Source organism: Fundulus heteroclitus, unplaced genomic scaffold (genome assembly GCF_011125445.2).
Source record: "Fundulus heteroclitus isolate FHET01 unplaced genomic scaffold, MU-UCD_Fhet_4.1 scaffold_39, whole genome shotgun sequence".
In the NCBI taxonomy this organism is placed as follows: Eukaryota; Metazoa; Chordata; class Actinopteri; order Cyprinodontiformes; family Fundulidae; genus Fundulus; species Fundulus heteroclitus.
Genome location: NW_023396803.1, coordinates 1,986,753 through 2,058,510, shown reverse-complemented (window position 1 = coordinate 2,058,510; position 71,758 = coordinate 1,986,753). Strand labels below are relative to the sequence as shown.

At 43.5% G+C, this 71,758-nt stretch overlaps 2 protein-coding genes, 3 long non-coding RNA genes and 1 other non-coding gene across 7 annotated transcripts; 3 read left to right on the top strand and 3 right to left on the bottom strand.

Annotated features, from left to right (window-relative positions):
- Nucleotides 1-7,237: 7,237 nt before the first annotated feature.
- On the bottom strand, nt 7,238-9,896 carry LOC105923980 (relaxin-3 receptor 1). Its single transcript, XM_012859892.3, has one exon. The coding sequence runs from the start codon at nt 9,097-9,099 to the stop codon at nt 7,948-7,950; it is 1,152 nt and encodes a 383-aa protein (XP_012715346.1). The 5' UTR covers nt 9,100-9,896; the 3' UTR covers nt 7,238-7,947.
- Nucleotides 9,897-11,229: 1,333 nt separating this feature from the next.
- LOC105920969 lies at nt 11,230-13,178 on the top strand. Of its 2 annotated transcripts, none has more exons than XR_004929117.1 (3): nt 11,230-11,604; nt 12,329-12,635; nt 12,746-13,178. It is a non-coding gene; the product is annotated as a TSC22 domain-containing protein (transcript). The 2 variants fall into 2 exon arrangements; XR_004929116.1 differs by having other exon boundaries at nt 11,233-11,604; nt 12,329-12,655.
- A 106-nt stretch (nt 13,179-13,284) lies between these two features.
- Nucleotides 13,285-15,433, bottom strand: LOC118560142. The gene is made up of 2 exons (XR_004929118.1): nt 14,743-15,433; nt 13,285-14,015 (listed from the first exon to the last, which is right to left on the bottom strand). It is a non-coding gene; the product is annotated as an uncharacterized LOC118560142 (long non-coding RNA).
- An 8,772-nt stretch (nt 15,434-24,205) lies between these two features.
- On the bottom strand, nt 24,206-25,550 carry LOC118560122. Its single transcript, XR_004929093.1, has 3 exons — nt 25,389-25,550; nt 25,022-25,312; nt 24,206-24,951 (listed from the first exon to the last, which is right to left on the bottom strand). It is a non-coding gene; the product is annotated as an uncharacterized LOC118560122 (long non-coding RNA).
- Nucleotides 25,551-32,371: 6,821 nt separating this feature from the next.
- LOC118560120 lies at nt 32,372-33,312 on the top strand. Its single transcript, XM_036130855.1, has 3 exons — nt 32,372-32,787; nt 32,864-33,127; nt 33,203-33,312. The coding sequence occupies exons 1-3, from the start codon at nt 32,401-32,403 to the stop codon at nt 33,272-33,274; spliced, it is 723 nt and encodes a 240-aa protein (XP_035986748.1). The 5' UTR covers nt 32,372-32,400; the 3' UTR covers nt 33,275-33,312.
- Nucleotides 33,313-37,794: 4,482 nt separating this feature from the next.
- LOC118560123 lies at nt 37,795-49,950 on the top strand. Its single transcript, XR_004929094.1, has 3 exons — nt 37,795-37,840; nt 38,079-38,153; nt 49,212-49,950. It is a non-coding gene; the product is annotated as an uncharacterized LOC118560123 (long non-coding RNA).
- Nucleotides 49,951-71,758: the final 21,808 nt, after the last annotated feature.

Here is a 71,758-nt window from a genome sequence, read left to right as displayed (position 1 = left end):
ACGGAACCGAGTTCATCAATTTTGCTAAACTAAATATGCAATATGGCATTAGTAAAAATAAATATAAGCATATTAATGGTGGTTTACAAGTCCCAAATAATATAATAGAGTTCTTAGATCTAACCCCCCCCAAACTACTGTCTAAATCATACAGGACACTGACTAAAATAGATGATTCGATATCTCTTCCTATAATGAAGTGGGAAAAGGATTTATCAGGCACCTTTGAACAAAATTTCTGGGCTCAGACATGTCTAAGAACTTTCAAATTGACTAGAAACACCAACTTACAACTAATACAATACAAAATCCTTCACAGAGTACACTACACAGGACAAAGATTATTCAAGATGGGTCTGGCACAATCTAATATCTGCCCACACTGCATAGGCAATCATCCTGATAATTATTTTCATGCGTTATGGTTATGCACACCAGTCCAGAGGTTCTGGACACAGATATGTAAGGACTTATCAAAGTGCTTGAGCTGTAAAATTACACCTTCCCCATCAGTCTGCCTGCTCGGTAATTTTGAGGAAAGTCCTCTGAAAAAAGAAATAGTTTACATGGTTTTTACTGCTTTATGTATCGCAAAGAAAACTATCCTCATGAATTGGAAAAGTAAACAAAATCTCAGTATCAATCAGTATAGAGATCTTTTGTTGGATCATATTAATCTAGAGACAGCATCTGATTCCACATCTGATTGGTCTCTTTGGGCTCCTCTGATCAACACCATCACTTAGTGGAATAGGGGGCGGTGGGTTGCTTCCTGCAGGGCGCAGTGGCTGGATGGAGGGGTTCCTGGGGCCCTGGGGGCACTTGGAGTAGGGCGCCTAGTGGATCCGGCTCCGGGGTCTGTTGCCCCCATCTGGGAGGAGTTTGGGAGGCCTACGGGTGGCCTACAGCAGCCGCTTGCGGCGCTTTTTGAGAGCTGCGTGTTGACGGACGTGGGTTACTGACCTGGTAGCTGTGCTGCCGCTGGGTGGGGCCGGGGTGGGTCTGGGGTCCCTGGGGCGCGCCGCCCTCGGGCGCGGGCCCCGGCGGGGCCTCGGGGGTTCCGGTTCCGGGGGGTGTGCCGCTTTTGGTGTGGGCCGGCGCGCGCCCGGGTGTCCGCCCCTGCACGGGGCCTCTGGTGCGCTGGGGGGCCTCGGGGCCCGTTGAGCTGGTAGGGGGGCATGGTCATTAACATCTCTGGGCAGTTGCTCTTCTCCTTCATTGGATAGGCACTCTGCCAGTGGGGGGAGGGGGGAAGGAGGGGGAGTAGGGACCTACCCAGCCTGGATGTCTACTGTCGAATGTATGGTGAGTTGTTTGAACGTTAGTGTTGGGGAGGGATTAAATCCACGGGTAGGGGGGGGGGGGGGTTGGGGGGAGTTGACGTTCTGGTGGGCTTGTGTCCGGCCCCCTGTCCCGGTCCTGGTCCGTGTCGTCTTCCGGTGGGGGCTTCACCTGGGGGGTGGGGTTTGGGATGGCTCGTGCGGGCCGGCCGGCCAGGGTCCCCCCTCTTATTATTATTATTATTATTATTATTTATTTTATTTATTTATTTATTTAGTTTAAGTAGGCTTGGTGGGTGGGCTGGGGGGGGTTGAGGTGTTGGTCCTGGTGGGTGGTTGGCTGGCGGGCCCTGCGGCCTCTCCCTGGCCCCCGGGCTACGGTGGTGCCGCTGGCGAGGCCCCCTTCTCTGGGTGGGGCTTTCGGGGAGCGGGGGTGCCTATTGGAGTCAGTAGGGGAGCTGGCTCCCTGGGTTGGCTTCCCAGTCATTTGCTCCCCATCCCCGGACTCCTCCCTCTGCCTGCTCCATCACGCCGCCACACATGTAGGTCCTGAGGGAGGGGGCGTTTACTGGAGGTTGCCACTTTCTGGTGACGCCCCTCTCCCCAATTTTATCATGCATCTTAGACACTTTCACTTCAAACATTTTTCACATCGCACACTCATATAGGCCATGGTAGGGGGGGGGGTGGGGGGAAGACGTCTGGGGGGGGCTTATGTTGTGTGGGCCTCACCTCGGACGGCTCCCTTCACCTCCTCTCCCACTTAGACATTGAGGGTTCTGGGCAGTCGCCCGGAGGGGGTGCGCTGGCAACAGCTACCTTCCGGAAGGGGGGTGGGCTGTGCCGTGCATCCCCTTCGGCGCTCCCAGTTTTTAAACGCACTTGAGAACAACATGCAACAACACAACATTTGAGCAGGCGTAGGGAGGATCGGGGTCTTCTGCACACCCCCGTTCTCCGATGGCGGCAAAGAGTCTGGGGCCTGGAGGAGGTGCGGGCCACTGTGTCCGGGGTCTTGGCGGGGGGCTGCAGTGGGTAGTCAGCGGCTTGCCAGGTCTGGGGCTGATGCCTCCGCTCCCCCCAGGAGGGACGGGGGGCAGGGATGGCAAGGGTAAGGTGGGGGGAGGGAGGGGGTTTATTAGGTATTTAGGGGGAGGGGGGGGCTCTGGCCGGGTGGCTCGTGCGGGTCGTGTTGGCCCGCCCTCTTGGGGGGGCCCGGTCCGGGGGGCGTCGGGTCTGGGGCCGGGGCCGGGGGTCGGACACAAGCAGTCGTATAGTCGATTTGGGGTGACCCCCCCCCTTTGGTCAGTGTTGGATGTGAGTGTTATGTAAGAATGTGTGTACAGCGTCTTTTTTTTTTTTTCCTCTGTGTGTGGTGAGTGGGGTACAAGGGAGGGATGGGGTGAATGAGTTTTCCCTTTTTTTTTTTCCCAGGTATGGGTGTGGTCCGCTCCCTCTCCCAAGAACATCTCAACTCTCCGCTAGGTGCGGAGCCCATCCCCCCACGTCCTTCCCTCCTCCACTTCGTTGGCGGGCGCCTTGGCCCTCCGGCGCATTGGTTGGCCTCGGGTTTGGGGCGGGTTCCCGGGCGTGCGCCGGCCCACTCCCGGCGGCCTCTTCGCGGGGCCTGGCCCCCCGGGGGGCGGCCGGGGCCCCCGTCGCGGGGGCGGGGCGCCCCTGGGGCCTCTGGCCCTCAGGGCCCATGGCCGGGACCACTTCAGCGGGGCTAGCTGCCGGCGGAGCCCACGGGCTCGTCTCCGCGGCTCTTGAGGGCGTCGGCATTGCGGTGGCTGGGGGATTTCCTCGGGGTCGTCTCTGCTCCTTCCTTGGGGGGGGGGTTGCAGATATCCTGTGTCGGCCCCTCCTGGGCGACCTGCTTTAGGGGCCCCTTTGGGAGTCCGGGGTTACGGGTCCTCTTACGCCTGCCTCTGTGCTCGGGGAAGGTGGGTCTTCGGTTCTCCACAATCACTATCAAGCTATTTCTGGATAATGTTCACCTAAACTAGTGCACTTTCACATCTCCCACAGGTGCTGGGTCCCAGGTATTAAGTGTTCACTTATATACAGTAATCTTATAATTTATTTATTTATTTATTTATGTTCTTTCACTTTCTTTTTTCAAATATCACATTACACATGTCAGCTTACATAATAATATATATGATTTAGCAATGGTTTATTGGTGTTATTGGAGTGTATCTGTTGCTTTATGTATGTTGGTTGTGCTGTTCTTTTTGTGTCTCTTTCCAGGTGATGGAGCGGACAAAGAAGGTTTTATCAATCTCTCCCTTTTATCTCCTCTTTCTTTCACCTCTACTCTTTTTTTTCTTTTCTTTCACTTTTTGTTCTTCCTTTACTCTCCCATTGTCATGTCCATATATTTTGAAATTCTCCTTGCAGGAATCATAATAAAGCTATTTACAAGCATAAATCAAGTGGAGCACTATGGCGAAAGCCGTTTGCTCCACTTGTAAAAGCAAAATCTGTCGAGCTCTATCTGGCATTGAGACATCAATTCCTATTGCCATATTGCTAGACAGGACACTGGGGGGAAAAAAAAAAAAAAAAAAAAAAAAAAAAAAAGAGATGATTACTGAAGAAACTTCTGCATCGTCTTTGTTCATAGTGGCTCAACAACCACCCAGTTGGTGTACAGATTGATAACAGTAAGGACATGTTCCTCAGAGAGGTCTCTGGTAATGGCCCAATCGGGGCCAATCCAAGAATCTCCCAAGGTTCCTTGACCTGGCTGCAACACAATAAAATAACAAATAATATAAAAATATCATGGAAATATTTACTTATGGGCTATTTTGCTTATACAAACGGTGTTTGTGTTTCAGTCTATTAATTAAAAATAACATTGATTGAATGTAGAACTGGTGACACAGTTTTCATAGGATAATTAGGTTTGCAGCGGTGACAATGCTTGACTTGAAAGGAAAATTTGTTGTTTGGTAATGCAGGTTGATGAACAATGAAATCAGAAAAATTCAACATATGTGTCTATGAAATTCTTTATGGTAAAAGTCTTGAAAGTTAAACGTGATGGTTAAGGAAGCCTTGAGCCATAATTCATTTGTTTAACATTACCCAGTCATTAACATCCTTTGTGATGGTGAGACATTATTATTATTATTATTATTATTATTATTATTATTATTATTATTATTATTAATAATAATACTTCTACTACTACTTCTACTACTACTACTACTACTACTACTAATAATAATAATAATAATAATAATAATAATAATAATAATAATAATAATAACAGAAATGCATATTTTATTTTAACATTTTAAATAATTATTTTTACTTTGACTGTAAGGTACCTGCCAGAATAAAAAAAATGAATAAAATAACAACATAATCATCTTAAATGTGTAATATATTCTAGATTTGACTTGGAATTGAAAACACTGCTTTCCAAGTGACAAAAAAATCATATTATTCTTATTTAAATATTACATTGAAAAATTGTTAAACTTATAGACTAAATATATAACAAATACATTATTATATATTATAATAAATACAATATTAATTTACGTTATAATTTTTTTTACCTCTGAATAAAAAAGGTGGACACATCCTTTTTATTATTTTATTATTTTTTCTGGAATAAAAATCCACATCTTTGGTAAATATCCCCTTTTCAATGAAGAACTGCAGGTCCCGAAAGATTACAAACGAATCCATTGCGTGATCAAAACTGTGGGTGTGCACAGTTAAGTACAGGGAAAATCAAATATTTAAACAAATTTAGATGTCTACACTGTATGATGGCAACATGGCAGTAGGCCGTATTTCCGGGTTGTACAGACTGACCGAGCAGGCAGTGCCCCCTGCTGTCTGATCAAGGGTACTACCCACAAGTCACAGATAATTTTTACCGTTGGGGCGTTTGTGTCAACACTCAAAATGAAGGCGTAACTTGAAAAGTTGAATTTGTGACTCACAGCAGCAGATTCATGCAGTTGTACTCGTTGATTTGTATTTGTGTTAAGGAAAAAAAATATAAAAAATGTTTTTTTGAAGATTTTAATACACGTGTTTGAATTTGTTTTGCACCATTTGTTTTAGATCAACTGTAGCAGAACTGAATGACAGACATTTATGATGTGCCACTCACAGAACACAATTTGTGTACATGTACTCCAGAATTTGAAGAGGTGTAACTTTATTTTGTACTTGTGACAGATTAAAAAAAAAACTACAATTACAACACACCAAAGTTACAATGCACAAATAGTTTTGCAACAATAGTTCTGGACCATTTGGAGCAAAACTGAGAATGTAAGAGGCTTTTGATGTGCAACTCACAGAACACAATTTGTGTACATGTTCGTAAAATTTGAACAGGTGTAAAAAAAATTGTACTTGTAATTTTTTTTTTAATTCTACAAATACAAAATTTAGAATTTAACTCCCTCTACAACTTCAAATTCACACTTACAATGCACAAATCGTATTGGAACAAGAATACCTTCATACAGAACAGGCTTCACGATGGTCAGCCAAAGAGGTCTAGAGCATGTGGTCAGCATCATGTCCAGAGGTAGTCATTTTAAAATAGAGTTATGAGTCCTGCTAGAATTGCTGCAGTTGGAGGGGGTCTGCAAGGGCAAAAATTTCCCTTTTATTTTTGGGGGGACAATAGCGACTTCTCAAAATAAATTTTTGGGTGGTCATCACTTTTAGATATTGTAAAATGTGGAGATGACTTCTTTAAACACTATACTGAATAACTGATAAACTCATCAAAATTGCAGGAGAAAATGTAATTTAGTTCCAAGCTCCACTTACCTGGAACAAACTACCAGAAGACTACAAGTGCTGAAAGCCTGAGTTCTTTTAAATCAAGATTAAAAATCTCATTTGTTTAGGACTGCCTTAGACTATTCTAGTTAAACCGTTTTACTGAAACACAATTAGTTTATGTTTGTATGTCAACTGTTTTTAAAAATTATTATTTGCCTTTAGTTTCCATTTTCCTATGTTTTGTTTTGTTAAAATTTTCCTACATTTTTTTCCAACTGTTTTCTACTTGCTTTCAGTTTTTATTTTCCAATGTTTTAATCGTGTGAAGCACTTTGCATTGTCCTTGAATTGAAATGTGCTCTACAAATAAACTTGCCTTGCCTTATATGTGGTTAGCTTAATACACGCAGGTTTGTCTCCCCCCCCCCCCCAGTGGCACTGCGTGCCTCTATCTGTTGCCAGATCGTGTGAGAGACACAAGCGACCAGCTCTATCAAAAGAAGCCCAACACGCAACCCATCACACTGCAGTACAGCATCTGGTTCTACTCTGTATGTATTCATCCACCTTGAGTATACGTGTTCAGAAAACAAGAGGGAGGGGGGTTGTTTTTACCCGGCTCAAGCTGTAAGTAACACAGCGTCGTGCCGCAGGTCTCTTATTTTACTCTTACTGAGGCCAAAAAAACCTCAACCCACAGCTCATGAAACTAACTAGGAACTTTGTTGCCAAGTCCACTTAAAATAAGCAGATTTGGCAACACTGCTGTTTTCTTGCCATCTGTCCACCCTCTACAAGTCTATAAATCCCTGAATGGCGTGGCACCTAAGTACATCACAGACTTGTTATCAGGGCATTAACCCTCCAGACCACTAAGGTCTTCTGGCTCCAGCCTGCTCTGCTGAAACTGAACCAGACATGAAGAAGCAGCATTTGGTTCCTATGCTCCACCTATCTGGAACAAACTTCCAGAAAACTGTAAAAGTGCTGAAAGCCTGAGTTCCTTTAAATCAAGATTAAAAACACATTTGTTTAAAATTGCCTTTGACTGTTCTAGTTAAACTGTTCTACTGAAACATCATTAGTTCAACTTTGTAGTCCAACTGTTTTTAATATTTGCTTTTAATTTGTATTTTCACAGGGTTTATTTTGTTTCTACATTTTATTCCAACTGCTTTTATTCTGTTTTTTTCCCCTATATTTTAATCATGTAAAGCACTTTGCATTGTGTTTGTACTGAAAAGTGCTATACAAATGAATTTGCCTTTGCCTTTACAATGGACTGAACTATTATAAGAAAAATGGCAGGGGAGCAAAAAATGCATCGTTATTGTTTTCTAAGATGAATGGTGATTTATTTTAAAATAAAGCGGTCTGCATAGTTGGCTGTGAAGGAAGCCACTTCTCAGGATAATGCACAACTCACTTTTGTGGCATTACTAAACCTTTCACTATGCATTTGGATACTTTGTATATTACAGCCTTTACAAATGTCTTACATTCCTCAAAATGAATGTTACCAGCAGGTGCAACTGAATTAATGTTATTTGTGTGATACATGAGGTTTACACACAAAACTCTTTAATATCAGATTACAGTGCCAGAAGAAGCATAGTAAAACAGTTAAAGCAGTTCTATATAATTAATCCAGCAGTAGTAGGTAAGCATTGCGTATATCACTGAGTGCTTTACTTTTCCATTTGAAAGAGTCAGTGCAGAAGCTTTAAATAATGTGAATGAAAAAATGCACATATGCTGAGCCAGCAGAATTTACCAGTAAAATTCCCAAAATGATACTTGTTGGGGCATTTAGTGGTCACGCTGTTTCTGATCGACCAGACAACATAGCATCTTTATAGTATTCTGCGGATTACTGCTTTTCTGCTCCAGTTTGGTCCTGCTACGTCTGGAACAGGTCCGTCTCGCACTTGTCCGTTAAACACGTCTCTAGGTTGTTCAGAGGGATGCCGGTCTGTGTGTCGTCCGGCTCCTCTCTCCTGGTGAACGGTCGCAGATGGCAAGTGTTCCTCCCGGAGGGAGAAGAAATCCTCCAGAACAGATCCTTTATCTTCTTTCTGAATTCCCTGCGCATGAGACAGTACAGAACCGGGTTCAGGCAGCTGTTGGTGTGTGCCAAGCACACCGTGACAGGATGAAGGTACGTGTGCGCCGTGTAATAGGCTATATCCCAGTTGACCACATTCAGTTTTACCAGAACGCCCCAGAATGTAATTGCGTGGTTCGGCATCCAGCATATGAAGAAGGAAAGGACCACGATGGTGACCGATCGGGTCACCCTAGAGCTCCGTTTCACATGATTATTGTTCATGCTGCGCAAACGGAGGAAGCGCAGCAGCATCAGGTAGCACACCGTCACTATCAGCATGGGGAACACGAAACCGACCAAAACCTTCTGAAGGTGGTGAAACAAAAGCCAAGGCTTACCATCCGGGAAGCCCATAAGACAGAGTCTGTCCCCTGCAACCCTCCTGACCGTGGAAAACACTGCCGTTGGCAGAGAGGCCGTCACGGCGCAGAGCCACAGGGCAGTAATCACCCAGCGCACCGGCCACACTCTCTGTCGGGTGCTGTCCTTCAGAGCCGAAGCCACGGACCAGTACCGAGTTACGCTCATGGCTGTGAGGAAAAAAACACTGGCATACATGTTCATGACTGTCACTGTAAGGATAATTTTGCACATGGTGTTTCCGAACGGCCAACTGAAGTCCAAAGCCATGTCTACTGCCCAGAACGGCAAAGTGAGCACAAACTGGAAGTCCGTCACTGCCAGGTTGAGGATGAACAGGTTGATACTGGAGCACTCTCTCCTGCCCCGGTTGGCTTTCATCAGGAAGAACACCAGCAGGTTTCCCAGCAGCCCTGCAGCGCACACTGCCGAGTACACGGTGGAGATGAGGATGCGCAAAGTCGGAGATCCGTCTGATGGCACGTCGACGTTATTATGGCCGCGGAACCGGTTAAGGTCCACTGTTGACCGGTTCCACAAAGACGTAGTGTTGTGGCTTTCCAGGATTCCCGGCTTCCCTGCCATTCTGTCTGGTAACAGCTGTGAGCATCACCTTCTACGCTCCCACAGAACACATTACTCTTGCGTGAACAGGTGAGATGAGACCTCGATGCCCATCCTCCGCGGTGCGTGGGGGTTTTCACTTAGGAGGAGGTTCGCAGAGCAACTCTTTTTGCATCCAGTTTGTACCTGACCGATAAGTCTGGACGCACGCCTGGATTCAGGAGCTGCGCGTTCCCGAGGAGGCTGGTGCCCGATTTGGGACTGACGTGTCATTTGAGCTATACTCAGCAGCCAGGACCAAGCTTGCACTGCTCTGAGAAAATCTTTATGCGTACACTCTGTCTACTCTGTGTTGTGCTAGGCAGTGATAGATTAAATACATTAAAATTTACACCTTCCAGCATTTTACTGAAAGAAATCTACAGAATAATAAAAAAAAGGTGAACATTGCTATTTATACAAATATTAAAACTTCAGTGGCACATCTGGCAAGTTTATTAGACACTACGACACTATGAATCAGTTACATTTCCATAAACACATTTTATTGAAACATGGCTTTGACAGTTATAGTAAACTTTCCTAATGTCCTTTTACCTGAAAGACCTGCAGGTGTTTACCTTAAAGGTGCATAGCCACATTATTTTACTTTAAAAAAATACTTCAGTAGCTCAGTCTGGTTGCATACATAGTTTGTATGAAAGATTATCACAACCTGCTGGCGTATTAGTGGGTATTAGTGCAGTGCCGGCCCGAGCCTCTTAGGGGCCCTAAGCAGAATTTGATTTGGGGGCCCCCCTCCCACCCACTGAGCTATATTATACAGTGGAGTGCTAATAGCCCGCTGTTAGAACCATAGACATAATATAAGAGTAGACCCCGCATTGACTGTCGCGGCGCAGGAATTACGGCCGCCATATTGGGGCGGTCGACCTGCTACCCTAACCTGCTGATTCAAGCTGAACACACTAATGATACCTCAACACTGTGCGGCTTATTTTTGTTTAAATCGACGGACTATTGACGTCTGGGCTCGAGAGATAACTTTTCACAAGTAAGATTAAAAGACATTGTTTATATTATAATGTGATTTTTATAATATTAGGTAGAGAGATACAGGTCTACACGTCCAAGTTTTTGTGACTTAGTCTCTCCAAAATTGCATCTACTCCGTGAAGGCATCAGAGCTTTAGACATTGGTGAATTATATATATATATATATATATATATATATATATGATTCGCTAATGTCAACGTTCTGACGCCTTCACAGAGCAGCTACAATACAGATAGATAGATAGATAGATAGATAGATAGATAGATAGATAGATAGATAGATAGATAGATAGATAGATAGATAGATAGATAGATAGATAGATAGATAGATAGATAGATAGATAGATAGATAGATAGATAGATAGATAGATAGATAGATAGATAGATAGATAGATAGATAGATAGATAGAAGCCCCGCATGGGATAACTTAAAATGGGATTTATTTAACAAAAATCATAACTGGTTGGAGAGGAGAGGGAAAGAGAGAAATAGGTGGCAGAGAGAAAGAATGAGCTGAGCTGCTCCCACCTGGGTTTGATCATCTGGTGCTTGCGCTGTCAGGTGAAAAATAAATAAATAAATAAATAAAATAATATATATATATATATATATATATATATATATATATATATATATATATATATATATATAGTGAGCTCTCGCTATATCGCGGTTCACCTTTCACGGTCTCGCTGCTTCACAGACTTGCATTGATGAGCCGCTGCCGTTTGTACAGTTCTCAAAAATAATCGGTGTTGGCATGTCGGTTTATAAGAATCCTTTTGCCCAGAAGTAAGAAGAGCAACAACTACCGATAACTATGTTCTTCTGCCGAAAAAAACACACCTGTACGGAAGCGTATTGCTACGAAAGCGTATTGCTGCCACTGGAGAAAATATTTTTTTTGTTGCTTATCTTGTATAAACATGATAATTATCTTGTATAAACGTGATAATTATCTTGTATAAACATGATAATTATCTTGTATAAACGTGATAATTATCTTGTATAAACGTGGTAATTATCTTGTATAAACGTGATAATTATCTTGTATAAACATGATAATTATCTTGTATAAATGTGAAAATTATCTTGTAAAAACATGATAACTTATCCAGATGGTGGCGCTAGTATGCTTTTAGTCTGACTCATTTAAGACGAAGAAGAAGCATGTCCGTCATCTACTCGGGAACTAAAATGGCAAATTTATTGAAATGGATCAAGTTTTACTTTATGCTCGCTAGTATCACCTTATTTTCAACGGAAATACGGAGACAGTGAATGAGATATCCCTCCGCCTGTGGCTAAAAGTTGTAACTTTGAAGAAACCACCGAAACAATGCTATGTTTGTTCTTTTAATTTTGTGGACAAAAGGACCGATAGGAGACCACACGATGCCAGAAAACTGGTCTGGCTACGAAGTTCCATTAAAATCTCCGTGGAGACGTCAAGAGGACAGCAAACACAGGTGAGCTAAGAGATGTTTACAGTGTTTACGTTTGTGTCACTCTTTATAAAACATATGCTTTCACATTAAGACAGCCATCTTTTAGCTTTGTTCTGTCTGTTAATTATTATCTGAATATTTTTCATCTCTGCTGGTAGGTTTTTGGGGTTCCGTTTGTAAAGTTATACAATGAGAGATTTACAGCAAAATGTTTAGCCTGTCATATGACATGAAAGGCAGGTTTCATTATTCATATTTTTGTTATTCATAAATCTATAAATAAGTCACAGTTCCCAGTTTAATATTTAAATAAGCTTAATATTTAGCTCCAAAATAAACGTCTAGTTTGTAAGCTAAACATTTAATTTGGAGTTCAATATTTCATTTGAAAACTAAATGCTTGGTTTGCATCTTAATATATAGTTTACAATCTAAACATTTAGCTGTGTAATTAAATATTTAGTTTGGAACGGTGACATTTATAAAATGTATAAAACCCATTTTTTCCTCTTATAGAATCCAAACTATTGCTGTTATATCTTGACTGTGTAACCTTACCAATGGTATCCCAGGTACTAGCATAGGCTGTTTGTAAAAACTAGAAGGAATGTGTGAAATGAATATTTGAATGAGTATGAGTAATGATGCAGGTGTTGCTCTATTAGCTTGGTGTTAACATAGTTTTAAGTAGTCTTGATATGTTTTATGCTGTTTGCTAAACTGATTGTGGGCTTGTTTTTGACAGATGATTGCCGCTGTGATGCAGAGGCTGACTGGACCGCTCCGTAATCAGTCACCTATGCAGAAAGATGCTGATACTACAGGCACCGAAGGATCACACCTAGGAGAAGAGAAGAACAGTGCATGTGTACTCCTCTGGCATACCAGAGTGTCTCTGACACATGGAAGAACACATAATGTATTTGCCGGCCACTCATATTTCACATATATTACCTGTCCAGGTGTACCCTGCCTCTCGCCATTGAATGCTGGAGATAGGCACCAGCACCCCTCGCTATCCCAACAAGGATAAGGGTGTAGGAAAATGGATGGTAATAAATTAGTACAAAAAGTATGAATGATGTTTTTATTTTTCTAATCAACAGATTGTGCAGCTTTTTAAGATAAAAGTCTGATCTTTTGTTCATTGATGCTGTTTAAGGTCATTCAAGTTTGGGTAATGTTCTGTCAAAACACCACCTCTTCCTGTCTGTGGATGTGAGCACACCATTCTATAACAGTCTAATCTTGAATGGCAAGTTGGATAAGTACATCAGGAAGATAAGTAGAAAAATATGGACGGTTTATAGTTGTCACTACAAACTATCCATATTTTATATAAATATGATGACACCAAGTACTGTAATATAAATAAAAAATAACTGTTCCTTTAACTTTGTTAAAAGGTGCAGTTTGCCGTGGCCAAAGGTCTGACTGGATTGTCCTGAACAGATGAGCTGTGCCGTCCCCAAAAGGCTGAATGATGGATGTTTCCTGCACCACAAGAATTAAACGGCCTACAAATATGCCATAAGTGAAATGTACTACATTTAATGTAAACAAATTGCATTAATTCAATAAATGAAATACTCTTATCTTTTTGTTAGTTTATGTACATAAGATACACTTTAGTTCTTTACATATGCTTAGGACAACATCCACTTGATCTAAATATGAATGAATGCAAATTACATTAGCAAGTGAAATAGATTGGAAACTTTAATAATACACATTTAGTTGGACACAATTTATGTATATGTAAACATTTAAATGGTCTAAAACTAAGGATATACAATACTTGAAAAGTTTAAAAAAAATTAAAAGTAATTCCAAACGTAAAACCTCAAGGTGCTACACAAAGAAATATTTAAAAGCATAAATCCAAAACACATTCTAGTGTATTATAATTGCACTGATTTACAGTAGAATATAACTAATCAGGATCTTTTTGACATGTAAACTTCTCCGCTCAATCAGCATCCTCGTGGATGATCTCCTGCATGTTCTAAGGGGCTGCACGGACAAAAGATTTTGTCCATTTTATTTACCAAGTTGAGAGTTACAGTCTGGGGGATTATTGTCAAAACTCTGAGCCTCCTGATAACTCTTTCCACATGTATGTGGACATTTGCAATCTTCCTTGCTGCGGTTACATCCTCATCAGACAACTGCCCTCCTTTTATGGGTGAATGCTGGTAGAACAAGGTTAAATCTCCTCTCAAACAGCAGATCTCAGATGGTAAAGCCTCTGTCTGCCGTCACTTCATCCCCAGGACAAAGGCACTCGAGAAGTCAGTGTTTTCCCTGCCACATACACTGTTCTTCTCTTCTCCTAGGTGTGATCCTTCGGTGCCTGTAGTATCAGCATCTTTCTTCATAGGTGACTGATTACGGAGCGGTCCGGTCAGCCTCTGCATCACAGTGGCTGTCATCTGTCAAACACAAGACCACAATCAGTTTAGCAAACAGCATAAAACATATCAAGACTACTTAAAACTATGTTAACACCAAGCTAATAGAGCAACACCTGCATCATTACTCATACTCATTCAAATATTCATTTCACACATTCCTTCTAGTTTTTACAAACAGCCTATGCTAGTACCTGGGATACCATTGGTAAGGTTACACAGTCAAGATATAACAGCAATAGTTTGGATTCTATAAGAGGAAAAAATGGGTTTTATACATTTTATAAATGTCACCGTTCCAAACTAAATATTTAATTACACAGCTAAATGTTTAGATTGTAAACTATATATTAAGATGCAAACCAAGCATTTAGTTTTCAAATGAAATATTGAACTCCAAATTAAATGTTTAGCTTACAAACTAGACGTTTATTTTGGAGCTAAATATTAAGCTTGTTATTTAAATATTAAACTGGGAACTGTGACTTATTTATAGATTTATGAATAACAAAAATATGAATAATGAAACCTGCCTTTTATGTCATATGACAGGCTAAACATTTTGCTGTAAATCTCTCATTGTATAACTTTACAAACGGAACCCCAAAAACCTACCAGCAGAGATGAAAAATATTCAGATAATAATTAACAGACAGAACAAAGCTAAAAGATGGCTGTCTTAATGTGAAAGCATATGTTTTATCAAGAGTGACACAAACGTAAACACTGTAAACATCTCTTAGCTCACCTGTGTTTGCTGTCCTCTTGACGTCTCCACGGAGATTTTAATGGAACTTCGTAGCCCGACCAGTTTTCTGGCATCGTGTGGTCTCCTATCGGTCTTTTGTCCACAAAATTAAAAGAACAAACATAGCATTGTTTCGGTGGTTTCTTCAAAGTTACAACTTTTAGCCACAGGCGGAGGGATATCTCATTCTTCGGCTGGGGGTGAAGAAAGTAGGGCACCTGGTATCCACAGCGCTTGTACGCGGTCGATGATTAAAACACTCTTGCTCCACGTAAACCTTTCTTTTACACCCGTTATCATGACAGCCTCTAACCGGACAAACGATCCCGGCCTTCCATGAAATCATAACGAGTAATTTCGTAGTTGCACGAGTCGTTGTCCAGCTGACTCGCCAGTAACAGGAAGTGACGTATCGGACGTCTCGCGCGGAAAACCGCCACTCACTGTCTCCATATTTCCGTTGAAAATAAGGTGATACCAGCGAGCATAAAGTAAAACTGTATCCATTCCCGTAAATTTGCCATTTTAGTTCACGAGTAGATGACGGACATGCTTCTTCTTCGTCTTAAATGAGTCAGACTAAAAGCATACTAGCGCCACCATCTGGATAAGTTATCATGTTTTTACAAGATAATTTTCACGTTTATACAAGATAATTATCATGTTTATACAAGATAATTATCACGTTTATACAAGATAATTTTCACGTTTATACAAGATAATTATCACGTTTATACAAGATAATTATCATGTTTATACAAGATAATTATCACGTTTTTACAAGATAATTATCATGTTTATACAAGATAATTATCATGTTTTTACAAGATAATTATCATGTTTATACAAGATAAGCAACAAAAAAAATATTTTGTCCAGTGGCAGCAATACGCTTCCGTACACCTGCACCGCTGGCTTTAGAAAAAATAAACGCTACAGAGCGGAGTCAGGATGCAGTGGCTCAGTCAGAAGAGCAGTGAGTCACTATTTGTCCTACTGTACTTCGTATTTTTTTTTTCATAATCATTTCTCATTTTGTCCCGTTCTAATCCAATGACTTGGGTCGCGGTGGGGCGGTACTGATCTCCGCAATTGGAAGCCTTCAGTTCGTATTGATGATTAAAATTATTATTTTACAGCACAGTAGTTATTTGTCAATAATAATTAAAAAAGTTCATACAGTACTTTTATTTGTTAAACAAATGCTTGGGCCTGTAAAAAGATTTAGTTCTTTGGTTTCAATGTACTACATTTCATTGTATAATAATTGTAAAAAAAAAAGAAAAAAAAAAAAGGTTACTACGTCACGGATTTCGCCTATCACGGGTTTTTTTTTGGAACGTATATATATATATGTACATATATGTGTGTACATGTACAAATGTGTTTGTTTATATAGTAATAAAAAACTTATAAAAATGTGTGAGTGACTGTGTTTTGAAACATACATACATCATGTCAGAACAGGGCCGGTTCTAGCCCTTTGGTTGCCCTAGGCGAGATTGAGTTTTGCGCCCCCCCCCCCCCCCCCCTCACTTTTGCCGTGCGAAATACCAGTACTGTTTTCAGCATCTGTTTAGTGCTTCATTGAGTTGTGTTTACAGTTCCACAAAGAGTGCTGTGCGGTGAATTGTGCCTACAGTTGTGCAAAGTGTGTTACAAAATTGCAAATTGAGTGCAAAGCAGTGTTTGTTCTTTTAGTTTTGTGAACTCAGTGAGTGGATTTGCTATAAGTATTAATAGTTTTAGAAATTGTGCTATAAGAATCAAGGGTTGTGTTTAAGCATTCAGAAAAAAACTGTAACTTAGCATGGAGTGATGCATAGACAACAAATACCAGAATAGGTTTCAGAACCTTTTCTTTTTTATTATTTTAAATAATTTATTACACACTCAAAGTTAGGACTGTGCAAAAACACTCTTAACCATCTGTAAGGACACTTAAGTAAAGTATAACTAATAAACTGGATTTTGATGATTATTTGTACATCAATTTTGAATACTCAATGCAGATAATCACTACAAAATATTTTATTTATATTAGTATCCTCCACCCATTCTCAAGCTAATAATATAGCAGATAATTCTGCTGCATATATATACTGAGATAATTAGATGTTCTTTTGGAAATAATCTTTGTCAGGAATCACCACTACTATACTAGTTGTTTCACTCTTTGTCTTTTTATTTTCATGTATCTATGTCTACACGTGTTGTCTTTTACTTTTCTGTATCTGTTTATTCACTTGTGTGTAAATGCACCCCAGCAATCAAAAAAAAATTGTTATGAGAAATTTTACCCACTGCTGCTTTTTTTTTTTAGATGCTGCTAGCAGAGCTGGAGAAAATAAAAACTAAGCAGGTTGATGCAGCATCAGAGCCCCCATCACTGACAAGTTCATTTGTGAAACCAACAAAAGATGATGCCATCAATCTCTCATTCAGTCGATTTTCAAAAAGACCATGAAATAATTTTATTAGTAATTGCTTACATTACATAATAACCACAACAATTTTGTTTACACGCATGTTTTAGATTTTATTCTTTCAGCTTGGGTATTTTTTTTAACTGCCAACAGGTGAGCTCTAAAGGTAAAGTCATCTTCATGTCCTGGGGGTGGGAAGTGGGCCCTTATACAGCTGACTGCACACGAGGGTATCACAGCCCTGGTATCTTTGCCTAAATAGTCCCAACACTATCTCACAAATTGTCTATAGGCTATATGCCTATACTGTTGCTTGTATTGGGACCAAGCAACCTGCAATGTCCAAACATTTAGACACACCGCTTCCATGCCAGGATGGTCTGTGTCAGGGATTTCTCCATCCATCTCCTCTCTGGCTTCTTCCATCTTAGCAACAACCAAGCTGATTTCCTGGCAACAGATGCACTCTCTCACAGAATCCATTATTGGCAGTGAGAACAGGAACACCTAAAAAATAAGATTGATTAATTGTATATTTGTATATGAATTACACACCATAACTGATTTGCTAAATTCACTATTAATGCATTTATGGTAAGTGGGAATTGATTTACATTTCAGGAAATATTTAGGCCTCAATATTACTCAGTGTATATTTTTGATATATTATTTTTGACTTTTGTTATGCCATTATGTAGGTAGGCTAAATATTAATGTAGAGATACTGTTTTTAAAATGTTGTCAAGTGATTCTTTATGATAAATAACACCTCATCATTGGGCCTAACTAGGCCATGGTATAAATTAATTTTTAGTTGTGAATAAATGCTCATTCATTTTAGTGATACATTTTGTCCTCATCTCTTTAAGATAAGATAAGATAGACTTTATTGGTCTCACAGTGGAGAAATTCACGTGTCACTTCGGCTCAATAAAAGTGACAAAAGACCGATTATCTTGGCGTTTAAAATAACACAAAACAGTGCAAGAAGACCTCGTTTATTTATTTTTATTTTATAATTTTGTAGACAGCTGCCGATTAAACTAATGTTACAACCTTGATATGATTATATGCGTTGTTTCACCGAAAAATCAATTATAAGCGCCGTGAAAACGGCTGCAATGCGCGCTCCCGACAAAGGGGGTTGGGGGTAGATTTTCACAGGGGAACTGAATTTCGCACAACACCGGCATTTTAGTCATTAAATATCTATGTTGCATAAAAGAAAATGATGTCAACATACGAAAAAATATTTGAACTGCGTAGTTAAAAGAAAAAACTTGTCCTACCATTCATCTAATCTCCCGACGTCCAATCTCCACTCCTTGTCCGACTCGCTGTTGTTCGTCCGCAGCCTTCTCTTCCTCTGAAATGTCTGGGTTGAACATGTGAGGCTCCAGACACAAATATTCTTCCTCCGATACATCAGAATGGTCACCTGGTAGGAATCACTCGGTTGAAGTCGAAAATTTCGCTTTCAGATTTCTCGTTTTGGCTATCGCATGTAGGACAGTAATCCGCCATGTTGAGATGAACGCTCACGTACTGACGTCACGACTTCCGGGTTGGAGGGCGCTTGAAAAGTGATCAGAATCTTTTCCGATTTTCTCTTAAATGTGAAAAAGAAAATAAAAAAATTTGGTGGTATATTTATTTGTTCATATTTTGCTATATATATATACACGTAAGGTTAAGTCAAACTGATGTACGCTTCATAACCGGTTTAATTCGCTTTTTTTCTAATTCTATGTTTAATGGGAAGTAAGCCTAAGGGCGACGCTAGAGGGCGCCCCCAACACATTTGTCGCCCTAGGCAATTGCCTAGCTCGCCTATAGCAATCGCCGGCCCTGTGTCAGAATATTCTATTACTTTTAACCCTACTAAGATTATTTAAACGCACTGGACCATTTGTTATAATAGCTATAGTTTTAACGTTTTAAGCAAAACAAATGTGAAAATTAGTTCAACATTAAACGAGTTATAGTTGATTAAAATTGATTCTGCACCTGGTTAACACATTAGACTGAGCGGAGTTGTCGACCGCCCCAAGATGGCACCGCTAAATCTCGTCAGCGCCTATAGGCGAGAGCGGTCGATGCGGGGTCTACTCTTTATATATGTCTATGGTTAGAACGAGTCGCTTTGAAGCCACCAGCCGCCATATTGGTACTCCCTATTTCAGAATCCAGAATTCAGCCAAAACAATGTTTCCTTTTGCTGGATTTATTGAAGGGCAAAATTAACAAAAACCAGATCCAAAAAAGGGGGTAAGGCAGACATCCAATACACTTGACAGGAACAGAACTGGGCAGAATAAACAGAAGCAGGTTAACCAAAACAGGATCAAGGTGCTGTGGCTCTTACCAAAACAAACGAGGAGGCACAAACGCGTGGGCATGAAGTGTGATGAACCGACGGGGAGCAGAGAACTAAGGCAGGTTTAAATAGGTGTATAGAACAGGTGAGCGGAGGGAAACTAATCAAGGACAGGTGGGAGTGATTAAGGGAGCAGACAGGACACTAGAAATTAACCCAAAGACAAAACCAAACAAACCAAGCACAGAACTAAAAGCAGAGCTAAAACAGGGACCAGATAACTAACACAATAAAGGGGCTAAACTAGAATCCAAAAACGGAAATAAATCCAAGGGCGAAATGAGCTACTTTAACCAAATAATAAACATAAACCAGAACAGAACGTGACAGAGCCCCTCCCTCAAGGACGGATTCCAGACGTCCTTTGAACCGAAAATAAAACAGATTAGACCAGGTGGGTGGAGGGGGTTACAGGACGGAGGGACACAGTCCATACAAAACAACCCGACACGGCGAACAGATGAAACAAAATCCAAAAATGACCAATCAAAACCTGAACCAAAAACAACCCAGACAGGGTGAACTAACAACTAACAGAAAAGTCTCAAAAAACAGAGTTTTAGAACAAAAAGTCTGGCGGACATCCCGGAGCACGGCCCCGGCGTGTCAGGTTCTCCGGCGGACGTCCCGGAGCACGGCCCCGGCGTGTCAGGACCTCAGGAGGCCGTCGGCGGACCAGCGCCCTCGGAGACCGTCGGCGGACCAGCGCCCTCGGTGCTTGACGCCTGGAGAGGGAGAGAGCAGAACCTGGCGCCTGACTAAAGGCTGAAGACGGAGCCTGGCTACAGGCTGCTACAGGCGGAGCCTGGCTACAGGCTGCTACAGAGGGAGCCTGGCTACAGGCTGCTACAGGGGGAGCCTGACTACAGGCTGCTACAGGGGGAGCCTGACTACAGGCTGCTACAGGGGGAGCCTGACTACAGGCTGCTACAGGGGGAGCCTGACTACAGGCCGCTACAGGGGACCTTGGGCTACAGGTAACTAAAGAGGACCCTGGGCTACGGGCTTCAGGAGGCCCCGGGCTACAGGCTGTAGATGACGGTGCTTTAAAGCTGCGGGAAGCCGGCACTGGAGGCTGGGTCTTTGAGCTTGAGGGCGGGCCCTCCAGGACCCCCTCTGGAGACTTGGGCAGAGGTGGACCCACCAGGGCCCCCTCTGGAGACCTGGGCAGAGGCGGACCCTCCAGGGCCCCCTCTGGAGACCTGGGCAGAGGCGGACCCTCCTGGGTCTCCTCGTCGCCCGCTGGTGGCGGACCGTCTTCGATGGATGCAGGTGCCAAGGTGTCAGCCGGACCCTCGGGGACAGGTTCTGGGCTCGAGGTGTCAGCCGGACCCTCGGGGTCAGGTTCTGGGTTCGAGGCGTCAGCCAGACCCTCGGGGACAGACTTCAAGTCCGAGGCGTCGGTCAGACCCCTGGGAGCAGGTGTGGGTCGGCTGTAGAATGTCCTGAGAGCCGTTCTGTAATGCCCCTCCAACTCCTTTAATTTTTCCTTCAAACCAGCCGAATAACAAGAAGCTAGAGCCTCCCTCAACCGTTTTATCATAAGAGGGAAAGCCCTTAACCTCTCCAGATTTCTGCAGGTGAAGTTCGTGAGTGACTCCGTGGGCGGAGCCTCCGAGATCCCACCGTGGGCTGGGCCAGTGATTGGTTCCGCCGCACTGGAAGGCGGACACGCGATCATGGATGAAGCGGGGGATCCCTCAGTTAGCAGGACGTCGGAAGCGGGTGGCGGTGAGGGAACAGTAGTTTGGATTACCGGGTCAGGTACGTGTCGGCGCCTACGGTGTCGTCCTGCGCGGGCACGCTGCGGACCTGCATCTGCCGGAGGGACAGGAAGAGCGCGGGCTCGCGCTGGCGGGCACGCCTCCTCCACACAATCAGGAAAAAGACCTGGGTTGAGGAAAAGATCCGGACGGAGGTCAGCAATTACGTCTGCCTCAACCTCCTCAAACAAATCCGGATCAGGGAAAAACCTCCGAGTGGACTCATCACCGGAGGACTCTGGTGAGTTCTCCCCCTTGTTCTGAGCGGACACCATATCACCCAATATGAGCCCTCCTGAGCATAAGCTCCGAGCAGGAAGCTGGTTAACGTTGCTGCTGCTGCGGGGGAGACGTCTGGGACCGACACCGGGAGGACAGAACGCTAATCTGGTTCCCTTGAAAGAAGATCCCATTGTCGATCCTTCATCCGCCCCCAGGAAGAGATCCGGTGAGCGAATAATGCGAGCCGGCGAGCTGGGCAAAGTGCCGGCTTCGCAGAGCGCTGCTCTTCCAGCGAAAGAAAAATGAATTGGCGATGGGTTCTTATTTCTTGGTCGGTTCATCTGTCATGAATGGTATGGAGCAGAACCCAGAATTCAGCCAAAACAATGTTTCCTTTTGCTGGATTTATTGAAGGGCAAAATTAACAAAAACCAGATCCAAAAAAGGGGGTAAGGCAGACATCCAATACACTTGACAGGAACAGAACTGGGCAGAATAAACAGAAGCAGGTTAACCAAAACAGGATCAAGGTGCTGTGGCTCTTACCAAAACAAACGAGGAGGCACAAACGCGTGGGCATGAAGTGTGATGAACCGACGGGGAGCAGAGAACTAAGGCAGGTTTAAATAGGCAGATAGAACAGGTGAGCGGAGGGAAACTAATCAAGGACAGGTGGGAGTGATTAAGGGAGCAGACAGGACACTAGAAAATAACCCAAAGAGAAAACTAAACAAACAAAGCACAGAACTAAAAGCAGAGCTAAAACAGGGACCAGATAACTAACACAATAAAGGGGCTAAACTAGAATCCAAAAACGGAAATAAATCCAAGGGCGAAAAGAGCTACTTTAACCAAATAATAAACATAAACCAGAACAGAACGTGACAATGGGATTCTGTGAGAGTAGGGAGTAGCAAGATGGCGGCCAGTGACTTCAGTTTTTCGGGCAAATCAGCCCTCCAGTGTATATTATAGCTCAGTGCTCACTCCACGCAGAATCACCTATGCTAGAAGATGATTGATACAAATGTCACACTATAATGTTATAGCAAATATTATAATAATAAAATTGTTTTTATTGATTTTTCATATTGAAACAAAAGACATCCCATTCAAAACATACAGAACAAAAGAGTAGGACTCAAAATTTACATCACAAAAACAACTCAAAAAACACAGACAAACTAACGACAAGACAGATCCTACTACTACCATACACACCACCTGTGTTCCAGACACTCTTGGGTTAAAACTAGATACATATAAATAATATCATTGTGGTTGTTATAACCATTCATACCTGAGGGGAAAAAAAGGGGGGGGGGGCACAAATCTGCTAGTTGTGCTGAAGCAGATGAAAATTCAGATTCTAAATAGGAAATAAAATGTTACCAGACCTTGAAACATCACTTAGTGTTGCCCTGTAAAGTAATTCTAAGATGTTCCAACTTTCGGTGTGCCATCACCTCCTCTACCATCTTTTGTGAGTTGGCGGTGCTGTCTTTAACCGATTAAATAAAATCATTTTCCTGGCCAGCAGTAAAGAAAATGTCATTGCTTTCCTTTGGACAGTTGTTAATTCTGTTTCCCTTGGTGCCACACCAAAAATGGCTACCAGAGGAACAGGTTCAATAATTTTCTTGTAAATGGATGAAAAGGTTTTGAAGATTTTGATCCAGAATTCTTTGAGCCTAGGGAGAGACCAGAACATTTGAGATGTGTTGGAACCTGTTTACATCTAGGACAAGTCGGATCAGCTCCCTGGTAAATGTTTGCCAATTTGACCCTCGTGAAATGAAGTCTATGTACCATCTTAATCCATGTTAGTCCATGTCTAACACATACAGACGAAAAATCTATGTGTTCTACTGCCCACCTCCATTCATTTTTTGATATGTCCAGCTCTAATTCTTCCTCCTGTTTCCTTTTTATGTGGTTAAGGGCAGTGTTGTATAGTAACGAAGTAAAAATACTTCACTACTGTACTTAAGTATATTTTGGAGTACTTTATACTTTTCTCGTGTATAAATTTTTTTGATAACTTTTACTTTTACTTCACTATATTTCTGAACTTAATTGCATACTTTTACTTCAATACATTTTCAATGTTTGCTTTAGTTACTTGTTACAAAAAGAGTAACTAAACCATGTTCTTAGTATACACCCCCTGGTCTAAATTTTGCCTGCACTTGGTTGTGTACAATTTTAAAGTGCATAGCACTGACCTTACTTGAAGAAGGAAAACTGAAAGCTTACAAAAAGGTTGTATTTTCTATTTAAACTTGGTCTAAATTTCTCCTGTACCCGGTTGTTTATGTTATTTTAAGTGAATTTGACTTTCTAAGTTTACCAAAATCTAAAAAATGTCATTCAAACTGCATTTGCTTTGTTTTACTTTTTACTTATACTTTTTATTATATTACTTGAGTACATCTATTTTTACAGTAATTGTAATACTTAAGTACAAGACATTTCAGATACTTTAAGACTTTTACTCAAGTAACATTTCAGTCAGTGACTTGGACTTTTACCAAAGTCATACTTTAGAGAGGTACTTATACTTTTACTTGACTCTGAGATTTCAGTACTATATACAACACTGGTTAAGGGATGGGGAAGCCACCCTCTGGATATTTACATAGAGCATATATACCGACCCCTTAGTAGTCAGATTCATATCCAATAGCCCATCTATCCACCCACTCTGGGTGATTCAAGAGATGAGAATGTCTTTTTCACAAAATCTCGAATCTGAAAGTATCTGAAGTAATTTGTTTTTAAGGGGATTCCATATTCCTTTTCCAGCTGAGCAGCAGACATAAGTACACCATCTTTAACCAGATTTTTAACAGATTCCACCCCAGCTCTATGCCATTCCTTAAACGCTGTTCCCCCCAGAGCTGGAGAGAACAGGTGATTGCCATAAACGGGAGCAGACAGGAGGCATTTCTGTTTTTAAAATGAGGTATGAATTGGACCCAGATTTTGACAGAGTTTCGCACAACAGGGTTATTTGTGTATAGGTGCTTGCTTAGGGGCACAAATCAGGGAACACAGGGATATTGGGCTGGGTGCATATCTTTCTATATGTACCCATATTGGGGTTTTCTCATCTTCTAACTGCGAGACCCAAAATAGCAACTTATGTAGATTAGCTGCCCAGTAATAATGCATATAATTTGGTAGAGCTAGGCCCCCCTCCTCTCTCTGTCTCTCTAGAAACTCTCTTCTTATCTGGGGGACTGTTTTTTTCCATATAAAGGTGTCATGTTCGCCCTAATGTGTTTGGCCCACATGCAGAAAACACTCGGGGAAAACAGTTCAGATCACAAAAGGTTTATTTAGATTGGGAGCCACGAGGAAGATCTGCCTCTGCAGATCGGGGCACAACGGGGAACCAAAGCCAGTAGACCGGATCAGTCTGGAAAAATGAGAGACATAATTAACAGAGGGAGATGCTAAGTGAATTCTATGGAGATTTGTAAGCTTACCACCAAGCGCGGAAACCGAACCGGTGAGGAAGCGGTGTGGACTCAGCCCTTGCCTGCGGGTGGAGTTGACAGGTGTCCGGGAGACCAGTGAGCGGAGGCAGAGGGGGATCCAAGCAGCACCGGGGAATCCGGGGATCCAGAGCAGCGGGAGGAACCAGGTGAACGTCAGAGGAAGCCTTGGATCCAGGTTGAGGGGCACCAACTCGGAAAGAACCAGAGGGACACTTGAGGCTTTCACCTCGAAGGGAAACACAGGAGCATGAGAGGAGACATCGGAGCACAAGAGGTAACCTGGGAGACACAGAGGAGGGTTTTAGTTAGCTTTCTAATCTTTGTAAGGTGAGAAGCCGTGGCCAATCACGCATACCACAACGGTAACACTCTGGCATCCTCCCTCTGTTTGAGCACAGTTCTTATAGTGCGGCCCGGTGCTGCTGAACTGTCTGCAGGTGTGTGCGCTCCGCCCACCAGTCAACCACGAACACCTGTGGAGAGAGCAGCGGCAGCAGAACCGGCAGCAGGCTGCACGGCCCTGCTGGCTGAGTCCTGACAAAAGGTAGATGTACATTGATTTAATAATAAAGAAAAAAGGTGTTGGTGGCCCGCTCCTCCTCCAGGCCCCAGATTCCATGCCGCTATTCTATCAAAGGCTTTGTGGGCATCTAGGGATATTACAATCTCTTGATCAATGTTATCTTTAGCAGTGCATATCACATTAAAAAGGCGACGGAGATTACTGGGAAATTGTTTACCAGCAACAAATCCTGTCTGGTCAGGATGTATTAATTTACTTATAACAGGCTCAATCCTTGCTGCTAGTACTTTGGTCAATATCCTATATTCACATCCAAGTAGACTCACTGGACGAAATGGTTCGCATTTAAGTGGATCTTTATTTAAGGATCACCGAAATCATAGCCTGTGACTGTAGCGAATATTATAAACAAATACAGTAAGGTTATGTATTAATTAGTGCTGTCAAACGATTAAAAATTTTAATCGCGATTAATCGCATAATGTCGATAGTTAACTCGAGATTAATCGCAAATTAATCGCATATTTTATCCTTTTATTTCTGAAAGTGTAATAGCCTGTTTGGGCATTTTAATGTGCAATTTTGCAATAAATGACACTAATAAAATACATGCTTGTACAAAACATATTTTTAATGTTATTTTTCAAGCACTTTTCAGAATTGGAATGAAAACATCCTGGTGCCAAATGTTAAACTCTGGACTATAATGGCTAAATGACTAATCATGACGCCCTGATGTTTACACCATGTGTAAACAAATGTGTAAATAAATACCTGTTTTCATGCCGATATATTTTTTTTGCCTCTTAAACAAAGCTAGACATGGTATTATGCATAAACATATAAATTAATAAAAATTGTACATTTCAATAAAGTCATAAGTTTTGTTAATTTCTTCACTCTCTCACACATCTAATTCTGAGCTTTCACACCAACAACAATAATTTCTTTGAATATTTTTGCTTGCTGTTTATATCCATATTCATAGAGTTTAAGCCTGGAAAAAGGTTTTAAATTTCCAGGTCATTCCAGTCTTACACTTTGCTTGTAACTGGGCAGGAGCTTAATACCCTGAAAGAGACTGTTTAGCAACTGTTTAGTAACTCCAGGTCCTTCGTTTGGCAACGTGATTCAGCCTTAGTTTATCAAATACAGAGAAAACAAATTAATAAGCATTAAAGTACGGTTTATGGGTTGGGTTTTTCTGCAATTTTATCAACGTGTAACCAATGTCTGATAAAATGGTGATCTGAACCATGTAATCTACTTTCAGCAGTTATCACCGGTTATTGCACCGTAAACTGCAGAAAATCCGAGCAGAGTTGCTCTGTCTGCCTTTACTACCGTCGGCTCCTATGGCGGAGGGATATTTCAGCTGGATACAAAGTGTCTAGTGAAGGCAGGTCTCTTAATAACCGCTGTTTCATCACTTATTTTAGAGCCCAAATAAGCGATTTCACTTTCAGAAACGTGCCCAAAAAAACCCCACAACCCGTAACTCATGAAATTTAGAAGCGCTTTTAGAAAAAAGAAGCCAAAGTCGCATGTGTCCAAGGGTAAAAGAAACTTCGCGCTCACTGTTGGCAACAGTGAGCGCCGCGCGGGTCTGTTCTGCTACAGTCTCTAGCTCTCTTGAAACTACGGAAAGCGCCGAGGGTAAAAGAAACACAGTCCGGAGAGCGCGGCGGGGAGAAAAACATTAGGGAACGGTGTGTGTTTTGACGCGACGCGCGATTAACGCCAACAAAAAAATTGTCGGCGTTAAAATGGGTTTACATTAACGCCGTTAATAACGCGTTTAACTGACAGCACTAGTATTAATATAAAATAAATTAATTAACGATACATAAAATACAAACTGTCACAAAACATATAACTGCTCCAGACAGCTCCAGACAGCTCCAGACAGCTCCATTGCGCCCCCGTTCACGGGCGCTAGTACTTCTGTGTTTACGCTGCAATGTCGCCGACACCGCCACCCATTTTAACAAGACAAAAACACCTAAATAATCTGTGTCAGGACTCAGCTGGCAGGGCCATGCAGCCTGTTGCCATCTTTGCTTCGTCCACAGGTGTTCGCGGTTGGCTGGTGGGCGGAGTAGGCGCACCTGCAGCTTGTCAGCAGCACCGGAGCTGCACTATAAGATCTGCACTCGGACAGCGGGTGGATGCCTGAGTGTTACCGTTGTGGTATGCCTACCAGCCTCGACCTCACGCCATTTAGACTTTGCTCCCTCGCTAAACCGCTACCCTTTGTGTCTCCCAGGTACCTCCTCGTGCTCCTTCGTCCTCCTTCGAGCTCCTCAGTCCTTCTCGTGTCGCCTCTTGGGATTTCCCCGTTCATCTTGAGTGGAGCCTTGCTTCTCGGACGAGACGCACTCCCGACGACTCCCAGGTTCCATCCGCTGTCCTGAATCCTGAATCCTCCGGTGCTGCTCGGACCTCTCGCCCCGCTCTCAGCCGCCCGGACACCTTCGACCAACATTCAGCTGAGTCCACACTGCCGTCCTCTCCGGTCGGGTTTCTTGCACCTCGTGGTAAGCTTACGTTCCCCTGAATACTTTCCTTGGGGCTTTCCCTTCCCAGAATTAACGTTCTCCCCTTACCTCTAGATCGACCTGGTCCCCGCCGCCCGAGTTCCTGCCCGAGTATCTTCCAGCCCGCAGATTAGCTTCGCCGCCTAGCATTCTCGCCTGTGTAAACAATAAACCTTTTAAACTTACCTGTCGTTACCGAGTGTGTTTCTGCATGTGGGCCCGACATCTCAAGGCAAACATGACAGAAGAACACTCAGGCCAAAGCGACTCAGCAGGCACACTCGGTGGGGCGCTAGCGGTCCAGCAAGACCAGATCCGTGGGTTAGAATCCACTGTCGTAGGTCTGCAAGGCCAGATACAGAGTTTAGCCGGCCAAATTAACCAACTCACGGCCATGCTAAATGCTAGCCAGCAGGCAGCCGCTCCAGCCCCTCCTACTCCCGCTCCCGAGCCAGTCGTGTTTCCGGTGACGTCACCGCCCGATCCCCAAGCCTCCTCCCCTGCTCCGGAGAAATTCTCCGGAGACAGTGGTGACTGCGGAGGAGTTTTGTTCCAATGTGCCCTAGTTTTTAACCGTTCCCCTCGCTTGTTCGACCAGGATGACGTGAAGATTTCTTTTATTTTACGGCTGCTTACCGGCCGAGCCCTTAAGTGGGCAGAGACCCGATTCCCTAATTGCCAACAGTTTGGTTGCTCTTTTAACGAGTTTATTTCCGAGTTTAAGACAGTTTTTGCAGCTGAAGTTGATGAGGTTCAGGACTCTCGGCGACTTTTAGCCCTCCGACAGCGGGGCAGGCGCGTCGCCGACTTCGCTATTGAGTTTCGCACGGTGGCCGCTGCGGCAGGATGGGAGCAGCGCGCGCTAAAAACCGTGTTTTTTCAAGCACTAGATGAGTCCCTCAAGGACGAGTTGATGCGTCAGGAGGAACCTGCCACTCTTAATGAGTTTATCGCTTTAGCTATCCGAATTGATAACCGTCTCCGGGTTCGGTCCAGGAACCGACCCGTGGGTCCGCTCGCTTCCCGGCCGCCTCCTCCCGAGCGAAGCTTTCCTAAACCGGTTGAGTCACCGCTTCCCCCTCCGGAGCCCATGCAGTTGGGCCGGGTTCGGTTAACCCCTGATGAAAAGGAGAAGCGGATGACTTCCAAGCTGTGTTTGTATTGTGCCTCTGCCGCTCATTTTATTAAGAACTGTCCAGAGCGGCCAAAAGAGTAGGTCCGTCGGTCATTCCGGAGGGACCGGCGGACCAGTCCAAGCAAACACTAACTTCTCCTCCGCGACTTTGTTTAAGGGCTGCGATTGTCTCTTTCCGAGACACTTTTTCGTTTTCCGCTCTGGTTGATTCAGGGTGCGATTTTAATTTAATTGATCAAGCTTTTGTTCAACGGGCTGGTTTTGAGACCGTCCCACTTACCTCTCCACTCCAGGTTTCAGCACTAGATGGTGGAGTTCTGCCCAAGATTACCCATAGAACCACGCCATTAGAGTTGGTCGTTTCTGGGAACCATAGAGAACGGCTGGTCTTTTTTGTGTTCCCCGTTAAGCACGCGCCCTTGGTTTTAGGTTTCCCCTGGTTACAGCAGCATAACCCACATCTAAATTGGGCAGAGCGGCGAGTTGAGACCTGGTCGTCCAACTGTCACGCCGTCTGCTTACAGTCTGCGGTGCCTTCGTGTCAGACTCCCGCGAAACCACTTAGTCAGGTAGATCCTGATCTCTTAAAGTTGGTACCCGAGTGTTATCATGACTTAAGGCAGGTCTTCAATAAGACCCAAGCTTGCTCCTTGCCGCCGCATCGGCCATACGACTGCGCTATAGACCTTCTACCAGGTGCCCCGCTGCCGGCTAGTCGCCTTTATAATATCTCCCAGGCCGAGCGCCAGGCCCTGGAGAAATATATTAAAGAATCGTTAGCAGCCGGGCTGATCAGAACCTCGTCTTCCCCTTTAGGAGCAGGGTTTTTCTTCGTGTCCAAGAAGGACGGTTCCCTACGCCCCTGTATCGATTATCGAGGGTTAAACGCCATCACAGTAAAGAATAAGTATCCTCTCCCACTCCTTTCCTCAGCCCTAGAACCGGTCCAGTCAGCCACGGTCTTTACTAAGTTAGACTTACGTAATGCTTACCACCTGGTGCGGATCCGCCGGGGAGATGAGTGGAAGACAGCTTTCAAGACTCCACTGGGCCACTTTGAGTACCAAGTCATGCCGTTCGGCCTCTGTAACGCCCCAGCAGTATTCCAGGCTCTGGTCAACTACGTCCTCCGAGACTTCCTCAATGTGTTCGTCTTTGTTTACCTTGACGATATACTCATTTATTCCAACAATCCCACAGAACATCAGCGTCATGTTCGGCTGGTCCTGCAACGCCTGCTCGAGAACAAGCTATTCGTCAAAGCTGAAAAATGTGAGTTCCACAAACCCTCTGTGTCCTTCCTCGGCCTCATTCTGGAGGGGGGAAGAGTTCGATCTGACCCCGAGAAGATCAAGGCGGTCCTCGACTGGCCGGTCCCCGAGACCCGGAAGGAGCTTCAACGTTTCCTAGGCTTCGCCAACTTTTATCGTCGGTTCATCCGGGGTTACAGCCAGATCGCCGCCCCTCTCCACGCCCTCACGTCGGTCAAGATACCTTTCTCCTGGAACCCGCAAGCGAACACGGCATTCATGGACCTCAAGAGAAGGTTCTCCCAAGCACCTATCCTCATCCACCCCGATCCAAAGAAACAGTTTGTGGTCGAGATCGACGCCTCGGACACAGGAGTGGGCGCGGTTCTTTCCCAGAGCTCCGACCAGGATCACAAACTGCACCCCTGTGCTTTCTTCTCTCGACGGTTGTCTCCCGCTGAACGAAATTATGATGTGGGCGACAGAGAGCTGCTCGCAATCAAACTTGCCCTGGAGGAATGGCGCCATTGGCTTGAGGGGTCCGAGCAGCCCGTCCTCATCTGGACTGACCATAAAAATCTGGCTTACATTCAGACAGCTAAGAGACTAAACCCCAGACAAGCCCGCTGGTCCCTTTTTTTCTCCCGGTTTAATTTATCCATCTCCTACCGCCCCGGTTCGAAGAATCAGAAGCCAGACGCACTGTCCCGCCTCTACTCACCTCCCGACGCAGAGAAGGAACCTGCAACAATAATCCCTCCGTCTTGTGTTTTTGGAGCCCTCCAGTGGGAGATCCAGGACGTAATCTCCCAGGCCCAGCTCTCGGATCCAGACCCTGGAACCGGCCCCCCCAACCGAACCTATGTCCCCTCCTCAGCTCGTACCCGAGTACTACAGTGGGCTCATTCAGAGAAATTCTCGGCTCACCCAGGCATTCGTCGAACCCGTTCCTTTTTGTCCCGGCGGTTCTGGTGGCCCTCCATGTCCCAAGACGTCAAGGATTTTGTTCTCTCGTGTCCCATGTGCGCTCAAAGCAAACCCTCAAACCGGCCACCTGCGGGTCTCCTTCAGCCTCTGCCTGTCCCAGAGCGCCCCTGGTCCCATATCGCCCTGGACTTTGTTACCGGGCTTCCCTCGTCTCAAGGTATGACAGTCATTTTAACAGTAATCGACCGTTTCTCCAAGGCCTGTCATCTCATACCCCTCAGAAAACTACCCTCAGCTCTTCAAACGGCCCAGCTCCTGGTCAAACATGTATTCCGCCTACACGGAATCCCACAGGAGGTTCTGTCTGACCGTGGTCCCCAATTCATATCGCGGGTATGGAAGGAGTTTGCCGTGGCCCTGGGGGCCCGGTATACCCTAACCTAAGCTGGAGACCGCCCTCCGCTGCCTCACCTCACAGAACCCATCTGACTGGAGCAAATATCTACCCTGGGTAGAATATGCACACAACAGCCATGTCTCCGCCGCAACAGGAATGTCCCCCTTTGAGGTCTCTCTGGGTTACCAGCCACCACTACTCCCCGATGACAGCAGACAGATCGCCGTACCCTCAGTAAAGGACCACATCGACCGCTGCAAACGTTACTGGTCCCAAACCATCCAGGCCTTAAAGGACACCGCCGAGAATAACCGCAGGTTCGCTGACCGTAAACGCATCCCAGCCCCGAGTTATCAACCAGGTCAACAAGTCTGGCTCTCCACCCGTGACCTCCCCTCCCGAGCAGCCTCACGCAAACTGTCCCCACGATTCACGGGCCCCTACGAGATAACCTCCATACCCAGCCCCACGACTGTCCGTCTCCGCCTCCCATCCCACTCCCGAGTTCATCCCACGTTCCATGTCTCTCAGATCAAGCCAGTCAACTTCAGCCCCTTGTGCCCTCCGGCCGAACCCCCACCACCCTCCCAGGACCATCATGGACGTCAGATCCAACGGATCGTGGCCTCCCGTCGACGAGGTAAGGGGTTCCAGTATCTCGTCGACTGGGTGGGCCGCGGTCCCGAGGATCGGTCCTGGATCCCGGGCTCCGCCATCCCGGACCGCTCATTCATTGACTCGTTTCTCTCCTCTCGTCCGTCTACGTCCTCCTCTGGGCCGCCAGGTGGCGATCCTTGAGGGGGGGGTGGTGTCAGGACTCAGCTGGCAGGGCCATGCAGCCTGTTGCCATCTTTGCTTCGTCCACAGGTGTTCGCGGTTGGCTGGTGGGCGGAGTAGGCGCACCTGCAGCTCGTCAGCAGCACCGGAGCTGCACTATAAGATCTGCACTCGGACAGCGGGTGGATGCCTGAGTGTTACCGTTGTGGTATGCCTACCAGCCTCGACCTCACGCCATTTAGACTTTGCTCCCTCGCTAAACCGCTACCCTTTGTGTCTCCCAGGTACCTCCTCGTGCTCCTTCGTCCTCCTTCGAGCTCCTCAGTCCTTCTCGTGTCGCTTCTTGGGATTTCCCCGTTCATCTTGAGTGGAGCCTTGCTTCTCGGACGAGACGCACTCCCGACGACTCCCAGGTTCCATCCGCTGTCCTGAATCCTCCGGTGCTGCTCGGACCTCTCGCCCCGCTCTCAGCCGCCCGGACACCTTCGACCAACATTCAGCTGAGTCCACACTGCCGTCCTCCCCGGTCGGGTTTCTTGCACCTCGTGGTAAGCTTACGTTCCCCTGAATACTTTCCTTAGGGCTTTCCCTTCCCATAATTAACGTTCTCCCTTTACCTCTAGATCGACCTGGTCCCCGCCGCCCGAGTTCCTGCCCGAGTATCTTCCAGCCCGCAGATTAGCTTCGCCGCCTAGCATTCTCGCCTGTGTAAACAATAAACCTTTTAAACTTACCTGTCGTTACCGAGTGTGTTTCTGCATGTGGGCCCGACATCTCAAGGCAAACATGACAATCTGTAGTGAAAAATGTTTTTTTTTAACCTACCGGGCAGGTCTTCCTCTCTGCTGAGACGCGGTCTGTGCCCGACGCCGCTTTGTGCTGTTGCACAAACATGTCTGAACATCCATCCATCCATCCATCCATTTTCTGACCCGCTTAACCCCTCATGGCATCACGGGCGTTGCTGAAGCCTTTTTCCCAATCTAAAATAATTGTAGCCGTCCAGTGGTTTCATGGCTTTCGTGCTCTCTTGTGTGTACTGACCTGCCGTGTTTATAAGGCAGCTGTATGTCGCAGTACGAAACCCTTGGCCAGCATTTCACAGACTCGCTCCGTCCCTTCAGGCTTTTGCTGTGTAGATCTGGCAATCTGATACCATCAACGATAAACTTACTCTTAAAACGATCTTGTGATACGTTATCTAAAGAAGAAAAATACGTGGAGAACTCGTCAGTTTCTCTGTTTGCGTCCGCCATTGTGTTCGCCTTTAATTGCCTACCAGTTCGGCGCGCATGCGCGAAAAACCCGCATCAAAACAATATCAGTGAACTACCCTATTTGTTCAATGGGAAGGACAATAGAAAACTGAAGCATGTTACATAAGCTTCCTCCAATTCTTTTTTAAATGCAAGAACAACGCCCCCCACCCCTACATAAAACACCCACACACTTTCAAAATAAAAGACCTTCATTTTTACCAGCGCCCTGCGATAGACTGGCGACCTGTCCAGGTGAACCCTGCCTCTCACCCACTGACAGCTGGAGATAGGCACCAGCACCCCTCGTGACCACACAAGGGATAGACTTATTAGAAAATGGATGGATGGAATTTTACCAGCAATCTGTAATATATTAGTAAAATTTAAAGCGAAGCACGATATAGTTTTATCTGATGGCTTTTTCTAAGGATATACACTCACCGGCCACTTTATTAGGTACACCTGTCCAACTGCTCGTTAACACTTAATTTCTAAGCAGCCAATCACATGGAGGCAACTCAGTGCATTTAGGCATGTAGACATGGTCAAGAGAATCTGCTGCAGTTCAAACCGAGCATCAGTATGGGGAAGAAAGGTGATTTGAGTGACTTTGAACATGGCATGATTGTTGGTGCCAGAAGGGCTGGTCTGAGTATGTCAGAAACTGCTAATCTACTGGGATTTTCACGCACAACCATCTCTAGGGTTTACAGAGAATGGTCCGAAAAAGAAAAAACATCCAATGAGCGGCAGTTCTGTGGGCGGAAATGCCTTGTTGATGCCAGAGGTCAGAGGAGTATGGCCAGACTGGTTCGAGCTGATAGAAGGGCAACAGTGACTCAAATAACCACCCGTTACAACCAAGGTGGGCAGAAGAGCATCTCTGAACGCACAGTACGTCGAACTTTGAGGCAGATGAGCTATAGCAGCAGAAGACCACATCGGGTGCCACTCCTTTCAGCTAAGAACAGGAAACTGAGGCTACAATTTGCACAAGCTCATCGAAATTGGACAATAGAAGATTGGAAAAACATTGCCTGGTCTGATGAGTCTCGATTTCTGCTGCGACAGTCGGATGGTAGGGTCAGAATTTGGCGTCTACAACATGAAAGCATGGATCCATCCTGCCTTGTATCAACGGTTCAGGCTGGTGGTGGTGGTGTCATGGTGTGGGGAATATTTTCTTGGCACTCTTTGGGCCCCTTGGTACCAATTGAGCATCGTTGCAACGCCACAGCCTACCTGAGTATTGTTGCTGACCATGTCCATCCCTTTATGACCACAATGTACCCAACCCATGATGGCTACTTTCAGCAGGATAATGCGCCATGTCATAAAGCTGGAATCATCTCAGACTGGTTTCTTGAACATGACAATGAGTTTGCTGTACTCAAATGGCCTCCACAGTCACCAGATCTCAATCCAATAGAGCATTTTTGGGATGTGGTGGAACGGGAGATTCGCATCATGGATGTGCAGCCGACACATCATGTGTGATGCCATCATGTCAATATGGACCAAACTCCCTTAGGAATGCTTCCAGCACCTTGTTGAATCTATGCCACGAAGAATTGAGGCCGTTCTGAAGGCAAAAGGGAGTCCAACCCGTTACTAGCATGGGGTACCTAATAAAGTGGCCGGTGAGTGTATATGGCAATACAGTGTACACAGTTTATTTAAAAGGATTAAGAAGGTGTACATTAAAATAAATCATATGTTGAAAGGCAGTGTTGCTGCCTGAACGCGTTCATTAAACAAAAGTTCATGAACTCGTTCGTATTTTGGGCGAACGTGAACTGAACATACTGTATTACTGTGTGATGAACGTTATTGTGAACTCAGACATTCTGGTGTCTGTGAACGGCACGCTCTCTCGGTTCAACTTCGTTCAATAGGTTGCCAAATTTCTATAGAGCCCTCCAGGCGAAACCCCGGCTAAATCACACCGTAAACAGGCCTTAATATGTAGCGGGAAAAACACCCAATCTGGCAACACCAGCTACCAGTGTCGTAGCCTACAGCCGCGTGCGTCATCAAAACAAAATGCAGCGTGGAAGCCACAGCAGCATGGAGGCGACCGTGGAGCCGACAAAGCAGCAGTATGATCACTTAAAACAGTTTTATGACCAGGTGGCAACAATCTTACATTTCTCTGCAAACTTTGCCCGCCGGCTTTCAGTAAAAAAATCCGCACTTCAGTAACATCCAAAGCAAATCTGAAACGGCATATAGAACTAAAGCACCTGGCTAGCCTCTCAAGGTATGTGCAAGCAACTAAAAAAACAAAAGACAGTCAGGACAGATCCTCGAGCCAAATTCCAATAACTGCGTACAGTAGCGGCTCCGTTGTCATCTCCCAGCCGCAGGTGAACAACATGGTGGTGCAGTTTATTGTTGGAGACCTGCAGCCTTTGAGCAAAGTGGAAAGCCCAGCGTTCATAAACTTAGTTAAGGGGTTGCAGCCATCCAGACAGGTGCCATCAAGAAAACAAGTACAAACACTGTTAAATAAAAAATTTAAAGAAAACATATCTGAACTTAAAAGTGAACTGTCTGAGATCGATGCTGTGTGCACAACAGCAGATTGCTGGTCAGCTGTGAACAAGGCATTTATGGGAATCACTATCCACTGGCTAAACAAAACTGACGTGTCTAAAAGACACTCTGCAGCAATGGCATTTCGTCGGATTAAAGGAGCACATACACATGATGTGTTGGCAAGATTATTGTCAGATGTTAATAAAGAATTCAAAATCCACAACAAGGTTGTGTGTACAGTAACAGACAATGCTGCAAATTTTGTCAAAGCGTTCAACTGTTTTGGGATGGATGATGTTATTGATACTGAAGTGCCAGAGACAGTTGAAACTGAAAGTGAAGATGACAGTGAACCAGTATCAGCCTTTTCTGCTGCCAATGAGAGCTAAGATGAGGATGAGCAGATGGAGCCTGAGCCTCTCTCAGATCTGCATCATCCCTCTCTCCCCCCACACAGAAGGTGCATGGCCCACACCTTGAATCTAGTGGCCAAAGATTCGGAAAAAGTAACTGAAAAACGCTACAAAACAATGTCGAGGGCTGTTTTTACAAAAGCATCTGCTCTGTGGAACCTGGTTAAGCGAAGTACAAAGGCTTCTGATGTTGTGGAGGAAAAGCTTGGGATTGGCTTTGTTGAGCCAAATGATGGAATTCAGTATTTCTTGCCATGGAGCGACTATCTCGCATAGCAACACTAACTACCAAGGTAGAAATGAATGTGGCTGAGGTAACCCCTGAAAATGATGTCACTCCCCTACATGACGAGCTAATTTTGCCCACTGTGAGTGATGAGTTTGGCTTTTGCCAATTCTCTCCACAGGAAGTCAACCTCATACACAAGTTTGTGGATGTGATGAGGCCATTAGCACTTGCACTTAACATCCTCCAAGCAGAGAAGAACATCTTTATTGGCTACCTGGCTCCAACCATTGTGCTGCTGCAATGTGATATGAATGACCTGTTGGATGAGAGCAAAAAGCCCACTGCAGCAGATGGTCTCATTACATGCCGACCCCTCATAAAGAGTATCTTGGAGTCACTGAGCAGAAGGCTGGCAGGTCTTCTGGAGAAGAGGGACCACATACTCTCCGCTATGCTGGTGCCAAGATTCAAGCTAGACTGGGTCCAGGATGAGGAAAAAAGTAAGCAGTACAGATTGATGCTGAAAAGAGAATTTCAAACCTTTAACTCTGATGACTCAGCTGCAAGAGACTCAGGTCAAGCCCAGTCCAGTGGTAAAAGTGACAAGAAAGATCCTGCAGCATCATTCTTCAGATTTAACAAAAATCCTCAGGTTTTTCAAAAATCTGAAGTGGACACCTATTTGGATGCCCCAACCACAGATGGGTTTGATGAATTCATGCAGTTTGCAAAGCTCAGAAGGCTGTTCATAAAAGACAACACTGCCCTGCCCTAAAGCGCTCCAGTAGAGAGGCTCTTTAGCATCGGTGATCTAATACTCAGGTAAGAATAAAGTGTGATTATATTACATTATTATCCTTTGGTAATAAGCACAGTAAATACCCAGCCTCAATCATAGTTCTTGGTGATATTATTCTAATTCGGGTTTTCAATAGGCTATACAAATTAGGTCAAATTATGTCAGTGATTGTGTCAGTTCACAGTTGCTTTAATACAGATTAAGTGTTACCATTTTTGCCATAATAATCATGATGTTCAAATTTCTTGTTATCTCATTCAGACCGAGGAAAAACCGGCTGGGAGATGCCAACTTTGAGAAGCAGCTGATCTTGAATGCCAGCAAAAAGATTTGAAGGTGTTATGCCAGAAGCTGGTTGAATATGCTTATTATTATTATTAATTATAATTTGGTATTATAATTTAAATAATAAATCATTCAACTCAAAATTCCGCTATAACACAATATAGTTCAAATGGTGGTGATGTTAGCTATAAGCTTGTAAGAATTTATACCACTAATGCATTAGTTAATTTGCTGTTATGAACTCATTTATGCTGGAATAAATGATCTGGTCGGACTTTTAACCGACGAGGTTTATCCAGCAGGCTGTGAGAACCCCAATGTAACTGCAATTAGAGTTTAAATCCGTAATCCTTATCACCATCCAATGATATGTTTCTGTATTAATATCAGATGTTAACTCCAAAGGAGGTTAGCTCTGAATTCTGAATAGCCACGCAACTGTGAATTAGATTGAACACAAAACAATGTCTATTCCGCAGTCGTTGGTTTTATTGAACCAAAAGCAATTCCCTGTTACAGTAATTCTCTGATTCAACAACTTTGGAATTCTTACTCACTACTAAAACTAAACATGCAAAATATATATGTGGAAATAAAAGAACAAAACAAAAATAAACAATGGATTAAAATGAGCGGTTAGCAGATCTTAACTCAACTCACAGTTGTTTAACACCGCCCTCAAAACACCGGCATTTGACGTATCAGCATTGACAGACAGAACAGCTTCGGGAATCTCACTGGACGCTTTGATGTCTTACAAAAGCTAGTTCAGCTAAGCTCCCTACAGTTCAGATACACGTCACCCTCCCAAGATGGCTGCTACGATGACGTATGGTCTACCAATTTACGTGATGCGTGAGGGGAGGTCCTAATGACGTAACCACGCTTACGCTGATGGGATAATGCCTCGCTTCAAATGACTCCAAACTGGGAGTTTAAGCAAAGACCGCGAATTGGGCTCGGACAAAGAGATTAAACTGGTAAGAAGAAGCGAAAAGAGAGAGGGGGAAAGCAGGGAAGAAGAAAAGAACTGAAGCAGTGACCCACGGCGGGGTTATTGATGAATCACAAATTAACACAGCAAAATCAATTGTAAAATGCATGCACATACAAAGAAAACATTCAGCAAAATAATTCCCACTTCGTCGTGCATTAAAAGCATTAACCGGCACCTACAAAGTTCTAACGTCTGCCCAGGCACTTCTAAACACCCTATGGATGAAAAATAAATAAAAGGGGAGAACCCCGTTACTTTGAGGTGGTCCCGAATGAAAGTCCCGGCTTCGGGTTCGTGAGCGCTCGGAATAACACGGCGTCCTGAACGCACCAGAGCGGGCAGCAGCAGGAACAGGCGAGAAGGCTCTTTCGTCTCTTCCTCCGGGTTCACAGTCGCGTTTGCTCGGCCCAGCAAAGCGTAGTCCTCTTTCGATCACTGGGAGATAAGGCGGCTTCCAGTATTTGATCAGAGGGAATTAAAAGTACCTTTTTAAGTCGACCTCCTGTCTACACAGGGAATAGTTTTGCTCCGAAAAATCTCGGTCCAGCGAGAAACTCGAGCACGTGGCGTGGGATTGCCCCAACGGAGTGAAACAGCTGTGTGTCTTCTCGGGTTGGCAGGGCGCCAGGGAAGAAGGCAGATTGTCCTGCGTGGCCGAGTTTTATCAACTTTTGCCTAGCAATGTTATCTCTCCGCTCCGTTGTTAGGGCGGCAGCCATTTTGGGCTGCGTTGCATGATGGGAGTTGGTGGCCATTTTGACCACATTGCATCATGGGTAATGCGGTCCGTTACGTCCCGAATTAATGACGTTTTTGTCACGTCATGTAATGGAAAGGTATGCAGATCTTAACTTAACTCACAGTTGTTTAACACTGCCCTCAAAACACCGGCATTTGACGTATCAGCATTGAGAGACAGAACAGCTTTGGGAATCTCACTGGACGCTTTGATGTCTTACACAAGCTAGTTCAGCTAAGCTCCCTACAGTTCAGATACACGTCACCCTCCCAAGATGGCTGCTACGATGACGTATGAGGGGAGGTCCTAATGACGTAACCACGCTTACGCTGATGGGATAATGCCTCGCTTCGAGAGGGCGCGGCTAACTGGGAGTTTAAGCAAAGACCGCGAATAGACCCTTTTCACATGACGTCACTCAACTTCCGTTTTGAAGCGGAGCAGGGTATCTTTACTTCCGGCTGCATGCTTTTACATAGAAAATTCGGGAGGTGAAGACGTGTTTCACTGATAATCAGCGCGATTTCATAAGGTAAGACTGAGACCACAATGTGTCGCATTGACTATCTTTATTTTCCTTAGTATTGGTAGCGATCATTGCTGTTATATAGATGCTTTGATTGGGACAGTAACATGAAGATCAAAGCTAACATGGAGCAGCTTGTTAGCTTACTTTACCTGTCATTAATCTGATGTAGATGTTATAAAATGATTACTGTAGCTTTGCTATTATATAAATAAATCTTGTTCACTGAGTGAAAAAAAGGCAAGGCAAGGCAAATTTATTTATATAGCACAATTCAGTACAGAGACAATGCAAAGTGCTTTACATGATTAAAATATAGGAAAATAAAACAGAATAAAAGCAAGCAGGGATAGTGTAGAAACAAAAAAGAACATTTGAAAACAGTAAAACATTTTAACTTGAACATTCAAAGGCAATTCTAAACAAATGTGTTTTTAATCTCGATTTAAAGGAACTCAGGCTTTCTGCACTTTTACAGTTTTCTGGAAGTTTGTTCCAGATAATTGGAGCATAGGAACTAAATGCTGCTTCTCCTTGTTTAGTTCTGGTTCTAGGTATACAGAGTAGGCTGGAGCCAGAAGACCTGAGTGGTCTGGAGGGTTTATACGCTGATAACAAGTCTGTGATGTATTTAGGTGCTAAGCCATTTAGAGATTTATAGACTAACATAAGTATTTTAAAGTCTATTCTCTGAGATACAGGGAGCCAGTGTAAGGACTTTAGAACTGGGGTGATGTGCTCTACTTTCTTAGTCTTAGTGAGGACGCGGGCAGCAGCGTTCTGGATCAGCTGCAGCTGTCTGATCCACTTTTTAGGCAGACCTGTGAAAACACCGTTGCAGTAATCAATTCTACTAAAAATAAACGCATGGATTAGTTTTTCCAGATCCTGCTGAGACATCAGTCCTTTAATCCTAGAAATGTTCTTCAGGTGGTAGAAAGCTGACCTTGTAATTGTCTTTAGATGCTTTTGGAGGTTCAGGTCTGAGTCCATCACTACTCCCAGATTTCGGGCCTGATCAGTGGTTTTTAGCTGAAGCAGCTGGAGCTGTGTGCTAACTTTTGATCTCTCCTCTATTGGTCCAAATATTATTACTTCTGTTTTGTTTTTGTTCAACTGAAGAAAATTTTGACACATCCATGCATTGATTTCTTCTAGGCATTTACTCAGTGCTTGAACTGGTTTATAGTCACCTGGTGACATGGTGATGTAGAGCTGTGTGTCGTCTGCATAATTATGGTAGCTGATATTGTTATTTTTTATTATCTGGGCTAGAGGGAGCATGTAGATATTGAAGAGGAGGGGACCCAGGATGGACCCTTGGGGAACCCCAAATGTGATTTTTGTCATCTGGGATGTAAAGTTACCTACTGATACAAAAAATTCCCTGTCCTTTAAGTAGGATTTAAACCAGTGGAGAGCTGTACCAGAGAGGCCGACCCAGTTCTCCAGGCGTTCTAACAGAATGGAGTGATCGACAGTATCAAATGCTGCACTGAGGTCCAATAGTACCAGCACGGTGGTTCTTCCACAGTCTGTATTTATATGGATGTCATTAAAAACCTTGATAAGGGCGGTCTCTGTACTGTGGTGAGCACGGAAGCCTGACTGGAAAACGTCAAAGCGGCTGGTCGTTGTTAAGAAGGTGTTTAATTGTTGAAATACAGCTTTTTCAATAATCTTACTGATAAAGGGGAGGTTTGAGATGGGCCTGTAGTTCTGGAGTAGAAGTTTGTCTAAATTGTTCTTTTTCAGCAGTGGTTTGATAATTGCTGTTTTTAGGCACTGGGGGAAAACACCTGACAGAAGGGACGTGTTTATTATCTGGGTCAAATCAGACGCTATGACAGGTAAAACTTTCTTAAGGAAAACTGTGGGTAGAACATCAAGGCAGCTGGAGGAGGAACTTAACTGCTGAATGATCTGCTCTAAGCTTTTGTGGTTTATTTCGCTGAAATGGGACATTTTGTCAGAAATAGTTCCAGCTGAATAAAGCATTGGTTCTGGTGTTGATATGGTAGTACAAAGTGATCCTCTAATTTTTAGGATTTTTTCAGTAAAGAAGTTAGCAAATTCGTTGCAGGCCCTGGTGGAGTGGAGTTCGGAAGTCACGGACACAGTAGGATTTGTTAACCTGTCGACTGTGGAAAATAAGACACGAGCATTATTAATGTTTTTCTTGATGATCTCAGAGAAGAAAGATTCTCTTGCATTTTTCAGTTGTAAGTTATATCTGTAAAGTCTCTCTTTATAGATGTCATAGTGAACCAGGAGTCTATTCTTTCTCCACCTGCGTTCAGCTTTTCGACATTCCCTTTTTTCACTTCTAACTGATGGAGCATTTCTCCAAGGAGATTTTTTCTTCCCGGAAAAAAACTTCACTTTGACTGGAGCAATGCAGTTAATGATGTCTGAGACTTTAGACAGAAAGTTATCTACTAGCTCATCTACTGAGTTGCAGCCCAAGGTTGAAGTAGCAGAGTAAGCTTGAATAACATTTTCTGTGGCATTGTCCTTAAAGGTGCGTTTTCTTACGATGTCCCTTTGGCTAAATGAGTCACTGGTAATGATACATTCAAAGGTAACAGAGAAGTGATCGGATAAGGCAACATCAGTTACATTGACCTGTGAAATCTTTAGACCTTTAGTGATGATCAAGTCTAAAATATGTCCCTGTTTGTGTGTTGGCTGTTTAACATGTTGAGTTAAACCAAAGTTTCTAAGTGTGTCACACAGTTCTTTTGCACTTCTGTCTTCAGGGTTGTCAACGTGAAAGTTGAAGTCTCCAACAATAATTAAACAGTCATAATCAACACATATCACAGACAGCAGGTCACTAAAATCATTAAAAAAGTTTGATGTGGACTTAGGAGGCCTGTAAACATTCAGAAACATAGTTCGTACCGGACCCTTTACCTGGAGAGCCAAATGTTCAAAAGAGTCAAATTTTCCTAAAAACACCTTTTTACACTTTAGTGAATCATTAAACAATGTTGCTACTCCTCCACCTTTCCTTTGCTGTCTGCTCTCACAAAGGAAATTGTAGTTTGGAGGAGTCGACTCCATCAGTATAGCTGCTTCACTAAATTCATGCAGCCATGTTTCTGTTAAAAACATTACATCAAGATTATTGTCAATAATGAAGTCATTAATTAAAAGGGATTTTCCTGACAGAGATCTAATATTTAATAAACCCAGTTTATATGACTTAGTGGTTGATGATGTCTCTGTGACAGGTTGCATCTGACAGTTTATGATTTTTAAGTATTTGTTCCTGTTTATCCTTTTGTTTTTCTTATTTCTGCCACGTATTATCACAGATATTCCATAATCTCCGGCGAAAGGCCCCGGCTGATGCTGGGAACTCTCATGTCTGATAAACGTGTGGCCAGGGCCCAATCTGTATCACAGCGAAGTAATTTGGAGTTCCTCAGTACCAGAGTGTTCTGTGATACGTGGAGGAGGAGGATCTGAGGCTCTGAGGCCTTTGGAGAATCCTGGTTTATTCACAGCAGAATGGCTATGTGGAGAGGATGTCATCTGTAGGCCAATCTTAAATACTTTGTTCATGTTATGAGAAAATTCCTGAAAAGGAACTTCTGGGCTTTGTGGAGAAGAAGGGGAGGCGGGTCCAGTCTGGACCGGTGTTTGTGAAGATGGAGGTTCTTGGTCCTTTCGTTGTCCTGCTGAGATCTGGGATGAATCGTCCTGTAGCTCTGACGAAGCCTCTTTCTGTGTCATCTTTCTGGCCATCTTTATCTTGGCTTGTTCGGGCTGCACTGGGCTTATCATTTGTTTTGGCACTGGATGTTCTTTGTTTTGGGACAAAGCTGATGACGTATGGTTCACAGAATAGAAGATGTTTGAAATCAGCCGTTTTGCACCTGACCTATTTAGAGAGAAACGATCTCTGTTGAACAGATGTCTTCTTTCCCAAAATATGTTAAAGTTGTCTATGAAGGTTACAGTTGTTTCTTTGCATGTTTTTTCCAGCCATTTGTTTAGCATCAGAATTCTGGAAAAAATCTCGTCTCCGCAGTTAGCGGGTGGGTGAGGCCCGCTAAGAAGAACCTTGACATTCAGGCCATCAACAAGTTTCAACAAACGAATGTAATCCTCTTTTAATACTTCTGATTTTCTTATATGGTTGACGTCCTTCAGGGCTTCAGCTTGTATTATGAGGTTTTCCAAGGTCGGACGTTTTCTCAAGATCCTTGGAAGGTCTGTCTGAAGGATGTCTGTTAAATCAGACACCAGGCCACAGTTCCCGTCGTTATAAATCAACACCTCTGTATTTTTCTTGTTACAGAAATGTTTAATCCCCCTTACAGAACCATTGCATAATATCAGGGTCCTTGGCCCTGTGGCATGTCTTTTCTCTGATGTCTTAGAACGAAAATCGTTGACATACCTCTGGTTTTTGTCCTCCTGGGTCACATTTTGGAGCGGAGCGAATCTGTTTCGTAAAGGAATTCCAGCATTTCCAGTAGGTTTACTCCTATCATTTGTTGTGGGAACAGCCCGCTGTTGTTTCACTTGTCCTGGGACATCTCTCTGTAGTCTCGGCCAGTTTTCTTTGTCTAGGCGTGGGGTTCGTTGGTCCTTTGGTCTTGCACCCGGAGTGGTCCAGGGATTCTCATTTTCCTCAGGGAACTGTTTGTTCGCTGAGTCGCTGGGCTGGTGGTCACCGCTCGGAATCACGGGCAGGGTCGTATCATTTCCATTCGCGGCGTTTACATCATAATTCACTTCAAGTCGACAGATTTTCAGTTCCATAACAGCTATCTTCTGTAAAAGCTTGTCAAAGTCCATTGTGTTGAAGGAAGGCATCTTTTCAAAATCCAAATCAAAAAATAAGTAAAAGAAAATAAAAAGAAAATAAATAAATAAAAACTAAATCCAACTTTCTGTGGTTTAGGTTAAGAGATAAAAAGGAGATAAAAAGTAAAAGGCAGGAAAATGCAAGCAAGCAGAGAGCAGAGAAAAAAGCGTCCGAACAGGCTGAGAGGCAGATAGATAAAAGACATTTATCTGCTACATTGTTCCCCTTACTTGAATATGGTGACGTGTTATATATATTTGCAGTCACTGAATTAAAAAGATCTTATTCCATTTGAATCTTTTTGTTCATTCCTAAAAAAAATTACCGTGGGTCTATTGGACAGTACTTCTGTTTGTGTATTATAATGAATTTTTTTCATAATATTATTTGCACTTACATTAATGCACTTTTTTTTAGTTTTTGTGCAAAATACTGTATATTTTAAGTAGAAGCCTGAAATTGTTTTATTATACTGTATTAGTAATGACATGTGCTGCTGACCTCTTAGTCAGATCAACCTTTAAAAAAAGAGATCTTAATCTCAATAGGAGTTTATCTGGTTAAGTAAAGGTTTTAAAAAGTATTATAATTAATCTATTTTTTCTCTCCTTGTGTCCATCTCTCAGCAGCATCATATCCACTAAGCATGGCTCAATCACAGAGAAACCGCTACTGCAGTGTCCCACAGTGTTCGAACAACAAAAAAAACTTTCCATATCTCAGTTTTCACGACTTCCCGGCTGATGCTGAGATTCGAGCCCGTTGGGTGACGGCAATAAGAAGAGACGAGGGGCCAAATTTTAAAATCCTTCGCAGCAGCACTTACGCCTGCAGTCAGCACTTCTCTTCCGAGGACACCTATGTTTCTGCAAGTGGTCTTTAACAAATTAAACTCCATCTTTCTTTCTTAAAGATAATTGAGTTATAAGTTTATTTAGCTTTTCCCAAGATAATTTCAGTGGCTCACCACGTAAATTTTTATTAGAGCTGTCAAAATCAATTTGTTAATGAAAAGAAATTAATCCGAAAAATTAATTAATTTCTGCACATACAAATGGTTTTTAAAAATACTCACCTGTACACTGTGATTGCACACTGTCTCTTTCTCCTGCATTGTTTACATTTCAATTGTTTACTGTTAAATCACTGCTGTAATTTACTGTAATTCTCAAGCTGTATGCAAACGGAATTTCGTTCTGTACGCACTCTGTGCATACAAAATCACAAATAAAGTTGTCTAAGTCTAATTTGTCTATGGATGAACCCAGAACCACACACAAGGGACTTAAAATGAAAGTCTTTATTTAAGGTTTGATGGGGTGGAGGGTGATGTAACCAGCGAGGTAGAACTGCACGGGAACAGGGTGATGATGTTGGCAGGAGCTGACGGCCCAGAGAGAGACTTCTTGGAACCAGGAACAGGCAGCACGGTCCACAGCTCGGCAGAGAATTGACAGTTCAGGGGAGAACCAACCAGAGCTCGGCAGCAGGCTCTTCTGTAAGGCAGAGGGGAACCGGAGCAAGGCAGCAGGATAAACAGGACAGGTAAAAGGTAAAATGGACAGAGCTGCTATGAAGTATCTATGTAATAAATAACTAAAATATACGAAGTGTGATGTCTGAAGTTTTTTTAAAATCCATGTTTTTTTTGTCAGTTCCCTGAAAAATAACAGTATAGGACACAAGGGGTTTGCCCCGACAGCAGCATAATCCATAAATACTATAATTAACTGATTATTAGTGTGCATGCAGTGTGCATTCAACATTATTGACAGCGTCTTTCTCAGTCTATGATGTCCTAAACTATCACAGTTTTAACAGGAATGGGCAGAATTATTTTATTAATTGAGGCTCCAAATCTACTGAACAGACTGAGAAACACACTGAACCCCCAGAGGAATTTTGTGGGATACTGCAAAGTCTGCAACCTCAGTAAAATACTACACAAAAAAAAAAAAAAAAAAACGGGAGGGAATGAGGCTCCTCATTTTTATTCATATAGCTGTGACCAAGAGGCCAACAGCATTGACACTGTTCTAAAACAAAGTATGAAAAGGCTCAACATTATACATCAACTATATCCCTGGTGTGACTCATTGGCTAAAAGCTGTGAAACAGAATAGCTGATATAGCAATAAAGCTAGCGTAGCAATATAATGGAGAAATAGAAAACTAATAAATGACAAAAGTCCTGTTGGTAGCATAGCTACCATTATCCTAGCATCTATGCTAACAACAGAGCTAAGAAGACAAAGCTCTTACCTTCATAATCGAAAAGGTATTGTTCCACAAAGAACTTGTCATCTTTGTCGAGTTTGGAGGCTTGTGTGGCTGAAAGCTTTTGTGCCAGTCTGTGCACGTCTCCCAAACGAAATTTGGGTGGATTGGTGAGGGACTGTGTGAATTCCCTATGTAAAAACACTGCTCGCGAAGAAAGCGGAAATAAAGATACCCTGCTTCACCGCAGAACGGAAGTTGCATGACGTCACTGTGAAAAGGGTCTATTGGGCTCGGATTGTAAAATGCATGCACATACAAAGAAAACATTCAGCAAAATAATTCCCACTTCGTCGTGGAATAAAAGCATTAACCGGCACCTACAAAGTTCTAACGTCTGCCCAGGCACTTCTAAACATCCTATGGATGAAAAAGAAATAAAAGAGGAGAACCCCTCTTTTTAGAGAATCTAATTTTCTCACTATATTGAGTTCTACTGTTCTTCAATTATGCATTATGTGTTGTCATTTCTGCTTTAACTTTCTGTTCTCTCTCTTTTCTCTTCATAGTAGGTACACCTGGTCTGGCGTTCTGTTAACTGTGACATCATCCAGAGAAGACGGCTCACCCGCTACTACCATCTAATGTAGAACAGATTACTAGATCAATGTGTGCTTCTGTGCTTTTTTGTTTCTCTTGTTGTGTCTCTGTTCTGTCTTCTGTAACCCCAGTCGGTCGAGGCAGATGACCGTTCATACTGAGCCCGGTTCTGCCGGAGGTTTTTTTTCCCGTTAATGGGTGGTTTTTCTTCCCACTGTCGCTTCATGCTTGCTCAGTATGAGGGATTGCAGCAAAGCCATGTACAATGCAGATGACTCTTCCTGTGGCTCTACGGTTCCCCAGGAGTGAATGCTGCTTGTCGGGACTTTGATGCAATCAACTGGTTTCCTTATATAGGACATTTTTGACCAATCTGTATAATCTGACCCAATCTGTATAATATGATTGAACTTGACTTTGTAAAGTGCCTTGAGATGACATGTTTCATGATTTGGCGCTATATAAATAAAATTGAATTGAATTGAATTGAACCCGGTTACTTTGAGGTCGTCCCGAATGAAAGTCCCGGCTTCGGGTTCGTGAGCGCTCGGAATAACACGGCGTCCTGAACGCACCAGAGCGGGCAGCAGCAGGAACAGGCGAGAAGGCTCTTTCGTCTCTTCCTCCGGGCTCAACAGTCGCTTGGCTCAGCCCAGCACAAGCGTAGTCCTCTTTCGATCACTGGGAGATAAGGCGGCTTCCAGTATTTGATCAGAGGGAATTAAAAGTACCTTTTTAAGTCGACCTCCTGTCTACACAGGGAATAGTTTTGCTCCGAAAAATCTCGGTCCAGCGAGAAACTCGAGCACGTGGCGTGGGATTGCCCCAACGGAGTGAAACAGCTGTGTGTCTTCTCGGGTTGGCAGGGCGCCAGGGAAGAAGGCAGATTGTCCTGCGTGGCCGAGTTTTATCAACTTTTACCTAGCAACGTTATCTCTCCGCTCCGTTGTTAGGGCGGCAGCCATTTTGGGCTGCGTTGCATGATGGGAGTTGGTGGCCATTTTGACCACATTGCATCATGGGTAATGCGGTCCGTTACGTCCCGAATTAATGACGTTTTTGTCACGTCATGTAATGGAAAGGTATATTAAATTTTGTTGTGATCTGTTTATTGGGCTGTCGAAGTACAATGTATTGCCAATGGAGATGACTATATTGATGTGCAGAGGTGAACTGCATGAAAATAACAGGGCATATCTTGTTTACAGGAAGCAAAAAACAGCAGATCCACCAGGGAGAGACCACTGTGACCGAGGATCTTCCTTCAGATAAGGGATTTTTGGGCTGGACAGAAAATAACACAGTATTATTGTAGTTATTTATGTGGACTGTAACCAGTGACAGATATTCATTCAGTTAAGGTATTTTCACTCACTGGACAGAAAGTAGAAGCACTGTCCATGGCCTTGGAACCAGACTCTGAGTCTTTTAAGTTATTGTTTTTTTTTTACTTATTCAATGGCCAACAAATTGAAAAGTGACTTGATAATGTTTAAATGTTTTGCACTTTGAATATTGCACTTTCAAGTTCAACCTTAAATTCCTACCTCAGCCTGGTCCCTCAGTTTGTGTTAGTAAAATGTTCTTGAGGGTTTTACTATTCATGTAACTTGTTTGTTAAACCTGCCTGGTATAATTTTCCAGGATTCCAGTATTCCTTTTTAGTATGTACTGAAATGGAATTTCAAATGGAAAAAATTATTAAAATTAAAAAAACATTTGCACCTTAAAGACTACTTTCCTGTTTTTCTTTTAATAATTCCTCATAAAAAAGACCATTCAAGCAGCACATTTTTCCTGATGTTTTTGAGAATATACTGTAGGGGTGAAAGCTGCAGCTGCTACTAGTGTGAAGTGAATGGACAGCAACAAAGCGTTAAAGCAACAATGGGGAAATGCTGTCCCCTCAATGCTAATGTAAACCCTGGTTGGATAAGGATTCAAAACTGGATATGAAGATTAAATCTGACGCACACTTTCAGTGTTACAACTGATAAAATAATTGCTGTCTGTGGTTCTACAGTAGGCTATGGTGTAATTGAGCAATATATGAAAAAAAAAAGAACTATGAACTAGTTCATTTTTTGGAACTGTGAACTTAGTTCAACATTTTGAATTATGAACTATGAACTGAACTAGTTCATTTTAAAATGTGTGAACTGAACTTTTAACTAGTTCACGTAGAAAAAAAACTTTCTCAACACTGTTGAAAGGAATGCAAAGGGTAAAACTGGGTCGCTTTACCATCTCTATCTGGGAGCGAGTATAAAGAGTTGGAGATTAGGGCACAAGAACTTCAGTAGGGGACAAAAAAGGGGAAATTACTGATGTCTTAATAATTAAATAAGTTTAGGTAAGGTTGGCTAGGTACATAAGGATTTTATTCCAAGTAGAGTAAAATTTGTCTTTAATGCTTCTCAGTGAGTATTTAACTTTCTCTAGCTGGATAAAATTCATGAGATCGCCAAGCCATTAGTGGACTTTTGGACTTCCAGTGCAACAGTATTCTTCTGTGTGCAATCAGTGTAGCAAAGGCTGCAACATGTTTATGCTTATTCAAAAGAGTAGCATATTTATTTTTATCAGTAACACCAAAAATGGCAGTTGCTGCATTCAGTTCAAGATTGACATTAAGTGCCCCTGATAGAGTTATATGTCATCAAGGCAGGGCATGACCAGAACATGTGGTTTAGATTAGCAGGAGAATTATGACACCTATCACACCTGATATCTTACCTAGGGTTTATTCTTGCAAGCCTTGCCTTAGAAAAGTGGACTCTGTGTACAATCTTAAACTGTATGGCACTTAATCTAGCACAGGAAGTGCTATCAATTACTCTTTGTAAAGCACTGTGCCACATGCCATCATCCATAATCTCTCCCAATTCATTCTCCCTGTCTGCTCTGTTCTTTGTTAGAGAAGTATTCCTGATAGATGAAATAAGATCACCTAGTTTTGAGATTACGCTTTTAGAGTCAATAGGGGTCTGCAGTATTTCCTCTATAACTGAGGTTCGTGAGAAGTTAGTAAAGTTATGGTCTTGATTTAAAAAAATTATTACGAATTTGAAAAAAACAAAATAGACTTGACAGAGTGAGATTACATTTTTGTATCAGACTATCAAAACTCACAAATCCCTACTAAATACAAATCTTTAAATGTGGTAATCCCTAGCCTCTGCCACATTGTGAAAGTAGGGTTGTGGTTAGCAGGGGGCTAGATAATTATTACATATGGGACTGACTGGAAGAAAATCAGAAAGCCTGTGGTTTGTTCTGAATTGAAACCATATTTTCAGGGTATTGAGAACGTCTGGGTATTAGTCTGGGAACTAGCCAGTGCTATTAGAGATGTAGAAGTACAAGATTCTGCCTCTAAGTGGCACTAGATTAGACCTGGGGAGCGATGCAAAAATAGCACTTTATGTATATTTGCTGCCCAATAATAATGACAAAGGTTTGGAAGACCTAAGCCACCCTGCTGTTTGGGTCTCTGTAAGAGTTCAAGTCTTAGCCTTGGGTTTTTATCATCCCATAAGAATGCAGTAAAAGATTCATCAATGGACTTAAAAATTATTTAGGGAGAGAAAGGGGGCTAGATGGGTACACGTATACAATTTTTGGAAGCATGTTCATTTTAATGCAGTTGACTTTACCAGACATGGGATAAGTAAAGTGTTTTCCATCTTCCTTTAAGCAATTAAATAAGTATGCCCTTTCCATTCGATAGCTTTCTCAGCTTCCAGCGAGACAACTCCCTCAGGTACCCCACTGGTAGCAGGAGAATAAATTACTTTCAAAAGTCGATGAATGTTAGTAAATGAGTGCCCTCTCACTATAAAGCCAGTCTGATCCTGATAAATCACAACATCCATTGTGGTTTCTAATTGCAAGGATGACATTTTTACATCAGTGTTTAAATGGGGAAAGGGTCGATACACACCACAGTATTTCAATCTGAAAAACTCACACAGAAAGAAAAGGCAATTAGAAGAATTTTATTGATACAATATTTTAAGAGTTTGGGGCTCAGACCTCGGCAGGAAAAATTCACGCTGAATTATACTTCAATATGCATAAGCAGGCGTATGAGAATAGGGATATTTCCCCCCAGGTCTGAAACTGGTGGTGGAGTGGAGATAAATAAAGTTTGTTCAGTCCATATGCTGAACTGTTTGAGCTAGATGTCCAACTTGATAAACACAGGTTTGCATGAACTGTCCATGATGAGCAAGCATGAAGCGACTGTGGAGAGGAAAAACTCCCCCTTGGGAAGAAACCTCTAGCAGAACCAGGCTCAACATGGTGGTCTTCTGCCGGACCGTTTTAAGGAGTGACAGGGAATTCCATAAGAGTCCAGGAGGAATTACACTCTGATAGGGACGAGGTTGAAGCAGCACCATAGGAAAGCCAGGCGAAGCTTGCTACGATGGTGGAGAAGGGGATGGAGGTGGGTTGAAACCGGTCAACAGAGTCCAAACCGGACACGCCCAGCCACCGCTTGCTCGCTGAGGAGAAGGCCGAGACGAGCATGTGGAGTTCTTTTTAAGATGAACCCTGGATGCTGATTGGCTTCGAGGAGGAGCAGTTCAAAGCTGATTGGCTTGTGTCGGAGGCGGATGAGTCCCTGATTGATGGAGGTAGGCAATAGAGTTTCTTCAGTCTGAATTTTCGCTTAAGCTGCATTTCAATCTGAAAAACTCACACAGAAAGAAAAGGCTATTAGAAGAATTTTATTGATACAATATTTTAAGAGTTTGGCGCTCAGACCTCGGCAGGAAAAATTCACACTGAATTATACTTCAATATGCATAAGCAGGCGTATGAGAATAGGGATATTTCCCCCCAAAAATTGCCGAGGTCGAGGCCGGTGTGTCTGTATGGTCGAAAGACAATGAGATTTGGATTAAAGCTAAAAACGAGACAAGTAGGATGAGTTATATAGGAAAAGTGCTGCGAAGGCAAAGAGCTGCAAAGGCTTACCAAACAGGGCCGGTTGCCGCGAAGGCCTACCAAAGTTGAGTTAGATGAATGGGGAGATAAGGTGAAGTGTATGGTAAGGTGCATGAATAGAGATGGTCAGTCTCAGGATGATACTTGGAACTGAAAGGCTTGCAAAGGGGAACGTCTGAATCGAAATACGACATTAGTGCAATGGTTCTTGCGCTTGCCAAAAGCAGGCCGAGAGATGATTTGGAGTTGCTGTTTAAGGTGAACACTGGATGATGATTGGCTTCGAGGAGGTGTGGCTCGAAGCGATTGCTCCATTGGAGGCGAACAAGCCTCTGATTGAATGGAAGTAAGCAAGAGTTCCTCGGTTGTATTTCCACCTTTAGCATCATTCAAACTAAAGACTCACAAAGAGAAAAGCGATTAGACAAATGTATTGATACTATAGAGCCACACAGTTTGACGAAGTCACGTTCCAACTCGCGTTTTAGGCTTCCAACTTAAAAGGTTTATTTCTTCAAAATAAAAATGCAAAATAAAACGGTGCAAACAATCAAAAATTCTTATAAACTAATTATATTCACTTGTCTACGTGTTCTTAATTCTTAAGAACTAAAACTGCGGTCAGAAAAGGTGAAGCTCCGTCACATCAAAACTTGTCACTTGCTTCCTGAACGTGACTGACGTGACAGCCCCTCGAACGCAGAAATAACTAAATCGCTATTGCCACCTAGAGGCAACTGGAGGTAATACACATTTCTAACACAATGAATCATATGTCAATTCTGGCACTTACATATCCGGCCCCTAATTGTCTTGTAACTAAACAAACAATTACCATAAACACAAACTATATCATTCCTAAGACATACCAACATTAAACAATTGCTTACATATCAACTGAAAACAAATTTATACAATCTTATTTTTCTTTTTTACAATGTTTTCATGTCTGGAACTCTTTTGAGCATGTTTCAAGAAGTGCATGTTCAAAGTTCAGTCTCTATTAATGTCCGATATGTCTTCGTAAACTGGAACAACATGGAGTCAGAGGTTACCAGCACATGACTCGCCGATGGAGATCAGTCTTTACCACTGTCTCATGTGGCAACCAATATGTTACATATCAGCTTCCAGTAGGAGACACAGCTTGGTGACTGGTCTCAGGAGAAGATTCGTGCTGGTCTTCAGGCGAACTTGACGAACTCTTCCCTTACTGTCCGGGATGGTCTCGACAACTCGACCCATGATCCAGGAACTTCTTGGAGCTGAATCATCAATCAGAAGCACAATGTCACCAACTGTAACATTACGCCTTGGTTGCAGCCACTTTTGCCTTTGCTGTAGGTCTGGCAAATACTCCTTGGTCCAGCGTTTCCAAAATAACTCTGCCATGTACTGGACTTGGCGCCATCTGCGTCTGGAGTAGATATCCTTGGCATTGAAAATACCTGGAGGTATGACAGGTTTAGTCTTCATCAAAAGAAGATGGTTTGGGGTAATTGCCTCCAAGTCGTAGGGATCATCCGACACTTTCGTGAGAGGGCGACTGTTGATGACGGCCTCAACCTCGCACATAAGTGTTTGCAGACCCTCCTCATTCAAAGTCTGCTGCTTCACGACAGAATTAAGAATCTTCCGCACTGATCTTATCTGGCGTTCCCACACTCCGCCATGATGGGAAGCTGTTGGGGGGTTAAAGATCCACTTAATGTTCCTTTTTGCCATTTCAGCTTCAATCTGTTCCTTTTTCAACTCCTGCACCGCCTGTCGCAGCTCACGTTCTGCACCGATGAAGTTTGTGCCGTTGTCCGATCTGATCACTTTGACTTGACCTCTTCTAGCAACAAATCTTCGTAGGGTATGAATACAGGAGTCCGTATCAAGCGAACTTGCAATCTCGAGATGAACTGCTCTTACTGCAAGACACGTAAACAGCACTCCGTATCTCTTCAATGTGGTGCGGCCTCTCTTAATCTCGAATGGGCCAAAATAATCAACACCTACATTAGTAAATGGCGGCTCATCAGGTAAGACTCTATCTTTTGGAAGGTCAGCCATAATCTGACTGCTTGCAGTTCCGTGCTGGCGTCTACAGATGACACACTGAGACAGCATGTTTCTTATGACGGCATGAGGTCTAGGAAGCCAATACTTCTCCCTCAGTTTCGACAGCACATAATTGCGACCACTGTGTCCAACTTCCCTATGAACTGCTCTAAGGATAAGCAATGTAATGTGCATATCCTTTGACAAGATAGCCGGGTACTTTGACTCTTCAGGCATACTGGCTCTATTCAGTCTGCCACCCACTCTCATGATGTTGTCCTGCAGGACAGGTGACAACCTGTAGAGGGGGCTGCTCTTTGAGACCATTTTCTCTTTTTCCAATGCAGCTATTTCTCTGGAGAATACACGCTGCTGGCTGATTCTAACAATCTGAGACTCAGCCTCTACGATGTCATCCAAGGACGGAGGACTGAGACTCAAAGAATCCTTCAGTTCAGCCATCCTTCTTTCCACGGTCTTATTCTTTTCAAGACCATCACTTCCTTCTTTCAAGTCTGATGCAAATTCCTTTCGTTTTTGACTTAGAAGCTTCAGGGAGTTCTTCAGCTTGATCATCCATGCAACCGCTCGCTTCAGACAATGCCAATCTGAATAATGATCGATGAACTTTAGGACTACGTCCTCTGCGTTCTCCGTGACCACAGTGAATACCGCAGCTTCCTTCACTTCAGGATCTTTCACCATAGACTGATTGTAACTTTCTGGAAAGGTAGGCCACGTGTCCTCAGGCCGCAGCAAGAATTCCGGCCCCAATAACCAGGTGTTGGCCTTCATGAAAGCTTCCACTGTGCAACCTCTGGAGGCGTGATCCGCTGGATTGCTGCAGGATTCCACATATCTCCATTGGCTTACTTTGGACCGTTCTCTGATTGTTGTAATCCTGTTTGCAACAAACGTACGAAACCTTGCTGATTCATTCTGGATGTACCTAAGGACCGTTGTACTATCGGTCCAGAATACAGATTCCTCCAAAGCAATATCCAGCTCAGCTCGAATCATGTTGTCCATCTTGGCAGCTACAGTCGCTGCTGTGAGCTCCAGCCTGGGTATCGTGACTGGTTTTAAGGGCGAAACTCTTGCCTTTCCCATTATGAAAGAACACTGTTCTTCGTGCTTCTCATTTTTCAAGACCAGGTAAGTACAAGTGCCATAACCTCGCTCACTAGCGTCACTGAAATGATGCAGTCTGGCTTCTGTTGCTGCTCCAAAGTCATGTGTCTTAACACATCTCCTCATTTCCAGCTCTGACAACTTGTGCAGGTGAATTACCCATTGTTCCCACTTCCTTACTAGGGGTTCTGGCATATCATCATCCCATCCATGTTTCCTCTCACACAATTCCTGCAGTATACCTTTCACTGGGAGGATTATGGGAGAGAGAATCCCTAGAGGATCGTAGATGGAACTAACCATAGACAACAAACCCCGTCTTGTGAGCACTTTCCTCTGAATGGTAACTTTGAACTTCAAAGTATCTGATTCAATGCACCATTGGACTCCTAGGGCCCTTTCCAGAGGAAGAGAGTCTTTGTCCAAATCCAAATTTCGGACACCTGAGGCCCTTTCCTCTTCTGGAACAGATGCCAGGACTTTGCGACTGTTAGAGGTCCACTTGGTCACTCTAAATCCGCCCAAAGCACACAGAGCTCTTACTTCCTGTATCAGTGCTACTGCTTCACCTTCAGATGCAACTGATCGGAGGCAGTCATCGACATAGAAGTGTCGCATCACTGTCTTGGATGCCTCTGCACTGAACTGATCTTGGAAGTGTTCAGCACATTGCCTGAGTGCGTAGCTGGCACAACTTGGGGATGAGGTAGCCCCAAATAAGTGCACAACCATCCTATGTTCCTCCAATTCTTGTCTGTGGTCCCCCTGTGGCCACCACAGGAATCTCAGAAGGTTCACATCCTTGGCAGGGACCCGTACCTGGTGGAACATGCCTTCTATATCTGACATGAAGGCTACTGGTTCTTGCCTGAACCTCATCAAGACACCAATCAAGGAATTGGTTAGGTCTGGCCCTTGAAGTAGCTGCGAGTTCAGAGAAATTCCCTGGAACTTGGCCGCACAATCAAAGACTACCCTGATCTTATGCTTGGTAGGGTGGTAGACCCCGTGATGTGGGATGTACCACGTCCTTGCTGCATCTTCCTTTTTGTATACCTCGTCTTCTGGAATTTTCTCTGCATAGCCCTTCTCAAGCATGTCACTCATGAACTTGACGTAATCCTGACAGAACTGCTCATTCCTTTTTAATTTCCTTCGCAGGTGTTCCGCCCTTTGCACAGCCATTGTGCGGTTGTTAGGAAACTTTGCATTCACCGCTTTCAGGGGAAGACCAATACTGAAGTGTCCGTCGACCAATTGTGCTGACTTAGACACCAAATCCATGAATCGTCTGTCTTCTACAGACATTTCCATTTTCTCTGCTTGCTGAGCTTCAGGAAAGTCAAGCTTCATCTGGCAATGAATGAGATCGTCGAGACATGCCACAGAAACTCTGTTCACTGATACTTCTGGCCATTTCTCATCTTTCTCCTTATGGTTTTCCTTCTGCAGAGGGCCATTTACAACCCACCCCAGGACGGTTCTCGTAGCATAAGGCCCATTACCCGTGCTGTTAACAACCTTCCAGGGCTCCAAAGCCTTCGGCACATTGGTTCCTATTAATAATCCTACACCAGCCTCGATATCCTGGATATGGATTTCCTTCAGGTGTGGCCATTTATCCACATCTTCTTGTCTCGGAATGCAGTCATCCTTAACAGGGATCTCCCTTTGTGAATACACCTGTGGAAGTGATACATAGGAATCACCTTCCAATCCACAAATCTCCAATCCTGTGACAACCTGTGTGCTAACAGGTCTTTCTTGTCCCATTGTGCGAAGTAAGATGTTGGTCTTTCTTCCAGTCACATTGAGATCACGCATCAAGTCTTCAGAACAGAAACAAGCTGAACTGCCTGAATCTAAAAATGCGTAGGTCTGCACAACATGTGTTCCTTTCTCAGACTTAACTTTCACTGGAACCACAGCTAGGGCACATTTTGCATCCCCGGCCCCAGTGCAAACACAAGTTTCCTTATCCAATGATGGTGGACTGCTGTCAGTCGCTGTCTTGTTATTCTCGGTTTGGCCAGTAGGCCTCCTAGCTATGTGCAGAATAGTAGGATGTTTCAATGAGCACTTCTTGCATGTTATTCTCTGCTCGCAAGTTTTGCTCAGATGCCCAGATGACAGGCAACCAAAGCATAAACCTTTAGACCTCAGAAATTCCAGCCTCTCCTTATGAGGTTTCTGCACAATTGACTTGCAAGATTCTAGCTTGTGTTCTTTCTGACAGAAATGACATTTATCACTGGAGGAGCTAAAGTCCTTTGCCTTGCTTGTTGACTGTTTAACGTCAGTCATGGGTTCAGCACTGGTTGCAAATGTGCTTTTCCTTTCTTTGTACCTTTGTGGGTTGCTAGGTTTTGTGATGCCTTTGTCCTTTGAACTACCAGGCTCTTGAATGTTGCCAAATAATGGATCAGTAGCTATTCGTGCCTGTCTCTCCACAAAGTACACCAAATCTGTGAACCTGGCTCTGAAACCAGTCTTTTCTTGAATGTCACACGCAAATCCCCTCCATCTTTCTCTGAACCTGAAAGGGAGTTTTGCAATTATTGCACGCATGTTGGTTGGACTGTCCATTTCTTCTTTAAACTCCATTCCTTCCACTGTATTAAGGCAGCTTGTGAGGAAAACAGCCAATTCTGTCAATGATGCTCCATCTTCTGATTTTAAGACAGGCCACTTCAAAGCCTTCTCCACATACGCCATAGCAATGGTGTACTCGTTGTCATAATGCTGTTGCAATAGCCTTTTGGCCTCTTTGTACCCTAAGTCAGGATGCATGTGCTGGCAACTTCGCACAAGCACTTTGGGTTGACCGCTCGTGTATTGCTCCAGAAAGTATAAACGGTCTTTACTACTGGAGGTTCTGTCCTCAATTCCATGTTCAAAAGCTTTAGTGAAAAATCTGTATTCAGTTGGGTCACCACTAAAAACAGGAATGTCCACAGTTGGTAAGGATGACAATCTTTGCTGTTTCACAAGCAGCTCAGTGATATCATTCTGATGCTTCATAACACCAAGCAGGTCTCTAATCTGCATGTTGTCACGGCGTCTTCCACCAACATGAGCACCACTGACGGCGCGTGAGCGTGGGGGAGATGAAACATTGCTGTGAGCATCTTGCTTTCCACTCACATAGTAATGTGGCCTTGGCTGAGGAAACTGCCTTGCTGATCGCTGTATAGGAAAGGCCACATCATCTTCCTCACCTTCCTCTTCATCTTCAGGATATGCAAATTCAGCATGCAAATTCCTATCCTCAGGAGGCCTCATTTGTTCTTGCTCTTGCACATCAGACTCATGTAAACCAAGCACTTGGATTTTAGCATTTGCTGCATCAATAGCTGTTTGCAATTCGAGTTTCTCTTTCTTTGCTTGTAACTGAGCCAATTCTCTGTCAATTTCTTGTTTTTCTTTCAATGCACTAGCCTGTGCCATCAAAGCTGCTCTTTCAGCCTCGTACTTACGTCTTGTGGAAGAAGCAGTTGAAGACACAACTGAAGCTGCTCTGCTATGAAGAGATGCCCCCAACTTATGTGACAAACTGACCATCGAAGCACTGTCATCAGGGCTCACTTCAGCATCACACTGTCTTGCTGCTTTAGTCTGCTCAGCAGCTGCTCTTAACCATCCCTCAACATCCTCCACAAAACCATTAAGCTGTTTGGTTCTAAATTCATACCAGTTTTTCTGGTCTTTAATCAAATCCTCATCAGACATACATTCTTTTGCTGTGTCATTCAGACTGCAAAATTGCATGTACACATCTGTAAACTCTGTTGATAGTTTCCGGGAAACTATACCAGCATTATTTACATTTTCCATTAGGGCATCAATATCTTTCATCATTCGACAGAGATGTGCAAACTTGGATTTCCTTTCAGCCAATGTCATGCTAAGCTTTTGTTCAATGCCTTTAGGAGTCAGCTTTACTGTCCTCTTAGAACGTACAACAGCATCACTTTGTTCATGCATTTTAAATCTTCAAATATCCCTCTTTTCCACAAGCACAATTCCAATAATCGTCATATGTGGTAATTTTCCATACGAGAGCTTTCCAAACTCCTCAGAAGTAGCATTAGCTGACAGCTGTAATATGCAAATTTAGCTGAGTCTGACTAAATCCATTAGCAAATCCAGACGCATTTCTTACTTGTTCCTTCGACAGAAATCCAAACTTGAGGTCAATACTTGCATGTAGATGACTGAATCCACTCTTCAGGACATCCTCTGGGTTTCTTAATCCATTAGGAGCTCTTTTCTGACTATATAGAGCCACACAGTTTGACGAAGTCATGTTCCAACTCGCGTTTTAGGCTTCCAACTTAAAAGGTTTATTTCTTCAAAATAAAAATGCAAAATAAAACGGTGCAAACAATCAAAAATTCTTATAAACTAATTATATTCACTTGTCTACGTGTTCTTAATTCTTAAGAACTAAAACTGCGGTCAGAAAAGGTGAAGCTCCGTCACATCAAAACTTGTCACTTGCTTCCTGAACGTGACTGACGTGACAGCCCCTCGAACGCAGAAATAACTAAATCGCTATTGCCACCTAGAGGCAACTGGAGGTAATACACATTTCTAACACAATGAATCATATGTCAATTCTGGCACTTACAGATACAATAGTTTAAACTTTGGCGCTCGGACCTCGGCAGGAACATAAACAGTGATTTATACTTTAACGTAGTAAGCAGATGTATGAGAATAGGGAAATTATCCCCCAAAAAATGCCGAGGTCCAGGCCAGAGCGTCAGCAAGTTCAGAAGGCAGAGAGAAGGAGAAGGATGAGTAATGAAGGAGAAAAGATGTGAAAGCTTAGCAAAGAGGGCCATTGCCGCAAAGGCTTACCAAAATTTAAACAAGATGAATGGAAAGATGAGGTGAGGTTGATGGAGAGGTGGAAGGTGAGGTGAATGGTCAGTTTCGGGCTGATGCACGTGATGAATGAATAATCATGGCAGGGAGCAAGGCGGGCAGCATGCAGGGGACATGGCAGGGAACCACAGGGAGCATGTCATAGAATATGCAGGGAGCATGGCAGAGAACACAGGGAACCACAGGGAGCATGGCAGAGAACACAGGGAGCATGGCAGAGAACGCAGGGAGCATGGCAGAGAACACAGGGGGCATGGCAGAGAACATGGCAGAGAACGCAGGGAACATGGCAGAGAACACAGGGGGCATGGCAGAGAACATGGCAGAGAACGCAGGGAACATGGCAGAGAATACAGGGAAACGCAGGGGGCATGGCAGAGAACGCAGGGGGCATGGCAGAGAACATGGCAGAGAACGCAGGGAACATGGCAGAGAATACAGAGAAACGCAGGGGGCATGGCAGAGAACGCAGGGGGCATGGCAGAGAACGCAGGGAACATGGCAGAGAATGCAGGGGGTATGGCAGAGAAAGCAGGGAGCATGGCAGGGAAGAGGGCGTTGCAGGGAGCATAGAAGGAAACACATGGCAAGGAGCATAGAAGGAAACACATGGCAAGGAGCATAGAAGGAAACATGGCAAGGAGCATAGAAGGAAACACATGGCAAGGAGTATGGAAGGAAACACATGGTAAGGAGCATGGAAGGAAACACATGGCAAGGAGCATGGCAGGCCGCATGGCAGGGAGGAGGGCGTTGCAGGGAGCATAGAAGGAAACACATGGCAAGGAGCATAGAAGGAAACACATGGCAAGGAGCATAGACAGGATAAATAACAGAGGATGCTTAGGGATGATGCACATAAATGAATGAGTGACCAAGAGGGAATGAACAGGATAGGACGCGGGCTTAATGGGACTTGAATGAGATTTGAATCCACCACCAGTATTCGTAGTTACATTACCTTGAAGATGAGCATTAGGCGGCTAAGATGAATGAAAAGTAAGAGCAGATATGTGAGGCATGCTGATGATAGCCATCGCCCAATGATTGGGCTCCACGAGCGTCTGCTGTTGCGCAGCTCACATCCTGAATGCTGAAATAACTATAGATGAAAGGCCACAAGATTAACAATTTCTTTGACAATTTCACGAATCTCCAAACCAACTGTTTTTAGAATCCTCCAAAACTTACGGATGCACATCTGTAAAATTAAACGCATCTACAGACAAAAGACGTCATTATAGAAAGTATATTTCAAATCCGGACGGGAAGCATGCCAGACCAGAAGGAAAGTTCAGAACAGCAACTCTTAACCAGAGTATCCTGTTCTAGGAGGGAAGGAAACGGAATTAGTGAGCTCAAGCTGCCTGGAAATAAAAACGTGACTCTTGAAATGATGCACCTGCGAGATTGAGGTGACCGAGCGAGGAGAGCAGCTGACGCTCAGAAATAACTGATATGAGAATGAAACTGAGATATCGAGAATTCGAGAGCTTGTCTGCAGGCAAAAAGCCATCATGGAACTAGGTTAAGATCAATACGTAGAACTCAATTGCAGGCTGACAGGTTTAGTTTGAGAAACAACTGGGAATAGTGAAAAGAATATCTATAAGAACAAAACAACCAGAAAATGAAGGACCATTAAACACGGGTAACACTTCTTAAGACATAATCGATAATGTTTGCTTAGCTCATAAATACATAGAATGCCAAACGCATACCAAATGCTGTTGAGAATCGATTAGCTTATTCCATGTTGTATGGATGAATTTAATAATTTAATTCAGATTCTGCACTGCATCCTGCTAACTGATGATCTCATTGCTTAGTAGCTTTAGTTAGCCTCACGCCTGCAGAGAGGATCCGTAATTGAAAATAGTATCAGCCAGACAACAGCACCTTCAGTGATGCTCTCCAGATATTCATCTTGAATGAATTCTTGAACCTAAAAGAAGAAATAGACAATCCCTAAATACATGAGCAAGTTGCTGTTAAAGATCGCCCAATACTCAAACCATCCCCACAGCCATCCCGACATTGGGTCCCAGCTGACATTCAGACAATACCTACAAACAAAAACCTTAAATAACTTTAACATGTATAATTTCACAACACCTGAAGAATTGATTGGCAAAACATTTAAATGACAAGAGTGACAGAAGTGGCCTGGTCAGCATAAATGATAAGTCTGAACCCAATACAGACCAGTCCAAGCGGATGCCAAATTGCACCAGAGTTGCAGCGGTTTAATGCACTTCATACTTCAACCAGTAGGTGGCAGCAATGCCACCACAAGCCCGGTGGCTACCGGCAACACCAGAAGAAGAAGAAAACGAAAACAAACAGTAAAATGAAATACGTTCGCCTGAATAGAGGACGAACATGGGTGAATACATATTACCTGAGCTGGCTCTGAACGCATTAGCGAGTAAATGAGAGAGTAGATCCGGCTGAAAAGTTGCGGCCGGGACGAGCGGCAAGGTGGTGCCGCAAAGCTGATGAAAACCAGAGGAGGTCCCGGATGAGTCGGCGGATCCGCGAACCAAGAGCCAGCCCCACCGGATCAGTTTGAGAAAGACCCCGGCGCGCTATGAAGCGAAGCCGACCGGAACTTAGGCAGAGTTGGGACGCGTCTGCGTCGCTTGCGAGTTCATTGCGCCAGGAATCGGAGCTGACGAAAACAGAGGTCGGAAAGGAAGATGTGCAGCTAGACGGTATTCCTATGGCAGGAGGATTTCAGGATAAGTTATTATCTCTTGAAACCGGTCAACAGAGTCCAAACCGGACACGCCCAGCCACCACTTGCTCGCTGAGGAGAAGGCCGAGACGAGGATGTGGAGTTCTTTTTAAGATGAACCCTGGATGCTGATTGGCTTCGAGGAGGAGCAGTTCAAAGCTGATTGGCTTGTGTCGGAGGCGGATGATTCCCTGATTGATGGAGGTAGGCAATAGAGTTTCTTCAGTCTGAATTTTTGCTTAAGCTGCATGAGACAGCTTTACCAGGTTTGAGTAAAAAAATAATAGATGCCTCTGTCAACATTTGGGGTAAGGATCCTTTTAACAAGGAGTCTGTGAACATTTTTGATAAAAAAATCTGTCTCTGATCAGGCCAACCACTGTTGTGTTGTCTGCAAACTTCACGATGTGAATGGTGGTGAACGTGGGGACGAAGTCGTGTGTCATCAGAGTGAACAGCAGGGGACTCAGGACGCAGCCTTGAATGGAGCCCGTGCTGAGGGTGATGACATCAGAGGTGTTCTGTCCGACCCGGACCGACTGAAGTCTGTTGGTGAGGAAGTCTAGCAACCCTGCCTCAGTAAGTGAGGCAGCATTGGAGGAATCTTTACAACCTGATCGGTGTTTGGACAGTTTAGCCCCAGTAGAGCTTTCTGAGTTATCTAAAATTTTAGCTTCATCTAAACCTTCTACCTGTATGTTAGACCCAATCCCAACCAAGTTGTTTAAGGAGATATTCCTTTTGATCAGTGGTCCTATTTTAGACATGATTAATCTATCCTTAGTAAATGGATATGTACCACAGCTTTTAAAGTAGCTGTTATTAAACCTTTACTTAAGAAACCCCTTGATTTAATACAATACAGACCTATACCTTTTCTTATCTAAAATTCTTGAGAAAGTAGTTGCTAATCAAGTATGTCAACATTTAAAAAGTATGCTGGTGAAGATTCTCAGTCATCCAGGTCATGGTCATTCCAAAAAAAGGTAAAAAACAAAGCAACTGGACTTGTTTTCCGTAGTTGAAGACGTTTCGCTTCCTCTCCCGGAAGCTTTCTCAATTCAAAAAGTCTGGAGTAATGATGAGTAACAAGCTTTATACCATTCCAAACAAAGGCCTGTAATGGCTTAGATAACATGCAAATTCAACCGAAACAGGACCACCCCTTAGTAATGGGCGGTCGTTAAAACCATTAAGCCAGCGGAATGGACCGAAACTGGTCCACTCCTCTGTAACGAGGAGTCGTTAGAGTTGTTATTGGCTTGGCTTAAAGGAACAATGTTTTAATCACCTGAATGAGGGTGAGAGTTAAGTTGACGATTGGCTGGAATTAATCCTATAGCTGTGTTGTAAGTTTTTGAGAGTTGGAACCTAAGGCCTCCTCCTCTGTTTAAGGTTGGTCTTTCTCTCTTGACGTAGATGGCTTCCTTCACACCCCTTTCAAACCATCTGTCTTCTTTGTCCAAAATGTGAACATTTTGGTCCTCAAAAGAGTGTCCTTTGTCCTTTAGGTGTAAGTGGACAGCAGAGTCTTAACCTGAGGAGGTAGCTCTCCTGTGTTGAGCCATGCGTCTGTGGAGAGGTTGTTTGGTTTCTCCAATATAAAGATCAGAACATTCCTCACTGCACTGAACTGCATACACCACTCCGCTCATCTTAGGTTTGGGGGTTTTGTCCTTGGGATGCACCAGCCTCTGTCTGAGGGTCCTGTTTGGTTTGAAATGTACTGGGATTTTATGTTTGGAGAAAATCCTCTTGAGTTTTTCAGAGACTCCAGCAACATATGGGATGACGATGTTTTTGCGTTCTGATCTTTATATTGGAGAAACCAAACAACCTCTCCACAGACGCATGGCTCAACACAGGAGAGCTACCTCCTCAGGTCAAGACTCTGCTGTCCACTTACACCTAAAGGACAAAGGACACTCTTTTGAGGACCAAAATGTTCACATTTTGGACAAAGAAGACAGATGGTTTGAAAGGGGTGTGAAGGAAGCCATCTACGTCAAGAGAGAAAGACCAACCTTAAACAGAGGAGGAGGCCTTAGGTTCCAACTCTCAAAAACTTACAACACAGCTATAGGATTAATTCCAGCCAATCGTCAACTTAACTCTCACCCTCATTCAGGTGATTAAAACATTGTTCCTTTAAGCCAAGCCAATAACAACTCTAACGACTCCTCGTTACAGAGGAGTGGACCAGTTTCGGTCCATTCCGCTGGCTTAATGGTTTTAACGACCGCCCATTACTAAGGGGTGGTCCTGTTTCGGTTGAATTTGCATGTTATCTAAGCCATTACAGGCCTTTGTTTGGAATGGTATAAAGCTTGTTACTCATCATTACTCCAGACTTTTTGAATTGAGAAAGCTTCCGGGAGAGGAAGCGAAACGTCTTCAACTACGGAAAACAAGTCCAGTTGCTTTGTTTTTTACCTTTTTTTGAAATTTAAAAAGTAATGACCCATTCTAAGAGTTTCTGTCAGGCTAATGATATTCTCATGGCCTCAGATAATGGACTTGTGTCTGTACTTGTCCTGTTAGATCTCAGTGCTGCATTTGATACAGTTGATCACAATATTCTCCTACAAAGACTTGAGCATACTGTAGGGATTAAGGGGTAAGCATTGGGCTGGTTTAAATCTGATCTGTGTGACAGTTAAGTTTGTTCATGTTAATAATAAATCTTCTTCAAACTCTAGGGTCACGCTAGGAGTACCACAGGGTTCAATCCTTGAGAGGAATCAGTTCTCATAATAATGCAAAAGGAGAGAGAAGGTTAAGATTAACAATATTTATTCCACGATTGTCGAAAATAGTAGTGACAAAATAAGTAAACAATGTGAATACTACAGATAATGAGTTTACTCCTAGTGCTGGACCACAGCTAAGCTGTCTTTAGGAGAGCTGGCAGAATTGTGGCACAAAACATCAGATTCCAGTTCTTTTTATGCTCTAAGTGTCATGATTTTGGCACTGTTGCCTGGTCTAATCTCTCATGTGACACACCTGTTTAGCTCCGCCCATTCCTCATCACTTCAGATCTGTTCCACCTGCTCTCACTAGTATATAACCAGCTCTAAGACCAGACAACAGTGCCAGTTTATTTCGAGCACTTGTGAGACTTATTCCAGCATTATTTGTTCTGACTTCTGATCCTGACCTGTTTACCTTTCGACCTGTGAGCCTGCCTGTTCCCTTCTGTTCCTGTTTTGCCTGATCTGATTCCTGACTTCTGCCTGACCTGATTATCTGCCTGAGTTCTACTGTTTGTGTACCGACTGGATCCCTCCTTTGACTACCAAGCCTGCCTGCCCTTGTTCAAGTCTGTCTGCTGATCGTGTACCAAACCTGGAACTGTGTCCCGACCTCGTCCTGGATCTCCCTCTGGCACCTCTCGTCCCCAACATCGGCTTCTGGTTTGTCCTCCTGATCATCCTGCTCACGTCTATTTTCATGGTTCTTACCTCCTGCCCGTCTTCCGACCTCCGCATCACCTCCGCCGGGAACTCTGTGAGCGGCAACCGCCGCACCGGGTTGGCTATCTGCCAGCTAGCGTCTACCTCTACTTCCGGACCAGAAATGAACATTAAGACCAGGTTAGTGACTGTCTGAGCACTCTAGGCTAAACGTGGTCACTAACTTGTTGTCTCCTCCTGCAGAAGTTCCCGCTGTACTGTAGATGTTTCTGAGATTAATAAACTTTTTAAACGACTATGTCTGTCTGCCTTGAATTCTGGGTCCACCTGTTCTGAGCCTAACACTAAGCTTGATCCTGTGAGAATTTGTCCCTTTGTGTGTGTCAGCCTAATCTATATGTAACTGGATACAGCTTAATATATGTTTTTCAACTGGTCTCCTCAAAGAAAATGGACTGCAGCTAAGTGCATAGTACGCAAAAACAGAAACCAATTTTCTAACCTTCTCTGTTCATAGTGGTCCTTAATATTATTAACTGAAAGTCTTCAGTTTTTTTATTTATTTTTTTTGGACTTAGTGTTAGAGCTAACCCTACCCTAACCCTCAGAGAAAACCTAATTACCCACGCCCTTTGGCCAATCATTGAAAGGCAGTGCGTTCACTCAAAATTCTTGAGTCAACTCAGTGGGGCCCTGCTGAACTATTTCAATTTAGCAAACTTTTTTATGATTTTTATTTTTTTTACAGATCTCAGATATTGTTTGCGAGACATATCTAAAAATTAAGGATCTGGAAGGGGGCTAGATAAACTATAAGGCCATGGGTAAAATCAAAATTTAAACATGAACAAAACAATTAACCATTCACGTGTTTGAATGGATAATATTACTTAACACTATTTAATAATAGGAGGATCGGGTGAAAAAAAACCTCAATGTGATCCCCCCCTTACCTGACTCTGCCAGATAGATTTGCTCCGCATATCCATCTGGAAACCTTCCGTTGAAGTAATTTTGGGAAGGGGCGAAAATACTGGTTAGCTGATTGGCCTATGTTGGTGATAGACGGGCCAAATGAACCAATAAGATTCGTAAAACACACCCACAAGCCAAGCTACTCTTGCTGCTGCAGGTAAAGGCTCGTTAGCTCAGCAAAGAAATACTCTGTAATTCCGATAAAACTTGCTCGATAGCCACGCTAACGCTAGTTTCATTGGCTGAAGCCGCCATGTTCTTTAGACTAAACTGTCGATCTTCTCGTTGCGTCACACCTCAACCCGCCTCAAAGCCAACGCTGATTGGACGTTCGTTTGGTGAACAGCTCCAAATTTTCTTTAACGGAGAGTAGCCAGACTGATCTGCGAGTGAAACCTTGAAAGCTCGCGAGATCAGGATGGTCTCACGAGGCTAATCCCCCCCCCCTCCCCCCCAAAAAAAAGAGGGGTATACGGACAGCAGGTAAAAACCTGTGGAGGGATTGGTTGTCTGCATATAATGCAAATAAACAGGTGCTGGAAACAACTACCCTCCCTTTTACAGCAAAGGGATTCTAGGCCATGCCTAGAGTGCAATGTTCTTCATGTCTGGAACACATCCCACTCCAATATCACTCTGTACATACATGTTTCAGTACATCAAACATGTACTTGTGTTTGATAATAACAATAATCAAACATTGGATAGCATGTTTTAAGACAAAAATCCCATATATTGTCCCGCAATGGGGAAATTCGAGTGTGACAGTGGCAAACATACAGACAGTAACACACAATTATTAGCAATGAAAAGGAAACGGTAAAAAGTAAATACCAGAGTAAATATTCCACAGTGGAAAATATTAACTGTGGAAAAAACTCCAGCCTATTTACATAACACATGATAACAGAATATGCAATATGTATGATAGTGCAGCAGCACCCTAGCTAAGGTGTGCGCAAGTTACCTTATCATCTGGGAAACTGTGTAAACAAGTAATGGTCGGATCAGAACCATTTCAACCATCAGCATGATATAAACAGTTACTGAGTCTGTTGGGAGCAGAAGAGATTATAAAACCTAACCGCAGCCGGGAGGAACAACCTGTGGAAATGCTCCTTAGAACATCTAAGATGCAACAGTCTTTCACTGAAAGAGCTCTCCAGCTTTGCAACTGTCTGTCAGCTATGTGATTTTTCTTACAGTACTTCTGGCTCCCACCAACTGCACTGGGTGTCAAGGCTCAGAACAGAAGGACCAAGTATTCAAGACGGACAAACAGTTTATTGGGAATATAACTGAGCGGATGGCGCCGGTGTTCTCCGCGGGACCCTCTGCGTGTGGAGACAACAGGTTAGTGACCCCGTCTGTCAGGATGTGATTTAACACGAACGTATAGGCCACTAACCTGGTCTTATGTCCAGTCCTGGTGAAGTGATAGTTGGGGGACAGGCTAAGGTCAAAACCGTGAAGGCAATCGGGAGCAGGAAAATCCAAAAGGGTTGAGCAAGAGCTGATGTCGGGAACGTAGTCAATAGTCGGAAAAAGGAGGTCAGAGAGCCGATGAGGTACCAAGGGATAATCCAGAGCAAAGTCGGGTCACAGTTCAGAGATCGGTACACATGTAAACAGAGATCAAGCAGGATATAAGGTGGGGCGGGCGTCTAGAAACAGGCAAATGGAATAGGAAGGAACAGGGAAACTCGGAGGTCATGTACACAACAGGTCAGGTTCAGGTAACCAGAATACAGAAACGCTAGGATAAGACAATCGCAAGGATGAAATAAACTGGCACTGTTGTCTTGTCTGGAGGGTGAATATATACTGTTGTATGCAGGTGGAACAGGTGAGCAATAATGAGAACAGGGAGGAGTAAAGTTGTCTAGGCGGTGTCCAGAAAACGACCTGGGCTACATTGATAACTGGAGAACTTTCTGGGGAAAACCTGGTCTGATCCGGAGAGATGGCATTCATCCCACTTTGGATGGTGCAGCTCTTCTTTCTAGGAATCTGGCCGGATTTATTAGTTCTCCTAAATGCTGACAACCCAGGGTCCAGACCAGGAAGCAGAGCTGTAGTTTAACACACCTCTCTGCAGCTTCTGTACTGTTACCCATCCATTATCCTATTGAGACGGTGTCTTTCCCACGGCCAAAACTTAACAGATCAAAAACTTATCTAAAAGCAACAAATCATAAAAATCTAATAAAAATCCATACCGATCACTTTGAACCAAAAAATAAAAGAATTAAATGTGGTCTATTAAATATAAGGTCTCTCCCTCCGAAGACTTTGTTAGTTAATGAATTGATTTCTGATAATCAGATTGATTTGTTTTGTCTCACAGAAACCTGGCTACAAGAGGACTACGTTAGTATAAATGAGTCAACCCCCTCCAGTTATTCAAATTTCCACATTCCCAGATCTGTGGGAAGAGGAGGAGGAGTGGCAACTATCTTTCAGTCTGATTTATTAATTACTCCCAGGCCAACTAATAATTACAGTTCTTTTGAACATTTAACCCTCAGTTTCCGTCATCCAAACTGCAAAGCAATAAAACCTCTTCTGTTTGTTGTTTTGTATCGTCCACCAGGCCCTTACACTCAGTTTTTGGATGAGTTGTCAGATTTCTTATCTGATTTGGTGTTAAATACTGATAAGGTTATTATAGTGGGTGATTTTAACATCCATGTTGACACAGAATGTGATAACCATAGTGTAGCCTTTAAAACTATTCTAGATTCAATTGGTTTTGCTCAAAATGTGCATGAACCGACGCACTCTCGGCTCCATACTTTAGACCTTGTGCTCACATATGGCATTGATTGTTAAGAATTAGCAGTATTTCCTCACATCCCTGTCCTGTCTGATCATTTTTTAATAACATTTGAGTTTAATCTAACTGAGTTCTCCACCCCCAAAAGAGGGTTCCATTATAGTAGATCTTTATCGGATAATGCTGTATCAAAACTTAAAGAGTCTGTCCCCTTTTTAATATCCTCAGTATTGCAGAAATGCCCTGTAGATGGCAGCATTGCTGTTTCTTCCCATTCACAAATCGATACCTTTGCTAACAGTGTGACTTCCTCATTGCGTTCTGCATAAGACAATGTAGCTCCCTTGAAAAAGAAGGTGATTATTCACAGGAAGCTGGCTCCTTGGTTTAATTCAGAGCTGCGTTCCTTGAAGCACAATGTTAGGAAATTGGAGAGAAAATGGCGCTCTACACACCAAGAGGAATCCTACTTAATCTGGAGGGACAGACTATTGTTGTATAACAAGACCCTCCGCAGAGTTAGAGCAGCATATTTTTCATCATTAATTGAAGAGAATAAAAATAATCCTACATTTCTCTTTAGTACAGTTGCCAAACTTACCCAGAGCCACAGCTCTGTTGATCCATCCATTCCCTTAGCTCTTAGCAGTAATGATTTTATGGGATTCTTCATAAATAAAATTGATTCCATTAAAAATAAAATAATTGGCATCCTTCCAAACATGATTACCTCGTCCTCAGTAAGTAAGGCAGCATTGGAGGAATCTTTAGAATCTGCGCAGTGTTTGAACTGTTTAGAACCAGTAGAGCTTTCTGAGCTATCTAAAATTT

Coding starts and splice junctions, on each gene's coding strand:
- LOC105923980 (XM_012859892.3), bottom strand. CDS start 9,099: ATGGCAGGGAAGCCGGGAATCCTGGAAAGCCACAACACTACGTCTTTG.
- LOC118560120 (XM_036130855.1), top strand. CDS start 32,401: ATGGACGTCAGATCCAACGGATCGTGGCCTCCCGTCGACGAGGTAAGG. Junction 32,788..32,863: donor GCCTGAGTGTTACCGTTGTG/GTATGCCTACCA, acceptor TGTGTCTCCCAG/GTACCTCCTCGTGCTCCTTC. Junction 33,128..33,202: donor CGGGTTTCTTGCACCTCGTG/GTAAGCTTACGT, acceptor CTTTACCTCTAG/ATCGACCTGGTCCCCGCCGC.